Genomic DNA, 72,089 nt, shown 5'->3' on the forward strand with positions numbered 1-72,089 from the left:
AAATTGTGATGAAATCATGTAGAAAAGATGGGGTTTTAGTGGCTGAGATTTTATTTTGAATTATGGTAAAAATCGGTTGCTGAAAAGACTGAAAAACGGGTAAAAACAGAGAAAAAATCTGAAGAATTTATGAAGAACATGAAGAACACTTTGAGTGTGATGAAGAACAATGAAGAACAGGCCTTAGATCTTAAAAAGGTCAAGGAAGTAAAAATTTTGGTGTTTAAGGGGTTGTTTAGTAATTTCTGAAAGTTAGGGTGGTAAAAGTAGAAATATTAAAAGTTACGGGTGGTAAAAAGTGAATTTTAAAGGTTAAAAGTAAAAGTGAGTTAATTTTCGAAAATTTAATAATAAAATAATAAATAGTAATAAAATATTAAATAATAATATTTAATTAAATATAATATTTTAATAAAAATAATAAAATAATGCAAAAAAGGCAGTTTTCTGTAAAAGCTTTAGAAAGACAACTTTAAGTGCAGAATCTCATAATTACCTTCATAAAACACTTAGGGAGTGGTAATAACATGTTAGAGAGGAAAAGATAAAGAAAAGATAAAAGTTAAAGAAAAGATAAAAATCGGAGAAAAAGTCTGTAAAGTTTTAACGACAGAAAAACAGACAGAGACTAGAGAACGAACTAGGGCAACATAGTTAGACCTTGAGTTCCGACTAGGAGTAGGTATTATATGAAAAGTTAAAATGTTTCAGTATAGACTTAATGAACCTATACTTGGGACAGGCTAACTATTCATACCGAAGTTTACATAAGCTTTAAATACATATGTTAAGCAGAGAAACACAGAGAATAGAGTAATCAGAGCAGAGTAGAGAAACACAGAAAACAGAGTAACCAGAGTAAAGTAAAGAGATAAAGAGAAAAGGAGTAATATAGATACATATGAAAAGAGTAACCAGAGAAGAGAAAAGAGAAATCAGAACAGGGTAAAGAGACTAAGAGCAGAAGGCTTATTGAGAAGTTCATTGTTGCTTGAGGCAACCCAAGAGAAAGTAGATTATATATATATATATATATATATATATGTTGCGTAATGCAACCCAAGAGATATTATATATATATATATGTTGCGTAATGCAACCCAAGAGATATTATATGTATATATATATGTTGCTTAATGCAACCCAAGAGATGTTTGTTTAATTATCTGTTGCCCTTAGGCAACCCAAGAGTAATTTTTCGTTCCCAAGAGTATATTTCCTGCGAGTAGAAAGCAGAGGCTGTCTCAATAGAGTTGCTAATAATTATATGCGCATTTATTTGAACGGAAAATCGTATCCAGGAAATCGTGAACTCGTGATCGGATAAATGTCGGGAATGCAGGTGCTAACCGACACATGAGCTCATGGCCTGTGCTAAGGCTAGACATGCATCATTCTTGTCTGCGCATCATTCTCTGTTGCATTCCTTTCTGTGTGTGATCTATTTCTTTGTGTTTGTCTGCTTGTATGCTATTTCTATGTTTTATTTTCTTGTATTCTTTTGTCTGTGTTCTGCTTTCTATTTTCTCTAATTTCTCATCCTATCTTTATCTTCTGTTTACTGCTTCGTTATATTATGTTATTCGTCTGCTAATCGACCCCAAATAAATGAACGTAACTAATAACCCCGACCCTACTAAGAACTCCCCAGTTCTTACCCCTTCTCTCTCCTTTCCCCCTTCAGATGGAAGCAAGAGTTTCTTTCCGTAGTTCGCTGACGACCGTTTGCAAAAAGGATTCCGCTCTAGGTAGTCTTCTGAGTCTAGGGTGAATCCCATTCTCTGTTTATATGTATATACTGTGAGACCAGCCAATGTCCGCACCCCGTTTGTACGTGAACTTTAACCTAAATCCTGTGTACGAGACTCCTGTTGTGTGGCTACTTGATGAGGTACCAGAGAGACGTCATATGGCAATGTCTGATCGTGCAGAGGAGTAACAAATGATGTTCTACCTTTTGATGATGTTCCACCTGACTTGAGTTTTGAAGACTTAGAACGTACTTTCCCTCGCTTTAGTAGTTTAGAGGGACTAGGTGAGTATAGAGTCTAGGCTAGCCTGGGTGCCAGCTTAGGGACCTCTTGAACAGGTCAGGACCTGGGATGTTGTATGTATATATATGTATATAGTTATTATCTAGCTATATCTAGGGGTGTTCTAACTAACAGTCTATATTCTAATAAAGGCTGAATCACCGAATGTTGTCAACTACTTGTGATGTGTTTATGTGTGGTTGTTTGTAACTGTTTTATATATTATTAGTTGTGAATTGATTATGAATGATACTGTTTGTTAATCCAAATGTTTTCGAAAAAAAAAGTACCTCATAAAATAACTACGCTTTTAACAACGAATCAAGCTCATATGATAAATAATAGATAATAATTAGGAAGACAAGTTGGTAGCGCTCAGTTTCTAGTATGATCATGACGTACAAGAAATTGGGTCGTTACACCCTCAACAAAAAGAATTAAAAGGATTATAAAGGTTGATGAAAATGAGAGAGCCTTCCCTGCAAAGGACACTGCACGATTTCCGAATCACTACTGTGAGCAGATGTTTCCTATTCTGGCAGCTCAGAATTACAACAATGAACACCTTCTTATCCTTCCACCTCGTATTGACGACTTTGTTGAGCCGCAAATTGCACAAAGACATTGGGGATTCCTACAGAGACAGCCACGTCAGGTCAATCTTTCTTGGGTAGTTGAGTTCTACTCCAACTTCCACCTGCCAACCCTGCAGTCTGTTTATATACGTCAGAAGCAAGTCCCCATTATAGAAGAAGCCATTCAGCAAGCCTTAGATCTTCCCCCCTGCTCCGGAAGGATTGGACGCTTTTCAGAAAGCCTCAATCAAGCGCCAGGCGTACAACTTTGACTGGGACGCTGTTCTCAGAGTTATCGCTCAACCTGGCAGCAAATGGATCTTCGGATACCATCGTTCTCGTCCTAAGGGAATCTCGACTTCCGCACTTACCTTAGAGGCTCACGTATGGGTACAGATTATGTCCCATTACGTCTTCCCGAGCACTCATGAGTCCTCCTTCACCGCAGACATGGCCGTTCTACTATGGTGCATCCTCACAGACCAGCCTCTAAATTTACCGAGACATATCCGGAATGCTATGGAACACGTGCAGATCGCGGGCAACCTACCTTTCCCCGCCTTGGTCTCTAATCTTGTTTCAGCAGCCGGAGTCCCCTACAGAGCTGGAGACACCAAAGCCATACTTCCACGGGATGATTAGTACGTCCCTAATGGGAGATATCTCAGACCACCACTTGCCACTACCAGCCAGTCCACAGAGGATGTTGCGGTTCCTTCACCATCTACTAGTCAGCTGCTGCATCAAATATTGAAGCGGTTGGACCAACAAGACAAGAAAGCAAAGCTCCGAGAGCGCCGCAACCACCACCGTTTCAAATACCTCAAGGAGCTACTCACAGGCAACCACAGACCTGACGAGGACCCAGACACTCCGGACTCCACTTCCTTCACCAGCACAGGGAGCCATGACTGTCCCGACTGTGGAGACACTGCCACCAGCCCACCATTGTTCCTGACAGATGGCACCAAGGACAATGCAAAGCTTTAAGTGTAGGGAGGTCGGTCAATACCTGACTTCCGGAGGTAATTTCCCTTTCCTAAACACCAATAAATTAGGATATTTAGTTAGTTTTTCTTTTGTAAAATAGGATAAATTGCATAGTAATAGATTAGTTGCATGCATGTTCTACTTGATTGAAAAGACAATAAGTTTCTTCTAAGACTCTATTTTTCGAACAAAAATTTCACTAATTTTAATTAAAAATTTTATGTAAAATTTGCTTGAAGTTGTAGTTGGAACATGATTTTTGAGCTAAAGAACACACAACCTGTGAAATTTGAGCGTTTATGCATGGTTACATTATTTAACCATAATTGTTTTATTCTTGTGTGTTTACTTCTCTATGATTGTAAGCTATATTTTGCTCTATCCTATATGTCCAATGTTTAATATATTTATATGCTGCATGGTGCACGAAATTGTGATCATCAACAATGGCACCAAAAACTTGGTAGCGCTCTCAAACGTGAATCACACTTAGTCACAACTCCGCCAACTAACCAGCAAGTGTACTGGGTCGTCCAAGTAATACCTTACGTGAGTAAGGGTCGATCCCACAGAGATTGTTGGTATGAAGCAAGCTATGGTCACCTTGTAAATCTCAGTCAGGCGGATAATAATTGGTTATTGGGTTTTCAAATAATAATAAATAATAAACAGAAAATAAAGATAGAAATACTTATATAATTCAATGGTGGGAATTTCAGACAAGTGTATGGAGGTACTTGTCCCTGTTGAATCCCTGCTTTCCTACTGCTTTCATACAATCCTTCTTACTCCTTTCCATGGCAAGCTGTATGTAGGGCATCACCGTTGTCAATGGCTACATCCCATCCTCTCAGTGAAAATAGTCCAAATGCTCTGTCACAGCACGGCTAATCATCTGTCGGTTCTCGATCATGTTAGAATAGAATCCCTTGATTCTTTTGCGTTTGTGATCACGCCCAACAATCGCGAGTTTGAAGCTCGTCACAGTCATTCAATTCTGGAATCCTACTCGGAATACCACAGACAAGGTTAGACTTTCCGGATTCCCATGAATGATGCCATCAATTCTAGCTTATACCACGAAGATTCTGATTAAGGAATCCAAGAGATATGCGCCCGATCTAAGGTAGAACGGAAGTGGTTGTCAGTCACGCGTTTATAGGTGAGAATAATGATGAGTGTCATGGATCATCACATTCATCATGTTGAAGTGCAACGAATATCTTAGAACAGGAATAAACTAAATTGAATAGAAAATAGTAGTAATTGCATTGAAACTCGAGTTACAGCAAAGCTCCACACCCTTAATCTATGGTGTATAGAAACTCCACCGTTGAAAATACATAAGTGATGAAGGTCCAGGCATGGCCGAGAGGCCAGCACTCAAAACGTGATCACAGGATCCAAAATACAATCCAGGATCCAGGATGAAAATATAATAGTAAAAAGTCCTATTTATACTAGACTAGCTACTAGGGTTTACAGAAGTAAGTAATTGATGCAGAAATCCACTTCCAGGGCCCACTTGGTGTGTGCTTGGACTGAGCTTGATCTATCCACGAGCTGAGGCTTCTCTTGGAGTTGAACGCCAAGTTGTAACGTGTTTTGGGCGTTCAACTCTGGTTCGTGACGTGTTTCTAGCGTTTGACTCCAGAATGCAGCATGGAACTGGCGTTGAGCGCCAGTTTACGTCATCTAATTACGAATAAAGTATGAACTATTATATATTGTTGGAAAGCTCTAGATGTCTACTTTCCAACGCTGTTGAGAGCGCGCCATTTAGAGTTTTGTAGCTCCAAAAAATCCATTTCAAGTACAGGGAGGTCAGATTCCAACAGCATCAGCAGTCCTTTGTCAGCCTCCTATCAGAGTTTTGCTCAGGTCCCTCAATTTTAGCCAGAAAATACCTGAAAACACAGAAAAACACACAAACTCATAGTAAAGTCTAGAAATGTGAATTTAGCATAAAAACTAATGAAAACATCCCTAAAAGTAACTAGATCGTACTAAAAACTACCTAAAAACAATGCCAAAAAGCGTATAAATTATCCGCTCATCACTGCATATGATTGAGGCCATTAATTGTTTAGCTCACTTATCCAAATTAAGCCTACCCTTTCAATTACCTTGGTTAGCCACTCTGAGCCTTTAAATCCCATTTGTTCTGTAATTTACCACATTACTAGCCTTAAGCGGAAAAACAATTATATATCCCAATTTGAATCTTTTGTTAGCTTAAGATAGAATTGTGTGTGCTAATTAAGTATGGGAAATTGTGGGGACAAAGGATAATAAGGGAATGTGTCATGATAATATAATGGGAATTTGGACACCTACTCATGTGAAACTATAAGAATAAAAAATCTATGTGCACTGATTAGCTATGTTTATTTTTATGGTTATGTTAAAAAAATAAAAAATAAAAAATAAAAAAATATTCAATAAATAAATAAGGGGACAAAATTACCCCAATGCTGAGTTAAGAATTCAAAGATCAATGCATGTATGATAAAATTAAAATAAAAAAAGTTAATACATGAGTACGGAATGTGAAAGAGAATTCTGGGTAGCTAGGTGCGAACTCCAAAGTTATATAAAATATATATAGGTTATGTTAAAGTTTGGATTAATTAAAGATTCAATTTATAAGCTCATTTAACCATATATGTATCCTTACCTTTACCTTGACCCCATTACAACCTTGAAAAGACCTCATGATGTTGCATTAGTATATTAAATGTTGTTGATTGGTTAGGAGAAGAACAAAAATTAGGGAGCATGATTAGAGAAGGATAGAGTGATTACCCCATACACCAGAGAGACTAGAGTATACATACATCATCAGTGAGGGTTCAATGCTTAAAATTCTATGTTCCCTGCTTTCATGAGCTACCTTCTTGGATTTTTATCTGTTCTTACTGTATGAGAATTGAATTAGTGGAACTTGATTTGTAATTATTTTGAAGAGCTTATTTATTCTTGATCAAGTGGACAAGAATCATATAGTTGCATTCACATATATAGGTTGCATTGCATTGCATGAGTTTTTACATGTTCCTACTCATTTATTTTATCTCCTCCAACTAAGCATGAGGACATGCTAATGTTTAAGTGTGGGGAGGTTAATAAACCACTATTTTATGGTTTACAATGTGTTTAATTGTGTGGTTTTATCATGATCTTTACCCACTTATTCATATAATTAGCATGCATTTATATTTCCTTCCTAAAATTATTACATGATTGAAGACTTACTTCCTAGAGACTTTTAATTAGGTATTTTAATTCTCCTTTATTCCATTCGATGTCGTGATCTGTGTGTTAAGTGTTTCAGACTTTATAGGGCATGAATGAGTTGGAGATTGGAAAGGAAGCTTGCAAAAAAGGAAGGAACACAATAAATTAAGGAGATGACCAGTGAGAAGTGGCGCGGCCGCATGGCTCACGCGGCCGCGCGAAAGAGAGGAAATCGCAGTGACGCGGCCGCATGGCTTACGCAACCGCGCGGATTGGAAAAGCATAAGTGACACGGAGGCATGGACGACACACCCGCATGGAAAAGCAAAACCCGGAATGACGCGTCCGCATGAATGACGCGATCGCGTGACGTGCGCGATCTGCAGAATTTCAGAAGTCGCTGGTAGAGTTTCTGGGCCAGATTTCAACCCAGTTTTCGGCCCAGAAACACAGATTAGAGCCAGGGAACATGCATAAACGGAGAACATTGGATTCCGCATAATTTTTAGTTTCTAGATCTGAAATTGCTCCTCCCTTAGGTTTTACTCACTTGAACATTCATAGTTAGGATTTTGAAGGTTTTGGCTTTAGCTTTTGAGAAGAGTCTACCTCTGGTATCAGTTACTATAGTCTATTATTTACTTTTCATTTATTCTTCCATATTCTTAATTCCCCTAGAGTTGACATTGGATTATTTTCATGAGTTGTTAATATAGACTATTTTTATTTTCAATTAATCCCTTTCATTATTATTCATCATGTCTTCTTTTATTTTTCCCATTAATTCTGTGAAGTTTATAATTATGATGAGTGAGTAGTTCCATAACTTGATTGGGAGATGATTGAAAGGAACCCTTGAGTTGGATCCCTCAAGAGAGAAATTATAATTGGGTTATTTGTTGGATCACCCTCTAATCATTGACACTAGTCCTTCCCAAGAGAGAGGACTAGGACTTGTGACTAGAAATAGCTTTCCAACTTGCTTGACTTTCCTTTACCTAGTAAGGAATGACTAAGCAGAGCAACTTCTAATTATTAATTAATCTTGAGAGTACTTCAACAAGAATAGGGCTTCCAACTAATCTACTCCCAGTCAAGGCTTTTATTTAAGATTAATTAAATTCTCTAATTTAATTTCCTGTTTATCAACTCAACCATTTTTCAAAACACCTGATCGATAAAATAGCACATTTCTCTGCAACTCGTTGGGAGACGACCTGGGATTCATACTCCCAGTATTTTAATTTCAATATTGTGACAACCCTTTTAAATTGATAAGCGGATTTTTGGCTGGTTAAGGACTGTACTTGCAACGTATTTCTGTTAATAAATTCTTAACTCGCCAATTTCTGCCACGTCAATTTTTGGCGCCGTTGCCGGGGAGTTGCAACAGTGTGCTAATTTATTGATTGGCATTTATTTAATTGCAATTTTTTCTTTTTATTTTGTTACTATGAGCTGCACGTTTCTTTCGTTAAATGACGCGTTCACTTCCTGATCCAAGCTTGCCAGTATTTTACCCTGAGATTGAAAGAACTCTTTCACGTATAAGGCAAGCTCGGCGTCGGCGAGTCCTCTCTGAGGACGAACCTGAAACGTCATTTAAGGAAGAAGCAAGCTCCCTCTCTACTGATCCAGTTGATTTACGTACAGGTGACATGGCAGCACCCAGGAAAGTCACTATCCAGGAGGAAGGAGCCCCTGATTTTACACTACAACCATTTCAGGCACACCACCCAGCAGTGGCTGTGGATTTCGAAATAAAGTCTTCACTACTCAACTTGATGCCTAAGTTTCATGGCTTACCTGCTCAAGAGCCTATCAAGCATCTTAGGAATTTTCAGACTGCCTGTTCTATTGTTAAGCGTGATGGCACTGATGAATCTCCATTCTGTTAAAAGTGCAATGCAGACTACATCCAGTCTCCATCACAACAATGATGGAATTTTACTATAATCATCCTTGATTACAAACACCAATTCTCCCTAGGAACTACCCTTCCTATTCGGGACAAGTCCAGAATCTAATCCCCAATCCTAAACTTGACTTGGTCACTGCCAAGCTTTCAACTGCTAAGTGCCAACCCAACTTACAAGGGAATTCCCACAGAATCATGAAACACAACACAGATGTATAAAGGACCTCTAAGGACATCTATGGCTTTTTTTTTAATTTTTCATTCTCTGCATTTTTCCGCTCTATGGCTTTTTCTTACAAACCTCATTTTTTGCCTTTTTCCATGTGACTCAAGACAGACAAAATTAAACAGAAAAATACAAAATGAAGAACATTGAAGGAGAAGAACTTCTGTTAGCTTAGGTAGCTATGTGAACACTGTGCTTTCACTCTTTTTCTTACTTCAAGCCTTGGCTGTTTGCCCTTATTTATAGAGGGGGAAGCCTCCACAGTTGAAACCAATTTAACAAAGCTAAACTTCTTCTTCTTCTTCATAAAAACCGGTTTGGCCAGAGAGAGAGAGGAGAGGAAACCGAATGCTTTAACCAACATGCAATTACCTCTGTGTCTTCCCTTTACACCAAGATTCATCAATCTGAGCCATCCCCCCTTGCTTGCACTCTAAGAAGGACTCCTAGCCCTTGATGCTTCTTGATCCATGACAGCTTCTTCTACTCAAACTTCTACATCTTTTCTACGTAGCTACAATAGCTACCTCCTGTGGTAGTTGATCAAAAGCTGAGACAAGCCATCCCTCAAGGATCTTCTTCTTCTGACCGAAATCGTTTCTTCCATTTTTGGTATGGAGAGCTTGAGCTTACTTCACCAAATCTTACCTTTCTTGGTGAAGATCTCAGCCACAACATACTTTTTGTTTTCTTTTTCTTGCCATCATTACAATGGTCTTGTTGCTTATTTCTCCTTTCTTTCGATAACTAGTCATAGCTTCCATGCTTTCTCTGTGAAGTGACCAAAGTAGGAGAAGAGAGATGAGAGTGAAGAAAGAGAAACTTGAACAATAATTAATGAATGTGATAAAGTGAATTAAGTTTTTCACTTCCCTTACTTTAGATAGTGTCTATCATTGATGATGTCCATCAAATCAAGTGCTAAATCTCTCTCATGTTTTCAATGCAAGTTAATTGAATTTGAAATCCATCCCAAATTAAAAATACTTTGCTTTCTTTCATTATGTGTTTCGAACCAAGCTTTGGTCTTGGTAGCAAAGTTTCAAATGGCTAGTAATAATAGTAATTCAATCTGGCCAAATTGATGTAAAAACAATTCAGCCATATATTCATTTGACAATTTTGCACAAGGATGAAATGTGAGAACCATATTTGGGCTTGCAACATTCGGCCCAATACAAATCTGCACCAACAAAATTATTAATTAAGCAAGTATGAATTAAGATCAAATTAATAATTTTGTAATTAATTACTTTAATAATGTTTGTTCATCGTCAAATTAAATTTAGAATTTTTCAAACTCATCAATCTCTCCCTTGATGACAAACATTATTAAAAAATTGAAATGGAAAGAAATTAAATATTAGAGTATTGAGTACTCCCTTTGAAGATTAGTATTTCTTCCCCTTTCCAATTGTCACATGGCTCCCCCTAAATATATGCTATTTTACCAAGGGAAGCTTTATACCTGTAACAATTTTTACCAAGCCTAAGGCAACAATGTTATTCAACATATCAAATGTAAGATGTTGAATGGCTTGATTTATGAGCAGAATTGAATGATAAACAAAACTCATTTGTTATCATGTAAATGATTTTCTACCCAAACTCACACAAAGCAGTTGAGTACATATCAACAAAAAATATTTTTGATGTTACAAAAAGATTGCTGTTCAAGCTATTTGAAAATATTTTCTAGCCAATATATCAGAGCAAAATAATCATAGTAAAGAAACATTTTTAATCAAGCATGATCAAGCATGATCATCTCAGAACAGATCAACTATCAGAATTTATTTACATATCAAAGCTTAAAGGAACTGCTAAAAAAATTCCTAATCCAGAATTCAGCAAGCATATCCACTAAGGTAAATCAAATGCATCAAAATTCATCAAGCATAGATCACCACAACAAATAATTGAAACAAGGGTGATCATGATTCCACAAAGAATTTCATCCACTATTTGTCTCAATGATCATGAATCCACAAAGAATTTCATCCCCTGTTTGTCTCAATTTCAATTTTTCATCCAATTCTCCCCCTTTTGTCATCAAAGGGGCAACCTGCAAAAAATAGTGGAAGCAAAATATGCAAAATATAACTAAAATACCAAGTGTTTAACACAGTGTCACAAGTCTAAAGTATCCAAGCAGACTACAAAACATCAAAACAAAACAGAACCAGAAGTAACCAAAGAAATCAATCATCGAACAGATTGTACTCCGATCCGGAATCATCATTCTTTTTTCAGCAGCGCTCATCTTCTTTTCAAAATTCTGCAACATTAGTCCCACCCTCTCTTGGCATTTCATCCAAGCCTTTTCATTTTCATAAGCTAGCTTGCGGGCAGCCCTGTGAGATTGTACCATCATGTTGGACATGTTGGAGAATTTATTGAGAACTTCCCGGATTGATTCTGCCATCTTGGAGGGTTCTGCGGGGCGGCTCTCTTGGTCACTGTCAGAGGGCATTGACTTTTTCCCTTTCATGCTTTTTCCTGAAGCTCCTCCTCCCTTAATGAATGAGACCTTATTCTCTACAGCTTCATTTGTTAGATCAACTTTAAAAAACTCAAAAATGTTAGTGAGAAACATGCCATAGGGAAAGTTTGCCCTTTTTGTACTTTTAACAGATTCCCACATATGCCTTATCATAAGGTAAGCAAAAGAAATTAGAGAAGAGGTAACAATTGCAAAAAGCATAAGAGAATCAAAAATAGTTACTCTGTTGTGTGAGCCACTCTGAGGAGTTAAAATATGAGTAACGATTCTGTGCAGTAGTGAATTTTCGGGGCCGAGTGCCTTTTGAGTGGGGATGGTGCCATCCAAGCCAAACAAGTTTTCACAAATTTATTGCAGGGCAATCTGGTGTGTAACTCCAACCTGAGAGTCCCATTTCTTAGACATGTACGCTCTTAGTTCTTCATCAGTGTAACCCAGGGCAGTGCTAATTTTCTACGAGTTCAGAGTCAAATGTACCCGCTTCACGTAGGAATGAATAGTACCATCGATTAGCTGCATATTCGCATAAAATTCTCGTACCAATCCTGGGTAAACAGGTCTCTGAATATGGAGCAGAGGAGTCCATTTTAGATTCTCAAACAGAGGAAAAAGGTTTATTCCATTTTCTGCAAGTGAGTCAAGATTCACTAGATGTGTGGCACACAAGCATGACTTCCTTGTGAAACTCATAAGAGGCGCATGAGTTGAATCTTGCAGGATCATAGTGTGAATGAGGTTTGTTGTATTTATTTTTGAATTCCAATGATTCCAGATTGGCCGGTTCCCTTGTGTTATGCAACACAAAGCTCTTGGTCTTCTGCGAACTTCGTCCAGGGGTTGTCTTCTTCGGTGGTGAGGGAGGAGGTGAGGTGTGAGACGCCTCTTCTTCTTCCATGACTGGTTCCTTGTTCTTTCCAGTTTTTCTTCTTACTGAGGTTTTCTGGGCTATCACTTTTCCGCGCATGGTTTCGGTTTGTTTTGATGGAGGTGAGTGGGATGAAGAAGATGTGGAGTGTATATGGATATGTGTGTGGGTTTGAGGGGTTGAGAATGGAGGATTTTTGGGTAATGGGGTTCGGCTACTCCTCCTTAGTGCAACTTTCTTTTTCATGATATGAAGAAGGTGAATGGAGAGGGAAGATGAAGAGAGGGCCGAAGGGAGTGGTGAGTGGAGGGAGGTTAGAGGTGCATTAAATGCTGATTGGAGAAAGATGGTGGAGGGAGTTAATGACCATCAAAAGGCGCAGTTATTAACCAAGCACGGATTTAAAAAAATTAAAAGTGAAGGATTTGTTCCTTAAATCAAGGGGTAAAAGAAGGATAATGATTTGATTTGACACACAACTTCCCCCTTTGATAGGACAACCTCCAAGATCATGATTAAGGCAACTTCAAACAAAAAATGAGCCAGACCAAGGTCAAAGAGATTTTTTGGGACCCAAGATAATTAATGTAAGCGCTGTCTCCCCCTATCTCATGGCCCATTCATCATAGCTCAAAATTTGTCTCCTGTTTTTTTGACGAGACAAAAACACACAAAGTTAGCAAATTCACAAGTTATCAATAGAACATAATTCTATCATTCCCAAACTACTTCTCAAAGTACAGAATCTGTCTTCACACAAGGGCTTACTGAAAATATCTGCAAGTTTATCTTCGGATTTTATAAATTGAATATCAATAGTTTCCTTTTGCACATTGATATGTGGAAAACGATCCAACACAAAACTCACCGGCAAGTGTACTGGGTCGCATCAAGTAATAATAACTCACATGAGTGAGGTCGATCCCACAGGGATTGAAGGATTGAGCAATTTTAGTTTAGTAGTTGATTTAGTCAAGCGAATCAAGTTTTGGTTGAGTGGGTTGTATTTAACAGAAGCTAAATTACTTGGAATATAAAGGGAGAAGGGAGAATTGCAGTAAATTAAAGAACAGGAAAATAAAATAGACTGAATCTTAAAGAACAAGAAATTAAATGACTGAAACTTAAAGTGCAAGAAATGTAAATTGCAGTAACTTAAATGGCAAGGAATGTAAATTGCTTGAATGTAAAAGGGATTTGAGGATTGGGATTGCAGAATCTAAACAAAGAGAAAGTAAATTGCAACAATTAATAAAGTAGAAGATGAATTGGAATAAACTGAAATTCAAACAGAAAATGAAATTAAAGTGCAGCAGGGTTCACAGAAGAACCAAAAGTAAAATGGGATCTCAGGTCTCAAGAGACTAGAAAGCAAAGTCTAGATCTCAATTTGCCTTCCCAGATCCAAGTTCACAAAGCAATTGACAAGGAATTGAAGAAGAAGCAGTAAAGGGAATGTAAATGAGTTCAATTATGCAGAAGAGAAATTAAAGAGCTCTTGAGTGGAGATTGAGACAGAAATTCCTCAATTCTTAACACCCAAGACTCAAAACAAGGAAATTAAAAATGCCCAAGCAAGAACGAGGAAGAAGAGAGATCAATTCTCCTCCCCAATTCTCTGAAAGCTCGGTTCAGTCTCTCTAGGAAAGTTGCTAAAATTCAAAGCTCAAAAGAAAGTGCAAAATTCAAAAGTCAAGTAAAAGGTTCTAATTACATCAAACTAGCTCCTATTTATACACTTTCTATTCTTGGATTTTGGGATTTGGATGGGCTTTTGATTTGGTGAAGAAATGAATTAAATTGGATTTTTAATTCAATTTTTGGCCCAAAAAGAGTAGCTTCCAGGAGGCTGCCCTGCCCTTGCGGAGGGCAGGGCAGGATTTGGTGCTTGGTGCGTGCATGGTGCGGCTTGGTACGGTCTTGGTGCGCAGAACGCTGCCCTGCCCTCGCGGAGGGCAGGGCAGAAAAAATTGGTGCGCCAGAAACGTGCCGTGGTACGCTGCTGGTGCTACCAGATGATGCTGCGGTGCGCCAGAGGGGTGCCTTGGTGCGCAGGATGCTGCCCTGCCCTCGCGGAGGGCAGGGCAAAAAAAGTTGGTGCACCAGAATTGTGATTTGGTGCGTGCTGGTGCTGCCAGAATCATGCCGTGGTGCGCCAGAATTGAGCCTTGGTGCGCCAGATTCATGCACCAACAAAATGCTGCCCTGCCCTCGCGGAGGGCAGGGCAGTGTTTCCAAAATGAAGTCCCGCGTTCGAATCCTGGCTGCTACACACGCTTATTCATTTTCTTTGGCTTTCTTGGCACGGTAATGGGACTTAGTTCCTTGCTTCCTCATGGTCCCGTGTTCAACTCTTGTGGCAAGCATTTGGAGACATTTTCCTTTGATTTTCTCCCCTTGTGAGCCTGATACTGCCCTTGTGGAGGGCAGGGCAACATTTTCTTCTTCTTGATTCCAAGGCACAAATTTGTGCTCTGCCCTTGTAGTGGGCAGGGCAGAGTTGCCTTCTTTATCTTGTTCCCTTATGTTGCCCTCCTAGAGGGCAGTGTGCCCTTGTGGAGGGCAATGCTTGCCTCCCCCATTGCATGCGGCACACTTTTCCTTCCTTTGACCACGCTTCCTTCTCCTTGGGTCACGCTTTCTTAGGCCACGCTTTTCTCTTTTATTCTTTTCTTCACCTGAAATAAACCAAAACAACCACTCCAAGTATCACTAAATTCATAAGGCTTATAAATCAATTAAAATTCAATTAAAATTAGCTTAAACCTCATGAGTTATCATTAATTTCATGGTGGTTGCTTGATTTAAAGAAGTTATGCATTTTCACTCCAAATCACTTACTTAGGATGCAAGAAAGTGTATAAAGACTAATAAAACAAGTGAAATTAGCTTGAAAAATGGGTATATGATGACTTGTCATCACAACACCAAACTTAAATCTTGCTTGTCCCCAAGCAAGCATCAAAATTAAGAGCAAATGATATGAATAAGAAAAGAACACATATCCTTATTAGGCATATAGCAGAACTTGATTTATGGAGTCTTTATGCAGACAATGATAACTCAATTATTGTTGCTGTTACATAATATACATCTTTCCTCAAAGGCTTGCTAAACTTGCTATTGGAAGACTCACTTTTTAATTACTCCCTTGCTAACTTCTCTTGGCTTATAATGCTTAACAAGCTTATTATTCTTTTGGAGGTTTGGTGTCAAATGTTGCAGTAGTAGCCTTTGGCTTTATTTTCTTTTCTTTTGCTCAACATCTTTCCACCACAGACACATGGCTCACTAATTCTTCCTAGGATCATTGATGCCCAACATCTCTTTGGATAACTAAATGTTCTGTATCTAAGTTGCTCTTTATTGTGGACTTTCAATTGGCCATCCCAAATCAGTTGATCTAAGTGACCGGGTTTTAAAATACCCCTAAGAATTTACTCATCCAAGCATATCTTAGTACAAGAACACCACAGGCATATGTCCTAGGGTCCAAGCTATTGGTGTCCAACCTTTATTCTTTGTTTTTCTTGCCATTTTGGCTTTTTCTTTCCCTTTTATTTCTGTTTTTGTTACCAAGGGCTTTTTCATTATTGATAAGAGTCTTTGTAACAGCAAGCTAACTCACATTTGAATGAGAATGATATTATGCAACAATTATTTCATGAGTTATGCATTTAATCAAACACATATACCACCACTAACTTCCATTCTTACTTATGCAACATTGGATATTTCACTTTTCAATTCAAACAAATCTCTTTTATTTAAGCATATGGGCAACAAAACAAAATTTAGCTAAGTGATGGATAACAAGCATTATGCAGATTTAGCATTTTTAACAAACAATTTCACTTGCAACTAGATAAACACTTTAGCAAGACATACAATGGTTTTCCAGATTCAAAACATTTCACAGCAGCAAGGATTAAGTTTAGATACAACCTTTGAAGTTGCAGCCCTTTGATTCTTCCTTCTGTTGTGTTCTCTTTGAGTTAAGATGCATAATGTCTTCAATTGTTGACTCATGTCCTGCATAATTCTCAAAGTTGCTTGCTTCTCAAGCCCTTAATTATATGGTTAGTATGCATAAACTGAGTGTGGTTCCTGGATTGATTTTGGTGTGGGAACACCAAACTTAATTGTTTGCCACTGCCTCTTATGCAACAATTTTAACCATATGTGAAACCTTGTGTCCTTGCTAAAGGTTAATGAAATTAAAACTAGAAAGCAATTAAACAGTTGAATAATGTGTTTGGTTGCTTGGAGCTAGCATCATGCAAGAGGTGAGAATGTGTTTTTAAATGATATTTTTGGTGGAACACCAAACTTAGAATCTTTCATTCTCCCTTAAATTGTTTTGGTGTGCAACACCAAACTTAGCTCCTTGCAATCCATACCAATTATTCAACATTCTTATTGAAAAAGCTATGAAAGAAAACTACCTCAGGTTGGGTTTCCTCCCAACAAGCGCTCTTTTATTGTCACTAGCTTGACATCTTCTGTTCTGCTGGTCATGGAGGTTGAAAATCACAGTGCCTTAACTTGTCTTTCTTTACTGTGAACTTCCTTCCGGTTTCCTCTTTGATGACCTCTATAAATTCTTGTGGAAGGATCTTAGTCACAATGTAGTGATCAGACAGCTGTGGAGACACCTTCATGGTTTGAATATTGATCATCACTCGATCCCCTAGTGAAAATTTTCCAGTGGGGATTTTCTGCTTTTCTTTAGTTCTATCCTCTGTCTCTCCTTGAAAGAATTCCTTGTTGTGTTCTTCTTGGCTGGTACTTCCTTTGTCCAGTATTTTCTCATTGTCCTCTATGATCCTTTTCCATCCTTCCTTCTTTGTAGCATCTTCGTTGTTGGTTGGTTTGTCTTCAATGGTTTTGAGGAAAGTATTTGGTTTCTTCTCACCTATTTCTGCAAAGTACTTCGCCAGTTGAGCTATCTGCTCCTCAATTCCTCTGATTAACATCTGTTGGTTCCTTGTTGTTTCCTCTTGATGTTTCATCATTCTCTCTATTAGGATCTCCAAGTCTGTGATTCTCTGAGAGTCTTGTGAGATTGGTTGGTTATGAGATGTTAAAGGTTGGAAGAGTAGGTGTGATAGTGGCATGTAGTGGTTGTTATTGCTATAATGGTGTTTTTGTTGGTTTGTGAAGTTGGGGTTGTTATAATTGAAGTCCCTTGGTCTATGATTTTGGTACTCGTTCCTTCTCCAGTTGAGATGAGTTTGGGAGTGTCTGTGTTGTGAGTATTGGCTTTGAGTGGTATTAGTGGGTGGGGGATGTTGATTGTTTGTGGTCATGGAGTTGCCCTGGTGGAAACTTCCTTGTTCTTGATGTTGAGACTCCCTCATTCTCAGATAAGAATGAGGTCTCCATGGTGGAAATTTGGCATTCGCTGCAGCAGACAGCTCCATGTTTTGCTGTGGTTGATGGTGCATTTGTCTGTTTAGGTCCTTGAACGCATTCACCCCTTCAATATTTGTCACTTCTTTTTCTGAAATTGCATTCTGTGGTTTCTCAAATGGATGTTGGTTGTTGACTCCTTTGTCATTGAAGTCTGCAATTCCTTGGGCAGATGTTGTTGCTTTGAGTAGGCCATCTGAGAAGTAGTCCACTGCTTTTCTTGTTTCTGGGGTCAATCCTTCATAGAAAGCTCGGAAGCCCACTTTATCAGTCGCTTTCTTGTATCTTTCCCAGGCCTTGAAGAGTGGTTCTTCGTCCCCTTGTGTGAATAGATGTTCCTCCTCTTTCAGCTGGATGATCTGTCTGGATGAGGTGAATTTGGCCAGAAATTTGGTGACCAAATCATCCCAACTAGTGATACTTCCTTGGGGAAAAGTTTCAAACCATTATGCAGCTTCACTCTTTAATGAGAAAGGGAATAACAGGATCTTGTAAGTGTCATGATCTGGACCATCGGTTTTGACCGCATTACAAGTTCTCAGGAAAGTAGATATGTGCTGTTGAGGATCCTCCGATGGATTTCCATCATAAGAACAATTGTTCTTGATGAGTGTAATGAGTGGTGGCTTCATGTCATGATTCTCCTTGTTTGTAGATACTTGATTTCCTGTGGTATTCGAACAAACAGGAGGAACAAACAGCGGCACGCTTGAGAATCAAGTGCAGTTAGTTAAAATAAACTGTTAGTGAATTGATAGAGACAATTTCTCAAACAGTTAGTGTGTTAGTCAAAATTAGAAAAACAGAAAAGAAAAAGTGCTTGATCTAGACCTCCACTTCACTTAATCATTGTCAATCTATTTCAATCCCCGGCAACAGCGCCAAAAACTTGATGTGTGGAAAACGATCCAACACAAAACTCACCGGCAAGTGTACCGGGTCGCATCAAGTAATAATAACTCACATAAGTGAGGTCGATCCCACAGGGATTGAAGGATTGAGCAATTTTAGTTTAGTAGTTGATTTAGTCAAGCGAATCAAGTTTTGGTTGAGTGGGTTGTATTTAACAGAAGCTAAATTGCTTGGAATATAAAGGGAGAAGGGAGAATTGCAGTAAATTAAAGAACAGGAAAATAAAATAGACTGAATCTTAAAGAACAAGAAATTAAATTACTGAAACTTAAAGTGCAAGAAATGTAAATTGCAGTAACTTAAATAGCAAGGAATGTAAATTGCTTGAATGTAAAAGGGATTTGAGGACTGGGATTGCAGAATCTAAACAAAGAGAAAGTAAATTGCAACAATTAATAAAGTAGAAGATGAATTGGAATAAACTGAAATTCAAACAGAAAATGAAATTAAAGTGCAGCAGGGTTCACAGAAGAACCAAAAGTAAAATGGGATCTCAGGTCTCAAGAGACTAGAAAGCAAAGTCTAGATCTCAATTTGCCTTCCCAGATCTAAGTTCACAAAGCAATTGACAAGGAATTGAAGAAGAAGCAGTAAAGGGAATGTAAATGAGTTCAATTATGCAGAAGAGAAATTAAAGAGCTCTTGAGTGGAGATTGAGACAGAATTTCCTCAATTCTTAACACCCAAGACTCAAAACAAGGAAATTAAAAATGCCCAAGCAAGAACGAGGAAGAAGAGAGATCAATTCTCCTCCCCAATTCTCTGAAAGCTCGGTTCAGTCTCTCTAGGAAAGTTGCTAAAATTCAAAGCTCAAAAGAAAGTGCAAAATTCAAAAGTCAAGTAAAAGGTTCTAATTACATCAAACTAGCTCCTATTTATACACTTTCTATTCTTGGATTTTGGGATTTGGATGGGCTTTTGATTTGGTGAAGAAATGAATTAAATTGGATTTTTAATTCAATTTTTGGCCCAAAAAGAGTAGCTTCCAGGAGGCTGCCCTGCCCTTGCGGAGGGCAGGGCAGGATTTGGTGCTTGGTGCGTGCATGGTGCGGCTTGGTGCGGTCTTGGTGCGCAGAACGCTGCCCTGCCCTCGCGGAGGGCAGGGCAGAAAAAATTGGTGCGCCAGAAACGTGCCGTGGTGCGCTGCTGGTGCTGCCAGATGATGCTGCGGTGCGCCAGAGGGGTGCCTTGGTGCGCAGGATGCTGCCCTGCCCTCGCGGAGGGCAGGGCAGAAAAAGTTGGTGCGCCAGAATTGTGATTTGGTGCGTGCTGGTGCTGCCAGAATCATGCCGTGGTGCGCCAGAATTGAGCCTTGGTGCGCCAGATTCATGCACCAACAAAATGCTGCCCTGCCCTCGCGGAGGGCAGGGCAGTGTTTCCAAAATGAAGTCCCGCGTTCGAATCCTGGCTGCTACACACGCTTATTCATTTTCTTTGGCTTTCTTGGCACGGTAATGGGACTTAGTTCCTTGCTTCCTCATGGTCCCGTGTTCAACTCTTGTGGCAAGCATTTGGAGACATTTTCCTTTGATTTTCTCCCCTTGTGAGCCCGATACTGCCCTTGTGGAGGGCAGGGCAACATTTTCTTCTTCTTGATTCCAAGGCACAAATTTGTGCTCTGCCCTTGTAGTGGGCAGGGCAGAGTTGCCTTCTTTATCTTGTTCCCTTATGTTGCCCTCCTAGAGGGCAGTGTGCCCTTGTGGAGGGCAATGCTTGCCTCCCCCATTGCATGCGGCACACTTTTCCTTCCTTTGACCACGCTTCCTTCTCCTTGGGTCACGCTTTCTTAGGCCACGCTTTTCTCTTTTATTCTTTTCTTCACCTGAAATAAACCAAAACAACCACTCCAAGTATCACTAAATTCATAAGGCTTATAAATCAATTAAAATTCAATTAAAATTAGCTTAAACCTCATGAGTTATCATTAATTTCATGGTGGTTGCTTGATTTAAAGAAGTTATGCATTTTCACTCCAAATCACTTACTTAGGATGCAAGAAAGTGTATAAAGACTAATAAAACAAGTGAAATTAGCTTGAAAAATAGGTATATGATGACTTGTCATCACACATGTTCTCTAATGAAATGATATTTTATTTCAATGTGCTTTGTTCTTGAGTGCAAAATAGGATTTTTTGAAATATTTATGGCACTCATATTGTCACAAAACAAGGGTATACTATTGATCTTTAATTTGTAATCCTCTAAATGTGTTTTTAACCATATTAATTGTGAACAACAAGCAGAGGCAGAGATATATTCAGCTTCGGCTGTGGATATAGCTAATGTGGCTTGTTTCTTGCTTGACTACATGTTGAGTGAGCTTCCAAGGAAGCAACACATGCCCGAAGTGCTTCTTCTATCCACCCGATCTCCCGCATAATCTGCATCACAAAACCCTACTGCACAAAACTCATCAGATTTTGGGTACCATAGACCATAATCACTAGTTCCCTTAATGTACCTAATGATGCGTTTAACGGCTGAAAGATGGGATTCTTTTGGGTGAGATTGAAATCTTGAGTATACACCCACACTTTGAACAATATCTGGTCTAGAGGAGGTAAGATACATAAGTGATCCGATCATTCCTCTATACCTTGTTTCATCCACATCTTTCCCATCATCATCCTTTTCAAGTTTAGTGTTTGGATGCATTGGAGTACTCATTGGTTTGGAATATTTCTAGGCCAAATTTTTTGATTAATTCTTTAGCATACTTTCTTTGGTGAATAAAGGTACCACAAGGAGTTTGTTTAATTTGGAGGCCAAGAAAGAAAGTTAGCTCTCCCATTAAACTCATTTCAAACTCACTAGTCATGACTTTGCCAAACTCTTCACACAAGAATTCATTGGCCGATCCAAACACAATGTCATCGACATAAACTTGAACTAGGAGAATATCATCATTAGATGCTTTAATAAATAAAATTGTGTCGGTGGTACCCCTTTGAAAGTGATTTTCCAATAAGAAGGCACTAAGCCTTTCATACCAAGCTCTTGGTGCTTGCCTAAGACCATAAAGGGCCTTTGAGAGTTTGAAAACATGATTTGGAAAATATTTATATTCAAAACCGGGGGGTTGTGCCACATACACTTCTCTATCAATAAAGCCATTAAGGAAAGCACATTTAACATCCATTTGAAACATTTTGAAACCCTTATGGGCAGTATAGGCAAGAAGCAACCTAATTGCTTTCATTCTAGCTACCGGAGCAAAAGACTTATCAAAATCTATACCCTCTTCTTGATCATAACCTTGGGCCACTAATCTAGCCTTGTTACAAACAACTTGTCCATCCTCACCAAGTTTATTTTTAAAGACCCACTTAGTACCCGTAACCTTCTTACCATCCGAATGAGGTACTAGTGTCCAAACCTCATTTTTGTCAAATTGAGCCAGCTTCTCTTGCATAGCTTTGACCCGAGAAGGATCTTCAAGTGCTTGCTTCACATTGTTGGGCTCCATTTGTGACAAAAGAGTAAAGTTTCTTGGTTTGGATTGCCTTTTAGATGAGGATCTAGTTGTTACACCTTGTAAGGGATCACCAATGATAAAGTCATGAGGATAACCCCTTATGGACTTCCATTCTCTTGGTTTTTGGATTAAAGTTGAGCTTTGTTGAGCCTCATCACGCTGGTCTATTCCAGATTCTCTTGCTGGCTCAAGAGATAAAACAGAAATGTCTCCTCCATTCTGATGAGACAAAATTTGACAGATAAATTCTTCATTTTGAACAGACTTAGGATTTTCTTCATTGGTTTCTTTATTGACAACTTCTTCACAATCTAAATCATTTTCTATCACAGTACTGGGAATTGAATTAGAATCACAAAAAGATACATGTATGGATTCCTATATCGTTCTATGTTCTTTGAGGTAAATTCTATAAGCCTTACTAGTAGTGGAGTATCCAACAAATATCCCCTCATAAGATTTTGGATCAAATTTACCAAGATTTTCTTTATTATTAAGTACAAAGCATTTACATCCAAAAACATGGAAATACTTAAGATTAGGAGGGGTTCCTTTCCATAGCTCATAAGGAGTTTTCTTTAATCCTTTTCTAATGATGGTCCTATTCAAAATATAACAAGATGTATTTACAGCTTCATCCCATGGAAATCTTGGAACCACATTTTCACATAACATAGCCCTAGTCATCTCTTGAAAGCTTCTATTCCTTCTTTCAACAACCCCATTTTGTTGAGGTGTTCTAGGGCATGAAAAGTTATGAGCAATTCCAAAATCATCACAGAATTTTTCAAAGTCTTAGTTTTCAAATTCTTTTCTATGATCACTTCTCAAATGGACAACTTTTAAATCTTTTTCATTTTGAATTCTTTTGCAAAGGGTTGAAAAAGCATGAAAAGCATCATTTTTATGAGCAAGAAAAAGTACCCAACCGAATCTAGAGTAATCATCCACCACCACCAAACCATAGTGTTTACCTCCTAAACTTTGAGTTCTTGTTGGTCCAAAAAGATCAATGTGTAATGATAGGCAAAATTGTGATTTACACTTTTTATAACTCGAACAATTCTTAGTAATGGCTTCAAAAACTTGATGCACACTACTATGGTTCACTCACATTCTTCACAACTTTGCACAACTAACCAGCAAGTGCACTAGGTCGTCCAAGTAATAAACCTTACGTGAGTAAGGGTCGATCCCACGGAGATTGTTGGTATGAAGCAAGCTATAGTCAACTTGTAAATCTCAGTCAGGCAGATTATAATGGTTATAAAGGTTTTCAAAAATAAAGCTAAATAAAGCATAAAATAAAGATAGAGATACTTATGTAATTCATTGGTAGGAATTTCGGATAAGTGTATGGAGATGCTTTGTTCCTGTTGAATCTCTGCTTTCCTACTGCCTTCCTTCAATCCTTCATACTCCTTTCCATGGCAAGCTGTATGTAGGGCGTCACCATTGTCAATGGCTACTTCCCATCCTCCCAGTGAAAATGGTCCAAATGCTCTTGTCACAGCATGGCTAATCATCTGTCGGTTCTCGATCATGTCAGAATAGATTCTATTGATTCTTTTACGTCTGTCACTACGCCCAACAATCGCGAGTTTGAAGCTCGTCACAATCATTCAATCCCTGAATCCTACTCAGAATACCACAGACAAGGTTTAGACTTTCCGGATTCTCAAGAATGGCCACTAAAGGGTTCTAACTTATACCACAAAGACTCTGATTAAGGAATCCAAGAGATATTCACTCTAGCTTTCGCTTGTAGAACGGAAGTGGTTGTCGGGCACGCGTTCATAGGGACGGATAATGATGAGTGTCACGGATCATCACATCCATCAAGTTGAAGTACGAGTAATATCTTAGAATAGGAATAAGCTTGAATTGAATAAAAGATAGTAGTAATTGCATTAAAACTCGAGGTACAGCAGAGCTCCACACCCTTAATCTATGGTGTGTAGAAACTCCACCGTTGAAAATACATAAGTGATGGTCCAGGCATGGCCAAATGGCCAGCCCCCCTGAATGATCAAAAGACCGAATGGTCAAAAGACTAGACACTAGTACAATAGTGAAGAGTTCTATTTATACTAAATTAGCTACTAGGGTTTACAAAAATAAGTCTAAGTGCAGAAATCCACTTCCGGGGCCCACTTTGGTGTGTGCTTGGGCTGAGCTTGAGCTTTACACGTGCAGAGGCTTCTCTTGGGGTTAAACGTCAAGTTGTAATGTCTGTTTGGCATTTAACTATGGTTTGTGACGTGTTTCTGACGTTTTACTCTAGAATGCAGCACGGAACTGGCGTTAAACGCCCGTTTGCATCGTCTAAGCTCGAACAAAGTATGGATCATTATATTTTGCTGGAAAGCCCTGGATATCTACTTTCAAACGCAGTGGAGAGCGCGCCATTTGGAGTTCTATATCTCTAGAAAATCTATTTCGAGTGTAGGGAGGTCAGAATCCAACAGCATCAACAATCCTTTTTCAGCCTCCTATCAGAATTTTGCTCAGGTCCTTCAATTTCAGTCAGAAAATACCTAAAATCACAGAAAAATACATAAACTCATAGTAAAGTCCAAAAATGTGAATTTTGCATAAAAACTAATAAAAATATCCCTAAAAGTAGCTAGATCCTACTAAAAACTACCTAAAACAATGCCAAAAAGCGTATAAATTATCCGCTCATCACAACACCAAACTTAAATTGTTGCTTGTCCCCAAGCAACTGAAAATCAATTAGGATAAAAAGAAGAAAATATACTATAAATCTCAAAATATCAATGAATATTAGTTCTAATTCGATGAGCGAGACTTGCAGTTTTTGCTTCTGAATAGTTTTGGCATCTCACTTTATCCTTTGAAGTTTAGAATGATTGGCATCCATAGGAACTCAGAGTTTAGATAGTGTTATTGATTCTCCTAGTTAAATATGTTGATTCTTGAACACAGCTACTTTTATGAGTCTTGGCCGTGGCCTTAAGCACTTTGTTTTCCAATATTACCACCGGATACATAAACGCCATAGACACATGACTGGGTGAACCTTTTCATATTGTGACTCGGCTTTGCTAAAGTCCCCAGTTAGAGGTGTCCAGAGCTCTTAAGCACACTCTTTTTGCTTTGGATCACGACTTTAACCACTCAGTCTCAAGCTTTTTACTTGGACCTGCATGCCACAAGCACATGGTTAGGGACAACTTGATTTAGCCGCTTAGGCCTGGATTTTATTTCCTTGGGCCCTCCTATCCATTGATGCTCAAAGCCTTGGATCCTTTTTACCCTTACTTTTTGGTTTTAAGGGCTATTGGCTTTTTCTGCTTGCTTTTTCTTTTTCTTTTATATATTTTTTGCCACTTTTTTTTTCGCAAGCTTTGTTCTTCACTGCTTTTTCTTGCTTCAAGAATCAATTTTATGATTTTTCAGATCATCAATAACATTTCTCTTTTTCATCATTCTTTCAAGAGCCAACAATTTTAACATTCATAAACAACAAGATCAAAAATATGCATTGTTCAAGCATTCATTCAGAAAACAAAAAGTATTGTCACCACATCAATATAATTAAACTAATTTCAATGATGAATTCGAAACTCATGTACTTCTTGTTCTTTTGTATTAAAAACATTTTTCATTTAAGAAAGGTGAAGGATTCATGGAATTATTCATAGCCTTAAGACATAGTTACTAAATACTAATGATCATGTAATAAAGACTCAAAACATAGACAAACATAAAGCATAAAATCGAAAAATAGAGAGATAAAAACAAGGAAGTTAAGGAATGAGTCCACCTTAGTGAGGGTGGCGCCTTCTTCTTGAATGACCAATGGTGTCTTTGAGCTCCTCTATGTCTCTTTCTTGCCTTTGTTGCTTGATCCCTAGTGATTTTGGTGCTCCTATCCTTAGTTGCTCCCAATAACTGTGTGGAGGAAAATGTATCCCCTGAGGTATCTCAGGGATTTCTTGATGGTGAGCTTCCTCATGTGTCTCTTGAGATCCATGAGTAGGCTCTCTTGTTTGCTCCATCCTCTTCTTAGTGATGGGATTGTCCTCTTCAATGAGGATGTCTCCTTCTATGATAACTCCAGCTGAGTAGCATAGATGGCAAATAAGATGAGGAAAAGCTAGCCTTGCCAAGGTAGAGGGCTTTTCGGCTACTTTGTAGAGTTCTAGAGAGATAACTTCATGAACTTCTACTTCCTTTCCAATCATGATGCTATGGATCATGATGGCCCGATCCACAGTAACTTCGGATCGGTTGCTAGTAGGGATGATGGAGCGTTGGATGAACTCCAACCATCCTCTAGCCACAGGCTTAAGGTCCAGTCTTCTCAATTGAACCGGCTTGCCTTTAGAGTCTCTTTTCCATTGAGCTCCTTCAACACATATGTCCATAAGGACTTGGTCCAACCTTTGATCAAAGTTGACCCTTCTAGTGTAGGGGCGTGCATCTTCTTGCATCATAGGCAAGTTGAATGCCAACCTTACATTTTCTGGACTGAAATCTAAGTATTTCCCCCGAACCATTGTAAGATAATTCTTTGGATTCGGGTTCATACTTTGATCATGGTTCCTAGTGATCCATGCATTGGCATAGAACTCTTGAACCATTAAGATTCCAACTTGTTGAATGGGGTTGGTCAGAACTTCCCAACCTCTTCTTTGGATCTCATGTCGGATCTCTGGATACTCATTTTTCTTGAGCATGAAAGGGACCTTAGGGATCACCTTCTTCTTGGCCACAACTTCATAGAAGTGGTCTTGATGGGCTTTTGAGATGAATCTCTCCATCTCCCATGACTCGGAGGTGGAAGCTTTTGTCTTCCCTTTCCTCTTTCTAGAGGTTTCTCCGGCCTTAGGTGCCATCAATGGTTATGGAAAAACAAAAAAAGCTATTCTTTTACCACACCAAACTTAGAATGTTGCTTGTCTTCGAGCAAAAGAAGAAAGAATAGATAAAGAAGAAGATATGGAGGAGAGGGAGAGAGATGTGTATTCGGTCAATGGGAGAAGTATTGATGGTTGTGTTGAGGGGTTTATATAGGAGTGGGAGGGGTATAGGTTCGGTCATTTAGAGTGGGTTTGGAAGGGAAAGAGATTTTGAATTTGAAGGTAGGTGGGGTTTATGGGGAAGAGATGATGGATGTGAATGGTGAAGAGGTGATGGGGAAGAGTGATTGAGGTGATTGGTGAATGATGTTTGGGGAAGAGTGTTATGAAAAGGTGTGAGAGAGAGGGAGAAGGTAGGTGGGGATCCTGTGGGGTCTACAGATCCTGAGGTGATCCTATGGGGTCTACAGATCCTGAGGTGCCAAGGATTTCTCATCCCTGCACCCTTTAGGCGTGTAAAACACCCTCTGTATGCAATCCTGGCGTTTAACGCCAGACTGTAGCATGTTTCTGGCGTTAAACGCCACTTCCATGCTTGTTTTGGGCGTTCAACGCCAATCTGCAGCATGTTTCTGGCATTGAACGCCACTTCCATGCTTGTTTCTAGCGTTTAACGCCAGCTCTCCTCAGGGTGTAATCCTGGCATTTCAACGCCAGACTGCTGCTTGTTTCTGGCGTTCAACGCCAGCTTCATGCTCTGTTCTGGCTTTGAACGCCAGCCAGATGCTCTTTACTAGCGTTTAAACGCCAGTAAGCTCTTTCTCCAGGGTGTGCTGTTTCCTCTGCTGTTTTTGATTTTGTTTTAAATTTTAGTATTTGTTTTGTGACTCCACATGATCATGAACCTAATAAAACATAAAAGAACAATAAAAATATAAATAAATAAAAATTAGGTTGCCTCCCAATAAGCACTTCTTTAATGTCAATAGCTTGACAGTGAGCTCTCATGGAGCTTCCCAGATCATCAGAGCATTGCTGGGACCGCCCAACACCAAACTTAGAATTTGAATGTGGTGGTTCAACACCAAACTTAGAGTTTAGTTGTGGCCTCCCAACACCAAACTTAGAGTTTGATTGTGGGGGCTTTGTTTGACTCTGTATTGAGAGAAGCTTATCGTGCCTCTTTTTCATGTTTACAGAGGGATACCCTTGGGCCTTAAACACAAGGTAGTCCCCATTCAATTGAAGGACTAATTCTCCTCTGTTAACATCAATCACAGCGCCTGTTGTGGCTAGGAAGGGTCTTCCAAGGATGATACATTCATCCTCATCCTTCCTAGTGTCTAAGATTATGAAATCAGTAGGGATGTAAAGGCATTTAACCTTTACTAATACGTCCTCTACCAATCCATAAGCTTGTCTTATTGACTTGTCTGCCATCTCTAATGAGAAAGTGGCAGCTTGTACCTCAAAGATTCCCAGTTTCTCCATTACAGAGAGTGGCATAAGATTTATACCTGATCACAGGTCACACAGAGCCTTCTCAAAGGTCGTGGTGCCCATGGTACATGGTATTAAGAATTTACCAGGATCTTGTTTCTTTTGAGGTAAAGTTTGTTGAACCCATGTATCTAGTTCACTAATGAGCAAGGGAGGTGCATCTTCCCAGGTCTTATTACCAAATAACTTGGCATTCAGCTTCATGATAGCTCCTAGATATTGAGCAACTTGCTCTCCAGTTACATCTTCATCCTCTTCAGAGGAAGAATAGTTTTCAGAGCTCATGAATGGTAGAAGGAGGTTTAATGGAATCTCTATGGTCTCTACATGAGCCTCAGATTCCTTTAGGTCCTCAATAGGGAACTCCTTCTTGTCTGGGAGACATCCCATGAGGTCTTCCTCATAAGGATTCACGTCCTCCCCTTCCTCTCTAGGTTTGGCCATGTTGATTATATCAATGGCCTTGCACTCTTTTTTTGGATTCTCTTCTGTATTGCTTGGGAGAGTACTAGGAGGAGTTTCAGTGAATTTCTTACTCAGCTGGCCCACTTGTACCTCCAAATTTCTGATGGAGGACCTTGTTTCACTCATGAAACTTAAAGTGGCCTTAGACATATCAGAGACTATGTTTGCTAAGCTAGAGGGACTCTGTTCAGAATTCTCTGTCTGTTGCTAAGAAGATGATGGAAAAGGCTTGCTATTGCTAAGCCTGTTTCTTCCACCATTATTAAAGCCTTGTTGGGGCTTTTATTGATCCTTCCATGAGAAGTTTGGATGATTTCTCCATGAAGAATTATAGGTGTTCCCATAGGGTTCACCCATGTAATTCACCTCTGCCATTGCAGGGTTCTCAGGATCATAAGCTTCTTCTTCAGAAGATGCCTCTTTAGTACTGTTGGATGCATTTTGCCATCCATTCAGACTTTGAGAAATCTTGTTGACTTGCTGAGTCAACACTTTGTTCTGAGCCAATATGGCATTCAGAGCATCAATTTCAAGAACTCCCTTTTTCTGAGGCATCTCATTACTCACAGAATTCCTCTCAGAAGTGTACATGAATTGGTTATTTGCAACCATGTCAATGAGTTCTTGAGCTTCTACAGACATTTTTTTAGGTGAATGGATCCACCTGTAGAATGGTCCAGTGACATCTTAAAGAACTCAGATAGACCATAATAGAATATATCCAAAATGGTCCACTCTGAAAGCATGTCAAAAGGACACCATTTGGTCATCTGCTTGTATCTTTCCCAAGCTTCATAGAGGAATTCACCATCTTTTTGTTTGAAGGTTTAAACATCCACTCTAAGCTTGCTTAACTTTTGAGGAGGAAAGAACTTAGCCAAGAAGGTCGTGACCAGCTTATCCCAAGAGTCCAGGCTATCTTTAGGTTGCGAGTCTAACCATGTTCTAGCTCTCTCTCTTACAGCAAAAGGGAAAAGCATGAGCCTGTAGACTTCAGGATCTACTCCATTAGTCTTAACAGTCACACAGATCTGTAAGAACTCAGTTAAAAACTGATAGGGATCTTCTGATGGAAGTCTATAAAACTTGCAGTTCTGTTGCATTAAAGCAACTAGTTAAGGTTTCAGCTCAAAATTGTTTGCTCCAATGGCAGGGATTGAGATGCTTCTTCCATCAAACTTGGAAGTAGTTGTAGTATAATCACCAAGCATCCTCCTTGCATTATTATTTTCGGCTGCCATCTCCTATTCCTTTTTGAAAATTTCTGTAAGGTTGTCTCTGGATTGTTGTAATTTAGCTTCTCTTAGTTTCCTCTTCAGAGTCCTTTCAGGTTCAGGATCTGCTTCAACAAGAATATTCTTGTCCTTACTCCTGCTCATATGAAAAAGAAGGGAACAGAAAATAATAATAGGGATCCTCTTTACCACAGTAGAGAGATTCCTTTATATTAGTAGAAGAAGAAAAGAATAGAAGAAGGGAAAGAGGAAAATTCGAACTCAGAGAGGAAGAAGGGGTTCAAATTTTTAGATGAAGAGAATTGTTAGTAAATGAATAAATAAATAGAAAGAGATGAGAGAGAGAGAATTTCGAAAATTAATTTTGAAAAAAATGGTTAGTGATTTTTGAAAATTAAGAAAAGAATTAAAATTAAAATTAAAATTTGAAACAATTAGTTAATTAAAAGAATTTTGAGAAAGAGGAGGGAATTTTCGAAAATTAGAGAGAGAAAAGTAGTTAGGTGGTTTTGAAAAAGATAAGAAATAGTGAAACAAACAAAAAGTCAGTTAGTTAGCTGAAAAATATTTGAAAATCAATTTTGAAAAGATAAGAAGTTGGAAAAGATATTTTGAAAAGATATGATTGAAAAAGATATTTTAGAAAAGATTTGATTTTTAAAATTAAAATTGATTACTTGACTAACAAGAAACTAAAAGATATGATTCTAGAATTTAAAGATTGAACCTTTCTTAACAAAAAAGTAACAAACTTCAAACTCTTGAATCAATCACATTAATTGTTAGTAAGGTTTTTGAAAATCATGAAATAAAGATAATAAAAAGATTTTGAAAATAATTTAAAATTTTCTAAAATCATAAAAGAAAAATGAAAAAGATTTGATTTTTGAAAAAATTTTGAAAAGATAGGATTTTTAAAATTGAAAATTTGACTTGACTTATAAGAAATAGCTAAGTTTTAAAAATTTTTGACTAAGTCAACTCAAATTTTTGAAAATTATGAGCAAAATAAGGAAAAAATATTTTTTTAATTTTTAAATTTTTAATGAGGAGAGAGAAAAATAACAAAATGACTCAAAACATGAAAATTTTGGATCAAGACACTTAATGCATGCAAGAACACTATGAATGTCAAGATGAACACCAAGAACACTTTGAAGATCAAGATGAACATCAAGACTTATTTTTGAAAAATTTTCAAGAAAAGAAAAACATGCAAGACACCAAACTTAGAAATTTTTCATATTTAGACAATAAGAATTCAAAAATGCATATGAGAAACAACAAAAAACACAAAACAAGAAAATATTAAGATCAAGCAAGAAGACTTACCAAGAACAACTTGAAGATCATGAAGAACACTATGCATGAATTTTTTCGAAAAATGCATAAATTTTGAAAATATGCAATTGACACCAAACTTAAGAATTAACACTAGACTCAAACAAGAAACATAAAATATTTTTTGTTTTTATGATTTTATTATTTTTTGTATTTTTATTTTTTTCGAATTTTTTTTTTGAAAAACGAAAACAAATAAAAAAAATTTTGGAAGATTTTTGAAAACTTTTTTGAAAAGAAAATTACCTAATCTAAGCAACAAGATGAACCGTCAGTTGTCCAAACTCGAACATTCCCCGGCAACGGCGCCAAAAACTTGATAGGCAAAATTGTGATTTACACTTTTTATAACTCGAACAATTCTTAGTAATGGCTCCAAAAACTTAGTGCACACTACTATGGTTCACTCACATTCTTCACAACTTTGCACAACTAACCAGCAAGTGCACTGGGTCGTCCAAGTAATAAACCTTACGTGAGTAAGGGTCGATCCCACGGAGATTATTGGTATGAAGCAAGCTATAGTCATCTTGTAAATCTCAGTCAGGCAGATTATAATGGTTATAAAGGTTTTCAAAAATAAAGCTAAATAAAGCATAAAATAAAGATAGAGATATTTATGTAATTCATTGGTAGGAATTTCAGATAAGTGTATGGAGATGCTTTGTTCTTGTTTAACCTCTGCTTTCCTACTGCCTTCCTTCAATCATTCATACTCATTTCCATGGCAAGCTGTATGTAGGGCGTCACCGTAGTCGATGGCTACTTCCCATCCTCTCAGTGAAAATGGTCCAAATGCTCTTGTCACAGCATGGCTAATCATCTGTCGGTTCTCGATCATGTCGGAATAGAATCCATTGATTCTTTTGCATCTGTCACTACGCCCAACAATCGCGAGTTTGAAACTCGTCACAGTCATTCAATCCCTGAATCCTACTCGGAATACCACAGACAAGGTTTAGACTTTCCAGATTCTCAAGAATGGCCGCCAAAGGGTTCTAGCTTATACCACGAAGACTCTGATTAAGGAATCCAAGAGATATTCACTCTAGCTTTCGCTTGTAGAACGGAAGTAGTTGTCAGGCACGCGTTTATAGGGATGGATAATGATGAGTGTCACAGATCATCACATCCATCAGGTTGAAGTACGAGTAATATCTTAGAATAGGAATAAGCTTGAATTGAATAAAAGATAGTAGTAATTGCATTAAAACTCAAGGTACAGTAGAGCTCCACACCCTTAATCTATGTTGTGTAGAAACTCCACCGTTGAAAATACATAAGTGATGGTCCAGGCATGGCCGAATGGCCAGCCCCCCTAAATGATCAAAAGACCGAATGGTCAAAAGATTAGACACTAGTACAATAGTAAAGAATTCTATTTATACTAAATTAGCTACTAGGGTTTACAGAAATAAGTCTAAGTGCAGAAATCCACTTTCGGGGCCCACTTTGGTATGTGCTTGGGCTGAGCTTGAGCTTTACACGTGCAGAGGCTTCTCTTGGGGTTAAACGCCAAGTTGTAACGTCTGTTTGGCGTTTAACTCTGGTTTGTGACGTGTTTCTGGCGTTTTACTCCAGAATGAAGCATGGAACTGGTGTTGAACGCCAGTTTGCATCGTCTAAGCTCGAACAAAGTATGGATCATTATATACTGCTGGAAAGCTCTGGATGTCTAATTTCCAATGCGGTTAAGAGCGCGCCATTTGGAGTTCTATAGCTCCAGAAAATCCATTTCGAGTGCAGGGAGGTCAGAATCCAACAACATCAGCAGTCCTTTTTCAGCCTCCTATCAGATTTTTACTCAGGTCTTTCAATTTCAGCCAGAAAATACCTGAAATCACAGAAAAATACACAAACTCATAGTAAAGTCCAGAAATGTGAATTTTGCATAAAAACTAATAAAAAAATCCCTAAAAGTAGCTAGATCCTACTAAAAACTACCTAAAAACAATGCCAAAAAGCGTATAAATTATCCGCTCATCATGTAACATCTCTAATGGCCTCTTGGTTGAAATTTCATCTTTTGTTTTAAAAGAGGATTTTACTTGTTTGCCTAATTGACAAGCATCACAAGTAAGATCCTTATCAAATTTAATATTTGGAATTTCTCTTACCAAGTTTTTCTTAACTAGCTTAGAAATTTGGTACATGCTAGCATGACCCAATTTCTTATGCCATAGCCATTTTTCGGATTCAAGGGAGGTAAAACATGTTATTTTTTATCTTTCAAGTCCTCAAGAGTTAATCCATACACGTTATTACACATTTTAGCCTCAAACAAAATATCCCCAGATTTTTCACATACAACTAAATACACAAACTTTCTAAAAACAATTTCAAAACCTAGATCACACAATTGGATAACACTAAGTAAATTATGTTTCAAGTCATCAACAAGAAGAACATCATTTATAGAAGATGAGAAACTTTTACCAAGTTTTCTAATGGCCACTATTTTTCCGTTACCATCATCACCGAAAGTGACAAACCCTCCATCATACTCATCAAGCTTTATGAAGAAGGTTGTCTTTCCGGTCATATGCCTAGAACATCTGCTGTCCATATACCACATATTGTCCTTCCGCTTGGATGCTAGGCATACCTACAAAATGAGCTTAAGTAACCTTAGGTATCCAAATCTTCTTAGATCCTTTCACGTTAAATCATTTCCTATGTCCCAAACCATTGTAGTCAAATACAACTTTGTAAACTTTATCCCCAATCAATCTTTCACCAAAAAAGCATTGAATGGGAAAGTGGCCATTTCGGTTGCATAGTTTACAAAATCTTGGAGTTGCTGTTTTGTTAAAGCTTGTTGGGTTTTGAAACCTTGTATCAATTGAAGATGAGGCTATGTTTTCAAAATAAGATTTTTCAACAGATTTGAAATTCTTGTAAAACCCCAAGCCAGCTTTATCATACAGTGGTTTTTGATTAGCCAAGATTTGATTTAAATTTTCAAAACTTTGAGTAAACTTGGCTAAGTCATTTTCAAGATTTTTGATCTTTTTCAGCAACTCTTCATTTTCTTTAAAACAGTTTACATATGCAACAACAGAATGATCACTTTCACAGCTTCTAAGTTGAGCTTTTAACTGCTTGTTTTCTTCAACAAGTTCAACAGCAGTTTTGGCCTCCCTTAGTTTTTCTTTAAGAAAACCATTTTCAGGTTTAAGAATGGTGATTTGCTGTTCAAGATCTTGGTTATCAAGCAAGGAACATCTGATTTATTTTCAGAAAGGTGGTCTATCATAAGATGAAGATCCTCAGTGTCAAGGTTGTGAAAGACTACTTGATCAATGTGGTCTGCCATGAGACATGGTTGTGACTTGATCTCAGATTCTTCATCATCGTCTGAGTCATTTTCCAAGTCCTCCCATGAGGCCATCAGTCCCTTTTTCTTTCCTCTCTTTGGCTTCTCCTCCTTCTTTAAAATGCCAGTCTCTTTGCAGTTGTAGCATGTCACCTTGCTAAAGTCTTTCTTTTGCTTTCTTGAGCTACTTCCCTTGCCTCTTTCCTTGAACTTCATCATTTTCTTGAATTTTTTGGCAAACAACACAAATTCATTTTTAGAGAAATTATCACTGGATTCATCATCCAGGGGGTAAGTAACAGATGTAAAAGCAATTCCTTTCTTTTTTGAATCCTTTTTTAAATAAGTGTTTTCGAAAGCAAGTAAATTTCCTCTCAAGTCATCATATGTCATTGAATCTAGACTACTACTCTCAGAATATGATTAATGCTTTAGTTTCCCATTCTTTAGTGAGACATCTCAAAACTCTTCTCATAAGCACAGAATCAGGATACGTAATTCCCATAGCATCCAAGCCAACAATGATGATGTTGAATATTTCGAACAGTTCATCAATAGATTCTCCTTCCTTCATTGCAAACATTTCATACTCTCTGTTCAATATATCTATCCGGGTCTTCTTCACTATGGTGGTTCCTTCATGGGTGATTTGAAGTTTGTCCCATATTTTCTTTGCCGTTGTGCATCGTAATACCCGTCGGTACTCCTCGAAGTTGATAGCACAGTTGAGCAGATTGATAGCCTTGGCATTGAGCTCCACCTTCTTTCTGTCTTTTTCGGTCCAGGTTGCTTCAGGTTTGAGAGAGATTACTCCTTCTGCACTTATGGTGGTTGGGAATTGAGGACCCTCCAGGATAATTTTCCAAAGTCTGTAGTCCACTGCTTGCACAAAAATCTTCATTCTCTCCTTCCAATAGGTGTAGTTTTTTCCATTGAAAAGAGGAGGTCTGTTGGTTGACTGTCCTTCTGTCAGGTTGTACAACACTAGATTAGAGCCACTATTTTATGCCATCTAGATCTTTTCTCCAAGCTGTAAAGCTTGATCTCTTTGAGACCAAGCTCTGATACCAATTGATGGTTTATCAGTGGCTAAGAGAAGGGGGTTGAATCTTAGCCCATTTTTTGCTTCGTAACTCTTGCTGTCCTTCAGAAAACTTGAGGAGATATTTTTGTTTTTGTCTCGTGCCTAACCGCGAGATTGTTTCATTTTGTCTCGTGACTAGCCAGGAGATATTTTTTAGTTTTGTCTCCTCTGCAGCAGAATCAGAAATGGAGTAGAAGAGAGAGAAAATCACACCAAGATATATCCTGGTTCAGCTGCAAAGTGCAATGCAGCCTACATCCAGTCTCCATCACAATAATGATGGAATTTCACTAAAATCATCCTTGATTACAAACACCAATTCTCCCTAGAAACTATCCTTCTTATCCGAGACAAGTCCAGAATCTAATCCCTAATCCTGAACTTGACTTGGTCATTGTCAAGCTTTCAACTGCTAAGTGCTAACCCAACTTGCAAGGGGATTCCCACAGAATCATGAAACACAACACAGATGTAGAAAGGGCCTCTAAGGACATCTATGACTTTTTTTTAATTTTGCACTCTCTGCCTTTTTCCATTCTATGGCTTTTTCTTACAAATCTCACTGTTTACCTTTTTCCATGAGACTCAAGACAGACAAAATTAAACAAAAAAATACAAAATGAAGAACATTAAAGGAGAAGAACCTCTGTTAGCTTAGGTAGCTATGTGAACACTGTGCTTTTACTCTTTTCCTTACTTCAAGCCCTGGCTGTTCTCCCTTATTTATAGAGGGAGAAGCCTTCATAGTTGAAACCAATTTAACCAAGCTAAACTTCTTCTTCTTCATAAAAACTGGTTCGGCCAGAGAGAGAGGAGAGGAAACCGAATGCTTTAACCAACATGCAATTACCTTTGTGTCTTCCCTTTACACCAAACTTCATCAATCCGAGCCATCCCTCCTTGCTTGCACTCCAAGAAGGACTCCTAGCCCTTCATGCTTCTTGATGCATGACAACTTCTTCTCCTCAAACTTCTGCATCTTCTCCATATAGCTACAGTAGCTACCTCCTGTGGTAGTTGATCAAAAGCTGAGACAAGCCACCCCTCAAGGATCTTCTTCCTCTGACCGAAATCTTCTCTTCTATTTTTGGTATGGAGAGCTTGAGCTTACTTCACCAAATCTTACCTTTCTTGGTGAAGATCTCAGCCATAACATACTTTTTTTTTCTTGCCATCATTATAATGGTCTTGTTGCTTGTTTCTCCTTCCTTTCGGTAACTAGTCATAGCTTCCATGCTTTCTCTGTTAAGTGACCGAAGTAGGAGAAGAGAGATGAGAGTGAAGAAAGAGAAACTTGAACAATAATTAATGAATGTGATAAAGTGAATTAAGTTTCCCACTTCCCTTGCTTTAGGTAGCGTGTAGCATTGATGATGTCCATCAAATCAAGTGCTAAATCTCTCTCATGTTTCCAATGCAAGTTAATTGAATTTGAAATCCATCCCAAATTAAAAATGGGATCCGTTGGAAACATAGAACTTTGCTTTCTTTCATTATGTGTTTCAGACCAAGCGTTGGTCTTGGTAGCAAAGTTTCAAATGGGCTAGTAATAATAGTAATTCAATCTGGCCCAATTGGTGTAAAAATAATTCAGCCATATATTCATTTGACAATTTTTGCACAAGGCTGAAATGTGAGAACCATATTTGGGCTTGCAACATTCGGCCCAATACAAATCTGCACCAACAAAATTATTAATTAAGCAAGTATGAATTAAGATCAAATTAATATGTTTGTAATTAATTGCTTTAATAATGTTTGTTCATCGTCAAATTAAATTTAGAGTTTTCCAAACTCATCACATACAACTTGTCAAACGTAGGGGTGCTTGAGGTTGAGGAGTCAGGTCTAGCTAGGGGTGTGCATGGCCCGGCCCGGCCCGAAGACCCGGCCCGGTCCCGAACACTTTTGGGGCTAATTTGGTGTGATTTCATCGGGTCTAGGGCCGGGTATGGGTCTTAAAAATAGACCCGGTCATTATTTCGGGTTGGGTCCGGGCCATATCTCGGGTCACCCGAAATCGGCCCGGTGGCCCGGTCATCATACACAATTAATATTTTGTGTTATTAGTAATGGATGATGGCTATTATTATGTGAAATTTAAGTATTGTAAACCTTAATATTTTGTATTACTAGTCATTATATATAAGACTATAAGTTAATGTTTTATATTTAAAATGCATAAGACTTTAGACTAATGCATAATCTTGTGTTATTTGTATTATTTTAAATATTTGGTGTTATTAGGCAATATTAGTATTGATTATGGTTATGCTTTAATTTTAGATAAAAGTTGGTTCTTATTATATTTTTCTAAGTGAATTTTACCATGTCAAATAATAGTTGGAGTCTTGGAAATTTGGATATTTTTACATGCTAACTTACAAGAAGGTATCAAGGTAACATAATGTTAACGGCCCGGTTTTCACCCGGTTTTTACCCGGTATAATCGTAGCCCGAAAGTGTATAGGTTTCATTGGGTCTAGGGTCGGGTTCGGGTCTAACAAATAGGCCCGGTATATATTTCGGGCCGGGTCTGGGTCACATCAAACCCGGTTTCACCCGGCCCATGCACACCCCTAGGTCTAGCAATGCAGAAGACCCAGGATTACTTCTATGTATCTCTAATAAGTAATCCCTCAATTTTCTGAACTATTTTCTTTCATTACCCGTCATCCTCTCCCTTGCCTCCTTCACAGCTCTATACACCATCTTTAGGTGTGCAATAAGGTCAAAGTCTTCTCTTAGAAAATCAATAGCTTTATGAGTTGTCATATGCGGGTATTTTTCCATCCTCTTCTTCACCTTTTTACTGATCCAGTGTTGATCAGCGACGTTGCTTCCAAGGTTTCTAGCACAAGTGTGCTCATTTCTATAAGTCTTGACTTGGAAGCATTCCGATTGTAAGACAAGTGGGCAATCCAAGAACACTCTTCGTCCTTGCACCCAACCCTAACTCTTTTCCTGTCATTCTTGATCCAAACCAACTCTCTGCCTTCAGCAATAAAGATATCCTTTACAACATCTTTGAACCTCTCAATTGTTGTAAACTTTTTTCCAAGCTCAAATCTTCCTTCTCCAAAACTATATTGGTCATTAAACTCAGGCCAATGATGTTTTTCCCTCATTCTTAGAAGAAACGGATGTATGTAGCTCCTCAAACTCATACTCCCATACAATATCATCATCATCCATGTCTACATCACTGATATAGTCTACAAGTGATGGCCTTGCTCCTCTGGTTCTATTGGGCTCCCTTGCAGGCCTAGATCCATTGGGTTGTCCTCCAGGCCCACCTGCCTCGGGCTCATGGGCAGGCCCACTCCTTCTTGTAGCAGACCTTGTTCTCTAAGACACACGTCGAGCTTGTTTCTTGGGTTGCTTCCTGGGCTGAGGGGTTCTCTTAGAGGAATCAGGCACTTGATTCCTCTTCTCTTTGCCAGACACAGTCCCACTGACACCATCTTCCATACTCTCACTGTTACTTTCGTTACCGGGAGGTGGACGTGCATACAGCTCATCCTCTACACTATCGTAACTATCATGCTCCGTCGATAACTAATCCAATTCATCCACTTCGACGCAAACGACATCTTCCTCTACCTCATCATTTTCCTTACCAGCACCATCTGCAGGCTCCGGGTCATCAATAGGATAATCAAAACATATATAGAACTCATCAGTGCCTTTGTTTATCATCTTTGCTTGGCGGATCTGGTTGATGCCTGCATCTTTCCTCAGTACATGCAGCCCTGACTCTATATCCTTGCTCTTTGGATCATACCAGTATGCCTCTTTGTATGCTCGATATCCCAGTCCTTTGAACAATGTTATTAAATCACCAAAATTACAAAATCCAGGTGCATCACTGGGAATCTCTCAACCTTACCATCAAGGTAAACTAACTCACCAGTTAGGACCCTTGAAAAGTAGCCCCATGATGAAAAATAGGAATCACAAAAATATCGTCTATCTGCAGCATTATTTGACACAACGATTAGCACTAAGCATTAGTAAATCAGCAATTACCTTAGCCATAAACCCCATACCACCCATCTTCCATGTCCCATCCAACACTACATTACACCTAAACCCCAACCCATGACATGCATAGCAGATAACGTTCAAAAGTAACTGTCTCAATCAGTTTCGCAATAAGGGTACTTACCAGTATAGATGACACCGTCAACTCCACCAACGAAACTTCACCGGTGCAATGTTACACGAAAACGAAGAAGGGGAGAAGATCAATCGTTGTTTTTTTTTTTGGAGGGAAAAGATCATACATATGTGTGTTAGGGCATCAGGTAATTGTGTGTGATTCATATGGGCTTCTTTGAAATTACGTTTAAACTCAAAGACTACAGCCAATGTTCTCAAACGTTGCCATTTTAAGTCATAGGGACCTATTTGTTCAAGACTTTTTCCGAAACGGCCACACCAAACTTCCTCAACGGTACCGTCTTGACACATAGGCCCAACACACGCCAACTAAGTGATACATCACCCGTCTCCGTTACGTCTGGGAAAGCATTTGATCTGTCACACGTTTTGAATAGTAAGGAGCGTTTTTTTATATTTAGATCTTCATGGACGAATTTGTTCACGAAATAAAAATTCAGGGACTAATTTGTCCTTTTCTCAAAATATTAATGTGAATTAATAAAATTAATTAAATAAAATGTTAACCCTTCTTGCTCTCTATCTGTGGTGTAAGGGATTGTACGCATCCGTTAAAAAATTACTCGCATGACAACAATACTGTTGGAGAAGGTGTAAAATAATACGAAACGGTAAGTGTATATTAAAATTAGTTATTAAAATTAGAATAATTACCCAAATTAGTCCCTAAAGATTTTAAAAGTAGACATTTTAGTCCCTAAGAAAATTAATAAACAGATTAATCCCTGAGGTTTTACTCCGGCAGAAAAATCAATTCCCAATTTATTTTTCAGCAGAGTAATTACTCAAACCAGTCTCCAAAGATTTTAAAAGTAGACATTTTAGTCCTTAAAGAAAATTTATATACAGATCAATTTCCAACATTTTTTTCATCAGACATAACAGTCTTCCACCCAAAAAAATATGATTATTATTATTAATGGCACAATAATACTATATCATGATTTTTTTGTATTTTTTGGATAAATAATAATAAATTTATTCATTAAATTCTTATGTATGTATTTCTAATATAAAAAAGTATATATATATATATATATATATATATATATATATATATAAAAAAGTATATATATATATATATATATATATATATATATATATATATATATATATATATATATATATATATATATAGTCATTCAATAATAATAAGAGTAATTCTCCAAATCAGTCCCCAAGAATTTTAAAAGCGGATATTTTAGTTCTCAAGAAAAATTAATACACAGATCAATCTCCAAGGCAGACAAATCACTCCCTAACTCATTTTTCGGCAGAGTAATTATCTAGATTATTCCCTAAAAATTTTAAAAACGGACATTTTAATCTCCAAAGAAAATTAATATACAGATCAATCCCTAACGTTTTTTCCGTCAAACATAATAGTCCGCTATCCAAAAATATTATTATTATTATTATTATTATTATTATTATTATTATTATTATTATTATTATTATTATTATCAATTGCACAATAATACTGTACCATAATTTTTTTGTATTTTTTGGACAAAAAATTTATTCATTAGATTCTTATGCATGTATTTCTAATATAAAAAGTATATATATATAGTCACTCAATAATAAGCCTACAGTGGTTTATGGCTGGCTATAGGATTTTTTGGTATATTTCTGCATTGCTAAACCATTGTGTCATTGTGACTTCTCACGATTTAGTTCAAGACTTCTCCTTGTTAAATCATTGCAGGCTGCCACGGTTTACATAATAACAAAAAAGAACATGCAGGTAAGGAAGTTCTAATTATATATATATATATATATATATATATTGAAAATTGATTTGTGTATTAATTTTGTTTTAGAATTAAAATATCTCCTTTTAAAATTTTTGAAGACTAATTTAGATAATTATTCTTAAAATTAATTATTAATATAAATTATATATTAAAAATAAATTAAATAATATATATTTATATATAAATATATAATTTTGATAACTAATTTTGAAGTATAAATATCTTTAAAAGTTATAATAACTTCATTTTTTTCTTGCAAGATCAAGAACAAGAAAAAGCGAGAAAGATAAATAAAAAGGCATATAATTGCTCCACCACAACCAAAAGCCACAGCCTGGGAGTAGTGTACGGTAGTGTAGTGTGTGCACCCTAGGTGAATATTATGGCAAAGAACCAAGTTGGTATAGACGTAAGAGGTGGGTCTGTGGATGGCAAGCGGTTGACACGTGTCCTTGGTGTCTACTGTCCAGCGTGAGAGACCAGGATCTGATGTTGTACGGTCATTCTGGCTTGCACAGATAGCCGAGCCGTTTCATCCTGGCTTAGTTAGGTATGCGTGGCCCCTTCATTTTTTCTAGGATGGTATTGGGCTGGGCCCCATTTTGCAAATCTTGTGGTGAAATATTTTCGAAGAGAATAGTTTCGAATTAGAATGGGCCATTTGAGTTTCTTAAAAAAATCCATAAGAGGAAGGAGAGGCTTGTCCCCCTTCTCTCTCACTTTCTTTCTTCGGAATTTGAACCTCAGGGGGAAAGTAAACCCTATCCACCTTGCGACCACCACCGTTAGTAGGAGGTAAACACTGCCGCCGTCGTCTGCGCTGTTGAGCTTCCTTCCTTGTCTCGTCTTTGCTATCAAGATCTCGTTCCGCAGCGCAAACTGTCACCAGCCGCACCTTATTCATACAGATCGGCGGCCGTCGTCGTCATCCGCGGTACTGACTCGGTTGTCGTGCTCTGGATCTTTCGGCATCGTTTGGTAGTCGTGATTCGAGTAGCTAACCCCTCCGTGATTGACCTGTCGCCGGAGTTCCGGGAAAGGGAAAGAGGGTTCTTCCTCGTTGTGTCTGTCGTGGCGGTCTTCCTGGTGTTCACTGTCGTCGTCGTCCGTTGCCTCGAACCGTCCTTCCTCGTATTCTGCTCTCCGCCTTCATCGCAGGTAATATTAATGGTTGCTTAGCTTTCTTCCTGGTCTGCTCAATTCATCGCATTGTATCACTGGGTGATTAGGTTTCCTGTGTCACTGCTTGATGATCGTTGATGACTCTGCTGACTGCTTGTTGCCTAAGTTGTACATGCTGTGAATTAAATTGAAGATTTTGTTGAAAATGTTGTGCAACGTGCCTTATTTATTCCATCGGTGATCGGTGTGACAAAATTGGACTAGTTGTGTAGGGTATAGGGATTAGGAAAGCCAATACTCTACCCATTGCAGATTGCGGAAGTGATATAGCTGTTTTTGCTTTTTATTGGTTAGGCTAAAATTTTTAGATATGAATAGTTTTAGTGTGAAATACGATAGTATTTGATTATTTTAGTAATTTACACTGCTAGGATGGTAACACAAAATGTTACTAACGTTTTGTAAAAGAGACCTTTTTTAATTATAAAAAGATAAAATATCACTGACCTTTTGTAAAAAAAAAATATTGTTTTATTTTAATTATATAAAGAAAAAATGTCACTTATTTTTTGTAAAAAAAAATGTCATTGATGTTTTGTAAACATCTACAATAATGTATAACACATAGTTTAGATCATCTTTAAAACTTCACCACAAAAATAAAAGTTCGTGTTTAGGATAGTAAGGCATGGTGAGAATATTAATGTGTTTTTCTTATCGATGCTGTTATGGCATACATTATTATTAGGTAGAAATTTTGCAACTGATTTCACGTGAAGTTGATAATTGAGAGCCGTTAGATGAAAATTTAGTCAAAACAGTCAAATTGTCGAACGACTCTTAGTTATCCACTTTACGTGAAGTCGACTGCACTTGAGTTTTCACCCCTTTAAGTACCAGATATCATCAAGTTTTTTATATGAATGCATGATAGGGTTGGTTTAATAATTTGTTTACAGGAATTTTTTACTTGGCAGCTATGTATCAAATTCCACCAAGAAATCTATGTTATTTTGGTGTGGTCATTGGTTAGTGATGGTCTGTATTTGTAGCTTTGAAATTTGCAAAACTCCTTGCACACCTACTTATGGTTTATTTGCAAGTTAACTACTCATTGTTGGATAACATTTCATGCAATAAAATTTAGGAGCAGACCGCTTGATATAGATAGAGCATGTCTTAGGCTTGGTTTGGTAAAGTTTTTTGAAGATGTGCTTGTGCTTTTTAAAAGCTCAAACTCCTCATTGTGTTTGGTAAATCAAAAAGATCATGTGCTTGTGCTTGCAGCTTTTAAAAGATCGGGGTACTTTTGAAAGCACCTAGGATAGAGCTTTTCAAAGTTGGCTTGTGCTTTTCAAAATTTAAAAGTCTAATATAACCTCATATGTTAACTAATTTTCAAATTTAATGTTTGCATTTATGTCTATTATAGTATTTTTAAATTTTAAAAGCTATTTTACCAAACACAATTGATGTTGCTTATGTTTATTAAAAGTTGTTTTTGATTTGATTTACCAAACATAAATGCTACAACTTTTAAAAAGCCATCTTTTAAAAGTTAACTTTTATAAGCTACTTTTAAAAAGTACCAAACTAAGCCTTAGTGTGTTAGTGTGTGTTTGGATTGTGGTTGGTCAAATTTGAATAAAAATAATTTTATAGAATTGATTTTGGATAGAAATAAATTTGTGTCAACATGATTTATGTTTGGCACTCTTTATCAAAATTGATTTTGATAAAATAAATATTGATTTTGATAAAATAAATATTGTCTAATAAGGGGAATGCTAGAGAAACAATGACTTTGTTGAACAATATGAACAACCACCAATCAAATAAAAACACACTACACTTTTAAATTAACTCTCTAAATTTTAATATTAAAATAACCATCTGTACACTAGTAAAATGAACATCCGGTATATCTATTGTTTACATTGTTTAATATTTTTATTATTCACCTATACTTTTCTAATCAATTTTAGATAGATAATTACTTAAAAGGACATGACATTAAATTATAATATTATTTTTTTTACATGTTTAATTTTTTTATACTTTTTTATATATTTTTATATAGTATATTTTTAATACTCTTAGTACTCTTTTTTAGTACATTATAATGTTTAACTATTATTATTTATGATTAGTTTTTTATTTAATTTATTTTACCTAATGGGATTAATAAATTTTATTATAAAAAGATAATAATAAATAGAATACACACAAATTATAACTATAAAAATATATAATGTTAAATAAAAAATTAATAAAAAATATAAATAATAAATAATAAAAAGAGTTCATATAGAGAGGAATGATAAGAATTCTATAAATAATGCAATAATATGTATAAAGGATAAAGTTGGTAAAAGAAAAATAAATATTGAAGGTATTGGCTAAAAGCACGTTAGTATAACGGAGAAGCTAGAAATTATTGCTTCTTGTAAACATGATTTTATGAACAAAATTACTTCTGCATTTATAGAGAAAAAAATTAGCTAAATAAAAAAGTAAATTACTTCTGCGTTTATAGAGAAAAAAATTAGCCAAACAAAAAAGTAAAGCTTTTAAGAATTTCTAACGTGTTTTTTCCTTCAAACGTAATTACTAAACACACCCTTAGTTGCAATTCCCACACCATGTAAGTGGAACATTACGTTGTGTAAATATGAAGTACATGTTAAATTTGGAATTTTGAATATTGTTTTGGTCCGACTTGTGACTTTGGTTGGATGGACCGTGGATTTATTCTACTTTGTAGGTTATAGATGTGTATAATTTTTGGTTTTCCAAGTAGACTTTATGCCTTCACTGTCACTGTCTGTCCGTATGGCTCAGTGCAGCAATGACATCCTCAACCGTGGGCATTGCCTCCTCATATTCGGGTTGGGATGTAGAATGTGAAGGATTACCATGTGTTCATAACACGCAGCGGAAGAAAAAAAGGTAATTCTTAAATATCTATTTTGTGCATAAATTTTATTTCTATAATATAATATAATAGTAGATTAGATTTAAATATTTAAGTACGCTAGTAAAAATTTTTTTCTCCTTCGATGGTACGAAGGCACTATGCGTATCCACACCGAGACCAACATTTGCTGTCAATCCCTTGACCAATGGACATCTGATCTAAATTGAGAAATCTCTTGCAACTTTTTGCACACCATAAAATTCTTCTCTAAGAATTAGTCTCACATACATTTATGTGCATAGAGGTAAAGAAATAACAACCCTTGTTATTCTCTCTGTCTTTCTCATGTTTTCCTCTACTCTTAGCATACCTATATATAGTATGAGATTTGTTGTTGATTTTAAATTTGAATCTCAATTCAAATTTGAATCATATCTTACTATTTTAATTTGAATCTTTCAAATTTATGAATCATATTATAACTCAATTTGAAACAGAATCAGTTAGGATCTCATCCAACTTTATAATTCAAATTTAGAAATAGAATAACTAATTATTCTCAAATCTCATTTAATATTCTCAATTATCATACTATTATTATATTTTTGGTGCTAGCAAAAAATATAATATTTCATTTGAATTAATATAATTATTTATTTGATCAAATCAAAATAATAATTAAATAATTCTATAGCAAATATTAGAACACTCGTTAGTGTGTGATCCCATAGGTTCAATACTAAGCGGGTAGTAAATTAGTCATACTAAATTTATTAATCAAGGTTGGCGTCTAGCAACACTCCTCAAAGACCCGATAGTATGAAGTAATATATTTTTAGTAAGAACCTTAGAAGAATAAAGTATAATTCCTTCCATCTTTCTAGCTCTTGGTTAACCCTTAGAGTATAGTTTAATGTCAAACTCTAACTTGTTACCATTATTATAATGAACTGTGAATGACTTAAGAAACTCATTTCTTCATTCATTCAATCCCCTTTGCCAAGGTTTTATTCATCTCAGTCATTATAATCATAGAGCTCAAACTCTTTACCGAGAGTTGATAGATTCCCTATTGACTAATCATTAATTCTACATGTATTTAAATTATACCCAATATCCATTCAACTAGCACCCTAAGGTATTAGGTGTCCGAAATCAAAGTATAATAAATACATTGTTAATTACTATGACAGTCGCAGGTCAAAGGAAACTCTATTACTATGTTCATCTTGAGAATATCCTATTAACAAATATACGGTAATTATAACCATTATAAATTCTCAAAGTGAGTCAGTTCAATGGTCATATCTCTATATGCACCATCTATATATATAATTTAATAAATGAGATCTATTAATCTTCATCCAATAAAGACCATTATATATATATTGATCTTTCCGGATTATTAATGTCCTTTTTAATAATCCTATGACCAAGAATAATTTTGATTAAATTATAAAAGATTTATCTCTCAATATTATGATCACTATCACAATGATAAATCTCTAAATTTAATCAAGGACCTTATTATATTAACATTTTAATATAATGACAATAACAAATTATTTGACACGTGATTGATTGGATTGTGATCATACTACTTATTCCCAATAATCTCCCACTTGCACGAGAGCCAATCATGATAGATTGGATCTTGGGCATACTATTATCACAATAATCTCCCACTTGCACTAGAGCCAATCAATCATGTGTATAATTTTTCAATGCACATTTGTGTTTATCAATACTTTTTTGACCTTAAACACCTTAGCTTTTGAGCATGTTTGCTTGATCTTTTGTAAAATACACTTAGTGCATAATAAATATCACGTTTTCTTAAAACATGAAATCTCCCACTACAATAGTGCATAATTTTATTTTAATGACAATCTTTATTGAACATGATTATAAAAAGTCTAAGTAACCATTAGATCTATCTTTATAGAATTGTATCCTTATACAAATAGGTTACTTTTTCAAAAAGTTAGTTTGTACTCCCACTCTTTCTTTAAGATGGAATCCATTTTCTAAAAAAATGAGTTTTACCTCTTATCATAAACACTTTGTCATAAGAAGAGTGATAAAAATAATCTCATTATTTCTTTAAGGTAACCAATAAATCTCATTTATTGGACCTAATATCAATTTTATTATTGTGCAATCTCTTAACACATATAAGACATCTCCAAACTCTAATGTTTTTTAAGCTTCAGCTTATGTCTTTTCCATATCTCATATGGGTAAAAAAATGGATTTAATGAGAAATTTGTTAACTTAGCAACATTTTAAAATGTAGTCCAAATATTTAACAAACAATGATCCTCAATTAAATCAAATTCCATGTTTCTTTAAACATGATGGAGTACATGGAGTACTAATATTTGTGCGTTGAGAGAATCTCATTCTCTATTCAATAGAATATCAATTAGATGTTAGAGATTTTACTTTAAGTTCTTATAATAAAAATACTCAATATCTTTATTAATGGTCAAACCAACCCTTAAGAGCAATTTTAATTGGCATTCTCAATACTCATATTGAGTTTTTCTAAAAAGATCACAAACATTAATCATATTAAGGCAAATTATAAATTGTTTGAAACAAAATAAATCTCCAAAAATACTTGCAAGAACAATTTTTGCTAAAGCCATTTGGCTAATGGCATTTCAACTTCTAAAGTTATTTAATTCAAAATATATTGTCCAATACTCCCACTAGTTTAAATAAAATCTTTGATAGTCATACTATCTTATTTTGAGCATCATACATCTTTTTAAGATGTTTAATAATAAATAGTGGGTATATGCTTTTGAAATTAGAACTCATATTTGTCAAAACAACCCATATTGTAATAAAATAATATTTTAGATACTTCACAAGTACTTATTATTCTATCACCAATTTTTATTGGACAATATTATTTCAATAGGATTATCATATCCATCAAATCCTTTTATACATAAGAACAATTCTCAATGTATATCTAATTTATTACTTTCAAGTATGCCATACGAAAGATGGACATATTTAAAATATGAAAGTAAATTAAGAAATCTATATTTCTAGCAAAATTATTTAAAATCGTGAATGAGTATCTTGGTTGTCAAGTTGTTACTCGTACCTATTCTAAATAAACATGATTAAATTATATCCCATATAATTATAATCCCAAATAATTATCTGATTATCAGACAATTATTTAACTGAATTATATTTTATACCCCTAGGTTATCTAGGTTTAAATATAAAATTAATTCTCCTTATGCATCATCATATACATGAATAAATTCTATCCGTGATTACAAGTCTCTTGGTTGGCAGGTCGTTCCTTATAAACAAGAGATAAATTTATTTGTTTGACAATCTCCTAACTTTTAGGATTTGAATTTATCTCTATTGTTAGAGAATTTTTCATCAGTACTCATAGATTAAATTTTATACTCCCAAGTTGTCTAGGAAAAATATAAAATTAAATCCCTAATACATCAAATGTATATACTGATTGTTATCTTGAAAATAAAACTCATGGTTGTCAGGTCGCTCTTTATAATCAATAACATTAGAAAAACTAATTTCTAAAATTATAGTGTTAAAAACACATCAATCAAATCAAAATTTGATTTTTCATGTACTAACGTTTAGCATTAAAAATGATCAAATCAAATTTGACCTTTATATATACACTTATATATATATAAAAAATGAACAAAAGATATTTTGCATTTTATTCTTTTTATTGTGATTAAAATCACAATAAAATTTAATAAATAAATAAAATCATTCAAAATATTTGATTATAAATATAACTTTTATATTAAAAATTGATAATTTAATCACAATTAAATAATTAAAATAAATTAACTATTAATTTATTAGAAAACTATCTCAATGAAAATAAATGCATCACATGCTTAAAAACAATTTGAATTAATTCCTATTAATTCATAAACTTTAATTAAATAGGAATAAAAATTTAAACGCAAAAAAGCCAAAGCTCTGATACCACTGAAGGATTACCATGTGTTCATAACACGCAGCGGAAGAAAAGAAAGTAATTCTTAAGATCTATCTTGTGCGTAAACTTTATTCCTATAATATAATATAATAGTAGATCAGATTTAAATACCTGAGTACGCTAGTAAAAATCTTTTTCTCCTTCGATGGTACGAAGGCACTATGCGTATCCACACCGAGACCAACATTTGCTGTCAATCCCTTGACCAATGGACATCTGATCTAAATTGAGAAATCTCTTGCAACTTTTTGCACACCATAAAATTCTTCTCTAAGAATTAGTCTCACATACATTTATGTGCATAGAGGTAAAGAAATAACAACCCTTGTTATTCTCTCTGTCTTTCTCATGTTTTCCTCTACTCTTAGCATACCTATATATAGTATGAGATTTGTTGTTGATTTTAAATTTGAATCTCAATTCAAATTTGAATCATATCTTACTATTTTAATTTGAATCTTTCAAATTTATGAATCATATTATAACTCAATTTGAAACAGAATCAGTTAGGATCTCATCCAACTTTATAATTCAAATTTAGAAATAGAATAACTAATTATTCTCAAATCTCATTTAATATTCTCAATTATCATACTATTATTATATTTTTGGTGCTAGCAAAAAATATAATATTTCATTTGAATTAATATAATTATTTATTTGATCAAATCAAAATAATAATTAAATAATTCTATAGCAAATATTAGAACACTCGTTAGTGTGTGATCCCATAGGTTCAATACTAAGCGGGTAGTAAATTAGTCATACTAAATTTATTAATCAAGGTTGGCGTCTAGCAACACTCCTCAAAGACCCGATAGTATGAAGTAATATATTTTTAGTAAGAACCTTAGAAGAATAAAGTATAATTCCTTCCATCTTTCTAGCTCTTGGTTAACCTTTAAAGTATAGTTTAATGTCAAACTCTAACTTGTTACCATTATTATAATGAACTGTGAATGACTTAAGAAACTCATTTCTTCATTCATTCAATCCCCTTTGCCAAGGTTTTATTCATCTCAGTCATTATAATCATAGAGCTCAAACTCTTTACCGAGAGTTGATAGATTCCCTATTGACTAATCATTAATTCTACATGTATTTAAATTATACCCAATATCCATTCAACTAGCACTCTAAGGTATTAGGTGTCCGAAATCAAAGTATAATAAATACATTGTTAATTACTATGACAGTCGCAGGTCAAAGGAAATTCTATTACTATGTTCATCTTGAGAATATTCTATTGACAAATATACGGTAATTATAACCATTAGGAATTCTCAAAGTGAGTCAGTTCAATGGTCATATCTCTATATGCACCATCTATATATATAATTTAATAAATGAGATCTATTAATCTTCATCCAATAAAGACCATTATATATATATTGATCTTTTCGGATTATTAATGTCATTTTAATAATCCTATGACCAAGAACAATTTTGATTAAATTATAAAAGATTTATCTCTCAATATTATGATTACTATCACAATGATAATTCTCTAAATTTAATCAAGGATCTTATTATATTAATATTTTAATATAATGACAATAACAAATTATTTGACACGTGATTGATTGAATTGTGATCATACTACTTATTTTCAACAGAATGATGTTCCGAAAGCCGCCTCCTCGATGGTAGCTTCATGGTGTGAGCGTTGAGACATGGGTTTAGAGTCTTCGGTTGGCAACTAACGTGTAAAAGAAGCGCCCTTTCAGGCGTTGGAGATTCCACAGCATATATAGGCCTCATGATAGCTGCATGTGGGACTGGATAATTTAAAAAATTAAAGGGATGATAAAGCATGGGTCCAACTATGTATTTTCATATTATTTATTCATTTTTAAGATTATTATTTATTTTAACCTAGTAGTGTTGGTTATTTTTTATTTTTGTAATACATAATTAATTTAGACTCTGATTTTCTTTTACTATTTTTGAAACCGTTGAATTGAAATAATCTTTGTTTTTTGATTCTTCAAAACACAAAAAAAACAACGGCCAAGACCTTGTGTGTAACCTTGACATATTTGATAACTTATGTATACATTAAATTGTATTACAAAACTTATAAGTATTGACACAAACTAGAATAAATTTTGTAGGGGCCAATCAATTTTTTTTTAATTTTGTATTTAAAAAAATAAGCAAACATTATTATGCATACAAAATTCTAATTAAAAAAATTAAGACTTACTCTCTTCTGACATCATTAAATATGTTGTATATCATAATAATTAAATACAAATATGTTATAATTGTTCTCAAATATTATAGAGATAGATTGTTATATTTAAAATCTAAAAATTTAGTCAATTCTTCCTTACATTATTTTTTTTAGCTAAATTACATTAAACTTTCTTTCTAATTTAGAATGATAATTTTGCTTGACTTTTTCTTTTCTTGATTCAAATTATTTGTTATTGAATCTGTTTTTAAAAGTAACTACAATTTTTTTTAATTAAATATTAGAAACAATTGATAATAACTTACCAAATAAGAGGTTGTATTTTAACTTACAATTATTTTTTACATATAGGTTATTTATACATATAAGTCCATATGAGTCATTTACATTTATACATATAAGTTCATATAATTATCTTTTTTTTTCGTTATTTTTCTCTTTTATTATCGTGGTCACCAACAGCACTACCTTCTCCTCTTCTTGTTGGACTTTTTTCTCCTTCTTCTTTTTCTTCTTTCTCCTCCATAATATTCATCATCATGATTATCATCTTTATAGCATCGTCATCTTCTTTTTATACGTATCATCATTGTTGTTATGGTCGTTATTGTTATCGTTATCGTAAAAATTTTGTCATATTGATGACGTTGCCTGATCTAATATTTTTGCCATAGAATTTTCTCAATTTGTGTCCTCTTCCTCATCTTCTGCTACTTTTTCTTTTTTTTCTTTGCATCATCATCACCTTTTTTTCTTATTCATCTTTCCTTTCTTGTTTTACCTTCTCAAGTTTCTTCTTGTTTTACTCTTTTTTAACAAGAATAAAAACAAAAAAATCAAACAAAGAAGAAGAAGAAACACATAATGATGCAAAATTACTTGAAAGATGATGGACTTACATTCATTCAACTAAAAGAAGGAAAGAAATAAGAAAAAAAAGAAGGAAAAAATGCAACATTAAAGAAAACATTTGTGTGTACTTGTAGCAAATTTCGGGATAAAACTAAGATATTTAGGTATATTGTTTAAAAATTTTCGGTGAATTTGTACTGATAAATTCTGCATAATTCAAAACTCTTCCTCTTCCTCCTCCTCATCTTCTGCTGCTTGTTCTTGTTTTTTTATCATCATCACCATCTTCTTCTTTTTCTTATTCATATTTCATTTCTTGTTTTACCTTCTCAATTTTCTTCTTGTTTTACTCTTCTTAACAAGAATAAAAAAATCAAATAAAGAAGAAGAAGAAACACATAATGTTGCAAAATTACTTGGAAGAGGATGAACGTATATTCATTTAACTAAAAGAAAGAAAGAAATAAGGAAAAAAAGAAAAGAAAAAAAGCAGCATTAGCAAAAACATGTGTGTAGTTGCAGCAAATTTCGTGGTAAAACTAAGACATTTAGGTGTATTATTTAAGATTTTTCGATGATTTTGAACTGATAAATTCTGCATAATTCAAAGTCCTTCTTCTTACTCCTCCTCATCTTCTACTGCTTCTTCTTTTTTTTTATCATCATCACCATCTTTTTCTTTTTCTTATTCATCTTTCATTTCTTGTTTTACCTTCTCAAGTTTCTTCTTGTTTTAGTCTTATTAACAAGAATAAAAACAAAAAAATCAAATAAAGAAGAAAAAGAAACACATAATGTTGCAAAATTATTTGGAAGAGAATGAACATATATTCATTTAACTAAAAGAAAGAAAGAAACAAGAAAAAAAAGAAGAAGAAAAAAATATAGCATTAGAAAAAATATTTGTGTGTAGTTGCAACAAATTTTGGGATAAAACTAAGACATTTAGGTGTATTGTTTAAGAATTTTCGGTGAATTTAAACTGATAAATTTTGCATAATTCAAAGTTCTTCATCTTCTTCCTCCTCATCTTCTGATGCTTCTTCTTCTTCTTCTTCTTCTTCTTATCATCACCATCTTTTTTCTTATTCATCTTTCATTTCTTATTTCACATTCTCAAGTTTCTTCTTGTTTTACTCTTTCTTAACAAGAATAAAAGCAAAAAATTAAACAAAGAAGAAGAAGAAACATATAATGCTACAAAATTACTTGGAAGAGGATGAATTTACATTCATTCAACTAAAAGAAAGAAAAAATAAAGAAAAAAAATACAGCATTAGAGAAAATATTTGTGTGTAGTTGCAACAAATTTTGGGGTAAAACTAAGACATTTAGGTGTATTGTTTAAGAATTTTCGGTGAATTTGTACTGATAAATTATGTATAATTCAAAACTCTTCTCTTCCTCCTCTTCATTTTCTGTTGCTTCTTATTTATCTTTTTTTTCTTATTTTACTTTCTAAAAAAATACCTAGTATTCTAAAATTAATAGAAAGATAAGGAGGAAAAAAGTGTAGCAACAATAGTAATGATAAAAAATGACAAAGATGATGAAACACGTGAAAAAGAAGGAACACGAAAAAAAATGAGGTAAAACGCAAAGAAGAAGGAGAAAAAAGAAGAGGAGGAGGAGGAAAAACGCGGACACAAACAGAGGAGGAACGTCGTGATTTCATGCGCGCGTTATAAAAATGAGTTTTGTTAGATTAGGGTTAACTTGTATAAACTTGTATAACAAAAAGACTTATATATATAGCGAATCTCTTTAACTTAACATAAAAATAATACAAAAAAGGCCCAAGAGCATAACAAATAATTTGAAATTAACATAACTAAGTGATAATGGAAAATTGGTGATTATGAATAAATAAAATAATAAAAAAATAAAGAGAGGGGTAAAATTATTCTTTCGTAAGGAAATAACATAACAAGGAACTAAATTAAATAAATATAAATAACCATTAAGAATTATGTCAAAACTTAAATATCTTAAAAATGAATTATAAGTCAATGAACATTTAAAAATAAAAAATTAGTAAGAAAATTTCTTTCCGTTGATGTTATAATATTTTGCTTCATGGCAAATAAAGAAAAGTAAATTAGAAGAACATGATAGCTAATAGAAAAGTCGAAAACTTTTATTATACTTTATATATTATGATGTCATTACTTATAGATGTATGAGTAGTTAAAGTAATGATACTAGAATTTATTTGTTTATTTAGCAAACTTGAATGTAAATAATAATAGTATGCGTTTCGAGGGTTATCTGAAATTTGATTGTTTTGGATTTAAATGTGAGGTTTAAATCTCGTTTTGGGCGGCATCTAATTTTTATTGGTGTTGAAGTGTTGTCGTCCGAATTTTACGTGAGGAAGTGGGAGTGGAGGAGGTGAAGTGGTATATGCAAAGAATTTCGATACTTAAATTAGCAAGGGTTCAAGTAGGATTTTAGTAAGTTATGTCCTGAATATATTTAAGAGTGTCATTATATTTATAGTAGAGTAAATAACCACCTTTTAAAATAGTTTTATTTTTTAAGGTGAATGATGAATGAATGATTGATGGTATAGAATTTCACTAATGAAATCTCGTTGCAAATATAGTTTCTAAACCAACAATAATCCTTTCATACAAAAATTTGTTTGTCACAAGTAACAAACCCCTAATAAATCTAATAATCGAAGTATTTAAACCTCGGGTCGTCTCTCAAAGGAATTGCAGGGTAGTGTTTTTGTTATTGGTCATGAGTTGTATATTTTTGGGGTTTTTGATAAGAAACAAGAAAAGTAAATGGCAATAAAATTCAAATGATAAAACGGTCTTGGCAAGGTTTGGTGGTCAAGGATCTCTATCCCTATCACTAACCACAACATGAGAATTGGCAAGGATCAATCCCATTAAATCATTCTTTAACTAGTAAAGGAAAGTCAAATGAGCTATATCAATCCAAGTCCATAAGTCCTAGCTATCCACTAAATCAATTAGTGATGGCTAGAGTCAACGGCTCCCAATCATCAATTACTTGGATATTAGTGACTCAAGAGTTCCTAAGTTACAATCCCAAGTCAAGAGCATAAAAATATACTCTAACATCCTCCCAAGCATTTTATCAAACACTTGGAAGGCATAAAAGGAAAGCATAATAAGACTGCAATAAAAGTAAATCTACACTACTCAATTGCAAGGAAATTAACAACAACAATTCAATTAAGCAATAAGGGAACATGAAACATAAAATTGCATAAAAGAAAAATAGAAAAACAAAAGTGCATCAATACAAAAGTAGAGAATTACAAGAATTAAATGCTAAAATAGAGAAAGGAGATGTAGAAGAATAAGAATTACAAAATGAAAAGTGACTCAAAGCATGAAATTAACCTAGATCTAAGAAATCCTAATCTAAATCTAACCTAATCCTAATTGTAGAGAGAAGAGAGAACTTCTCTCATTAGAAACTAACTTTACCTCAAAAACTAAACTAATGTGATGGATGGTTCATTCCCCCTTGAATTCTGCCTTTAATAGCCTCATAATTGAGTTGGATCTGGGCCTGGGAAGCCCAGAATTCGCTCCCGGCGTTTTGCTTTTAAGTGAGTCACGTGCGAGCATCGACGCGTACGCGACATGTACGCGTACGCGTCGCTTGGCAATTTCCTATCCACGCGTATGCGTAATGTACGCATACGCGTCGCCATGCGACTCCACAATCCACGCATGCGCGTCTGCTGCATGTGTGCGTCGATCTCAGCATCCCAAATCCTTGATTTTCCATGATTTCTCCACTTGCATGCTTTTCCTCTTCATCCCTTTGATCCATTCTTAACCTTTCCAACCTGAATTCACTAACAAACATATCAAGACATCTAGTGGAATTAAAGGCGAATCAAATTTAGCAATTAAGGGCCTAAAAAGCATGTTTTCACACTTAAGCACAAATGAGGAGACAATCATGAAACCATGCTACTCCATTTGATAAGTATGAGAAAAGGTGATAAAATTCCCTAAATTAAGTACAAGATAAACCATAAACATGGGGTTTATCAGTGAATGATCATTCCTTTTTTCTAGGGAATTTATTGAGACTTTTTAGATGAGTGAGAAATATCTTAGGAGTTGGTTACTTATTTGGATAAATAGGTCTTAGATTCTCATCGCTGTGTCTGGCCTCTTTAAAGTCGGGTATAAAGTAGATCAAATTAAATAGCTTAATTAGACTTTATTCATTTTGGATCTAGTTAAAATTCTTCGGGTTAGAATATCAACAATGCCCCTACTTGAATCCAAGATTTATGAGACCGAGCTCGAACAATTCAGAGAAATAGCGTCGTCCTCTCCTCGAAAAACCCAAACAGAAGCAGATTCTATTAGAGAGGCAGTGAAGAGGCGGCAAAGGGCAAGGATATGCGACCGCTACACCAGCACCAAGCCACAGCAACCGGTGGTGAAGAGGCGGTGGCATTGAATTTCTAACCCAGAGTGTTTCGTCTCCTTCGATGGAGTGGCGCTGGATGTGTTGCGGTCCGTCGGGTCATATCCGAGCGGGTTGTGTCCAGGTAAAAAAAACCCTGCAACGAAGGAACGAAGCAAGCAACTTTCTCTCTTCTAGCCAATTCTAACTGTGACCTTTCAACTCCGCAGCTCACTAACTCATCCTTACGGAAGATCTTCTCTCTTCTAGGAGCAACTGGGGCGGTTATCCGGGATAATGCAGGCAAGCTTCTTAAGGGAACTTCCAACAAGGGATGGTATTCTTCCAATCTGGCAACAGAAGTGGATGCAATGAAAAAAGCTTTAATTTTAGCAAAGAATTAAAATATAAACCTCTTTCTTATTGAATCTGATAGCTTACCTCTTATCCAAGCTATGAAGGCAAAGAGCAGCATCGGTGAGACTGAACCAATTCTCTAGGATATCCAGCAGCTAGCTAGAACCATCGGTGATTGCGGCTTCATGTGGATTCCTCGAGAAGGCAACGAATTGGCGAACCTAGTGGCTAAGAATATGTATAGCGACAATTTGAACCCACAATGGTGCTGGGAACCCCAGGGAGAGATTGCTTCAATTCTAGCAAGGGATGCGACAAAAGGCCGTCGTGAGGGTGGGAGGATCTCCAACTACCAGTCAGCAACCGTTCTTTAGGAGCACTGGATCAACAATGTCCAGCCAGGGAGGATGACGAACCAAATTGGAGGAACAACGAGTCAATCCCAGGAATGGTGAGACTCACAAGCAGAGGAAGAAGATGATGGTGGCCATGGATGGCGAACAAAATGGTGGGCGATGGTTCAGCGAGAAGGGCCAACAATTCAGAGAAATAGCGTCGTCCTCTCCTAGGAAAACTCAGACGAAAGCAGACCCGATTGGAGAGGCAGTGAAGAGGCGGCAATGGACAAGGATCTGCGACCACTACACCAGGGCCAAGTCGCAGTAACCGGTGGTAAAGAGGCGGCGGCGTTGAATTTCTAACCCAGAGTATTTCGTCTCCTTCGATGGAGTGGCACTAGATGTGTTGCGGTCCGTCGGGTCAAATCCGGGTGGGTTGTGTCCTGGTAAAAAAAAGAAAAACCTACAACTAGGGTGGTAAAGTGGGTCGGCCCGCCCCACCCCGCCTAGGCCCGTCCTATAAACAAGACGGACCGACCCGCCCCGCCAACTAAAATGGGTTCAAAATGCTAGCCCGTCCCGCTTTATGGCAGATTGGCGGGTTAGCCCGCTTGGCTCTTTTTTTTTTAAAAATAAAATTCATTAAAATTAACTAAAAAATAATAATTAAAAAATTAAATACAAATAAAAATAGTCAAATTATAATATAATTTTTTTACTATTTTTTTTATTTTTAACTTCAATAAAATTGTTCAAAATAAGATTTGTCAATAGAATCATCTTTATTTTAAAAAATAAGTCACATAATTTGAGCATATATACGAAATTGTAAAATAAAATAAATAAAATTAATAACTAAAAGAAGAATAAAAATAAAAAATGAAAAAAAGTGTTTAAAAATTCTATAATTATTAATTTTATAAAAGTAATCACTCTTTTATTTAATAAAAAAATAAAAATAAAGATCTTCAACCCGGCAGACCGGCCTACCCCGCCCGGCCAAAACCCACAAATTTGGCGGTGCGGGTTTGGCAAGTTACTTTAATTTGGCTTACTCAAAATCTTAGCCCGACTTATATTTTTTAGTGGATTTAGCGGATCGGTCCAACGAACTCGACCCATTTTGCCACCTCTAACTGCAACGAAGGAACAAAGGAACAAGCAAGCAACTTTCTCTCTTCTTTTCTAACCGTGATCTTTTAAATCCGCAGCTACTAACTCATCCTTACAGAAGATCTTCTCTCTTCAATAGATACTTCGGAGCATTCTTTTTCTTCACCGAGTTACTCTGGTTATATAAAAAGTGACGAGGAGCGCGGGTTGTTGTGGTTTATTTTGAATTTGGGTAGATAAATAATTTTTTTTTTTTTTGTAATATGGGTAGATAAATGTTAGTTGGAGATTTATGAAGGGAGACTCAGGTTCTGTAATATTAATGTTAGTAGTTGGGTTAGGGTTGGTTAGTGTGTGGGTGTGGGTCGGGCTATCCGGACCATACCATGACAAAAAAAAAAACGGACACCAATGCGGAGCCATCTCTGGCAAGCTCCATGAAGACTCAATGCGGAGCCATCTCTGCCAAGCTCCCCCTGCAAAGAGTACCATGCCACTTGTCAACACGCCCTTTAATTAAAGAGAATATCTTTAGCTCTGTACAGATTAACCTCTGTACGCTATAAATGACCTTATTGATTTCAATCACGTTCAAACCCGAACCCTAACTCCATAACTTCTCTTCACTTTTCGATCAATGGTGATGTTCGCTTCACAATTAACAGCAACAACCTTCTCGCCTTCATTCCTAAACTCAGCTCCCTCCGATACCACTCGTTCCCCCTTCCTCGCTCTCGCTCACCTTCGCTACAACCGAACCTTCTTTCCCACTCGCCGGAGACTTGTCGTTTCCTCCCGCCTCAACTCGTCCAGGTCCTCCGGCGCCGGTGGCTCCGTCGACAACGGCGATGTGCCCTACGAGCTCCACCACGATTTCTCGCCGCAGCGCGAGACGAAGGGATCGCCGGTATTCGTGACGCTGCCGGTGAATACGGTGGGCCCTGAGGGGAAGATATCGAGGCCGAGGGCCATGATGTTCTCGCTGAAGGCGCTCGCCGCCGCAGGCGTGGAGGGCGTGGTGGTTGAGTTTTGGTGGGGAATTATTGAGAGGAAAGAACCTAGGGTTTACGATTGGCGAGGCTATCGTGAGCTCGTGATGATGGCTTGCATGTGTGGCCTCAAGGTTCGTGCTGTTCTTGCTTTCCATCAGTACGGCACAGGCCCTGATGATCCTAATCAGTATGTTTCTTTGCTAATTGATTCGAAATTTGATTCATTCTTTCTATTGATAAGGTTCTTGCTAATTTCGCCTTTTTGTTTCCTTTGCCTTTTCTGTTGATATTTGATATGGTGAAGTTTCGTTTTAGTTACTGTTTGGCCCTTGAAATTGAGTTGGTTAGGCATTTACAGGTTTGAGAATTTTGATATAACTATTTATGTAAGCGTATGAGGCTTCCTTGTAATATCTTTTTTTTTGCGGTGTAGACGAGCAATGCAATGCTGCTCCAGAGATATTCTCTTTCTTTGCGAAATGATTTATCCTCCTAACAAGTAACAAACTAAACATTCTCCTATTCATAATTTTAAAATAAGATAAAAGGGAAGGGTTGGGTTTGGCAGTTAGCAAATATTAACATAAAACTTTTCTGTATCCTTTGAGCTAAATCCTAAATGGCATTTATCAATTTAGTCAGTTTTGCATAGTCCGAAAATGCTATGATGATGTTATGAATAAGATTGTTCATCCTTCACATGGACAAATTTCTCCATGTATACTGTAGCTTTAAAGAGATAAAATAATCTTTTTTACAGTTTGTGAGAAGATAATTATTCCTGCCTGTGAATATTTTATATTCAAATAGTGTTTGGAACTCTTACTAGTCCTGATTTGGTGCCGTGTTGATTGTTTGTTTATTTGAATTATTACTATTTTTGTAGGTAGGTATTGAGTCCTAGACATAGCTCATACTCTGGAAGTTTGTCCCCTTTGTGTAGGATACCGCTTCCTCTATGGGTTCTTGATGAGATAAACAAAGATCCAGAGTTAGCATATTCTGACCGGTTTGGAAGAAGAAATATTGAATACATTTCCCTAGGATGTGATACTCTTCCTGTGCTGCGTGGACGCACTCCTATTCAAGCATATGCAGATTTTATGAGAGACTTCAGGGAGACTTTCAGGCCGTCTCTTGGCCTTACCATTACAGTAAGGTTCTTGATGATTTTGGGATGTTTATAGCAATGAAGTTTGAAATTCCAGTCATCATTGGTGGATGTTGATAGCAGTTTGGTGAAATTCATCTGTTTTGCAGAGGGTACAGATTGGCATGGGTCCTGGTGGTGAACTAAGATATCCGTCATTCTCTTTCCAGAAGCCAAATGTGGCTTCATCTGGTGGACTTGGAGAGTTCCAATGCTATGATAAGGTAAGTTGAGCTTTAGCTATTAAGGTGTGGAGCTGCATGCATTGCCTTATAGGAGACTGTTGTGTACTTGTATATAGGATAAGCATCAAGTTTAACTTTTCTTTTCTTTTGTTTGAACCTTCCAGTACATGCTAGCTTCTCTAAATGCCTGTGCGAGAAAAATTGGAAAGCGTGAATGGGGAGATGGTGGTCCATTTGGTGCGGGAAGTTTGACGCAAAATCCTGAGCATACTGATTTCTTCAAAAATGAGGGTGGCTCTTGGAACACACCATATGGTAAATTTTTCCTTGAATGGTACTCAAATATGCTGCTGCTGCATGGAGAGAGAATTTGTAGGGAAGCTGAAACTATATTTAGGGGTACAGAAGTCCTTATATCCGCAGAAGTAGCTGCCATTCACTGGCACTACGCCATTCAATCCCATCCATCGGAGTTAACCGCAGGCTATTATAATACTTTCGACAGGGATGGATACTTGCCCATTGCTCGCCTGTTTAGTAAGTATGGGTTTGCAATTTGCTGCTCTTGTTTTGAAATGCAAGATGCCACAATGCAAAAGATAAACCCTAGTGGTAGCCCTGAAGGATTTCTTAAACAGCTTTTGCTGGCTGCTAGGCTTTGTGACATATCACTTGAAGGTCAAAATTTTACAACTGATTTAGATGATGATGCATTCTCCCAAGTGCTGAAGATGTCAAAGTTTTACTCGGATGGGATTGAAAAGCGCCCCTTTGCATTCAACTTTGTAAGAATGAACAAAAGAATGTTTGAAACCCAGAATTGGGATCGGTTTGCACGATTTGTGAGGCAGATGTCTAGTGGAAAGATTTTACAAGCCAGGCTAAGAGCCCAATTGGGAAGTAGCAGCAGCTACTCTTTGACTTTTAAATTGTGAAAAGTCACAATACGTTCGAAAAGTTAATTTCCAGTTTTTTGAAGACGACTTTTCGAAAAGTTAATTTCCAAAAGTTAAATTCCCAGTTTTTTAAGAAGCAAAAATATATGACTTCAATAAGTCATTCTATCACTTTCGAAAAAAAATTGACTTCAAAGCAAAAAAGATCTACTTTCATTTTTGGTAAAAATGTTTTTTGTTTCTGCTGGAAATATTGGTCTTCCAACGCAAGGTTCAAGGTTTCATGTACTGGTCTTCTATCATCATTTTTACCCAATGTTTCATCTGCTGGAAGGATTGGTTCACCACCACCACATCTGAACCACTTATTGCATATATATCTTCTATTTTTTTTATCATTTTACCATTCTATTTTTTATTATTAAATTTGTATTTAACATTATGTGGTATGAAATCTCAGTTTTAATTTTATTTTTTTTCACATGTGATTTTACTTTTTTTATAGCTTGTTATTATTTTTATAGTTAGTTATATCAAGTTCTTGATTCCAATATAGGAGGAGGGAGTTTTAAGGAGGAAAAAAAAACAACAACCAAATATATATCGACACACATTTTACATTTGTTTTTTATTTTCACCTATCATATCATACACAATAAAATAACAAATAATAACTACACAATAATTTCTTTGGCATTGTCATTAAGATGATGAATTAAAATTTTATTATTATTCACCACATACAAGAACGCCTTTATAGGTGAAGGTGAAGTAGAAAAACCAGTTTTAGTGATATTACGTGGGAAGAACCAATTAAAAATGGAACTAATAAGAGAGCAAATAAAGAATCAAACAATTGTAATTTTAGTGATTAGGTTAAATAAAATCAACATTTAATATTAAAAAATATTTGTTATCATCGTTATTTTAATATCTATTTTTTTATGTAAAAAAATTATATTTTGAGTTATTTATCCAAATGTTCCAATTTTAAAATAAATACTTTTATAACTAAAAATTCAAATACAAAATAACTTATTCACAAATTTTTATTAATAAAAGTCTTCATATTTTAAGCTCTTTTTTCAAAAGAGTTTGTTTAAATTGGGCTAAAATCTCAATGTGACTTGCTATTGAAGGCCACCCAGGAGCTGCAAAAGTAGGATTGTTGTACCAGCACTCCTGAATAGGGCTGCAGAAGTAGGACTGTTGTACCAGCACTCCTAAATATAGATTAGCTTCTGTTCTGGAATCAAACGCATATTTTAGTATATTTAAAATTTGTAGTAACTATTGATTCTTCGCGTTATTCTTTGATTGCTTCTCTGTTACAAGTTACTTCTGCAAAGTACCTCATTGAATTGCCTTCCAAATTTTTTTCTTTTACATGGGTGGCATGATAGTGGCTTCTAACTATGTTTTCAAATGGATTGACATGCAATCCCAAACTAATTGTTTAAGTTCGTATTATCCTTTGTTCTTTTGGAATGGGCCCTTGAAGTGCTTGGTTCACATATATTTGTGATTTGTATATGTTCCTCCAATCATATAATATTCCTAGTATTGTCGGGTGGGCATCCCATTTTCGAAAGTTGTTCAACCCGGAGGTTTATCATCGTGGACACGAGATCTGTAAAGAATATTTAAATTGTTGGTTTTTAAAACGATGTGTTATGTCTTTCATGTATCTCTCTCATTTGAGTAACTAAAAATGTTCGACAAGCATGATAATGTGGATTAGGATAACAAACAATGAAAGTTTTGAAGTTAGAACGTTCTTCTACCTACTTTAATCAGTCAGGTAGGTGCATTGAATAAATTACACTATTATATATAACAAAAAAAATATTAGTCACCGGTGGAAGACGCTGGACGAGAAGACGCCTCTAACATGGAAGGCGCTTGCTGAAAAAGGTTTAAACCAGAGTCCAAGGCCTCCTCATTCTAACTTTTCTCTATATAAGTTAGATATCCTCTGCTTATAAAAACGCACACACTCTCTCTCATTGTTACAATTTTACTAGTTTATAGGAGTTATAGATTATTTTTTAGGTGCAAGTTAGTTAATTGAGGTGTACTTATGGTTTATTATCAATGGTTGTGTTTCTACATAGTAAGTCTGGAGAGAAATATAACTCGTTCAGTTTAGAGATTAAATTTGCCTTTGCCTGAGATGGATGAGATATACGTCGACTTCAAGAGGAATAGTGGCGGCGAACACTTGTAAAGCATAGTTATCAAAATCGAACCGGTAATTGATCCGGTCATACAATTAAGTCACTGGTTCAACCGATGGGTTACTGATTTATCCGATTAATCTGGTCATAATTAAATAAAAATATAAAATTATAAAATAAAAAATTAAATGCATATTTTCAAAAAATATATTATTGATTAATCAAATATCAATTATTAGATATAATTTATGATAAAAAAATAGATAATAAATTAGTCACTAGTACAAAATACTTTCTCAATTTAAATGAACGAGAGAAAACAAAAGATAACACAATCAATATCAATATATCAATATATTTGTATATTAAGTATTATTACTTGTTTGATATCCATGTCATTCATACTTAAAAGGATAAAAAAATAAAAATTTATTCATAGTTTATTATATATTTAATTTTTGTAACAACCTCTTCTTTTAGTAAGATTCTATTTCTTAGTTGTTATCTGATCTTTTGCTAACAAAATAAAACACGTATATTATAAAAATAATATATTTACAGAAAGAATATAACTGTGTTATACCTAACAGATCTTCACAATTCCTGTGATATTTTAGAATAAGATAGCTTGAGCTTAGATAATTTTTTGACCTATAAATTAGTATTGTAATAATAAGTAGTAGCTCTTAAACTATACTTGGAAAATAATAGTTATGTCAGATAGAAAAGTCTGAATAAAATAAAATAAAATTGAGAGTTATTATAGATATTGATAATACGGCGAGCCTCCAAGCTTAACATGTTTATTTTTAAGAAAAGCAAGTTAAACTTTTATGAAAATTAGATTATAACGTAGTAGAATATGAAAGAGATGCAATTTGTATTATAATTCGGAGATATGAGGATTAGCTCCTAAGATTAACTTGATAATCTTAAAAATAAAATTGGTCAAACTTGTCATTAGAAAATGTGTTGCTTATATTAGTATATTTTTAGGAAATGTGTTGCTTATATTAGTGTATAATAGCTGAAAATTATTTTATAATTTGACATGATCAATTAAATTATCATTTAATAATTATCAATTATCAACTTTACATAAAAGACAATTATACATGAGTTTCACCTTTTCTTAATGAATGTACTTTTACGCCCCACATTTTCATATGAAAGACACCTCCTATATTAATATTTTTCATATGCGATTCGCTATCTAGTTTGTCATTTTTTTAGTAGAAGGCGCGTTGTCACGGTAAATTTTAGAAGGTTAAATTTAACATTGTTTGTATAGTTTTTTGGAGTATTTGAGAATGCTCTAGATGGTTCCGGAACATTTTAGAATGTCCTAGAAGGTCCCAAAATATCTTAGAAAGTTCTAGAAGACTCTGGAAGGTCATAGAGTATTCTAGAAAAGTGTAGATGTATATAGAAGTATAAAGAGTGGTATGGAATAATCTAGAAATATTTAGAAAGTTGTGGTAGGATAGATATTTGTAAAGAAGGTTATGGATGATTAATCTGGAATGTTGATTAGATTTAATCATAACCATCCATTGAGGAGGTGGATGGCTATAAATAGGAGTGAGAGTTAGATTTTGTGTGTGTGTGAATCATTTGTAACAAACACTTGAGCAATAAAGTGTTCTTCCACCAAAACTTCCTTTCTCTTGTGTTCTCTTGTATTCTTAGCTTTCTTGCTAAGTATTGAGGGTTAGGCTGACTTGGTCTTAGTTCAAGAGGTTAAGTAAGTCCAAATGCTGGCACGGTAGCGTTGGAGTGTGTCCAAGGCTGCGACAATTTGGCATCAGAGAAGGTTCGAGAGGGAGCACAAGTGATTTGTGGGTATGGCTTCTAGTGTAACCATGGAGCATGTTGAGTCTCAAAGGGGAAGGAATGTTATTCCTTCTCAATGGGGAGGCAAGAAGGTCCGTTCTTCAAGTGAGCCTAGAGGGAAGGACTCTAACTTCTTAGAAGAGAGGGTTTCTATGTTGGAGAATATTCTATCCTCTATAGATGAGCGCTTCCAAAGGATAGAACATGACAAGAAGACCCTCAAGGCTCACGTGTTGGGGAAACTAGATGCTTTCAAAGAAAGCATGCTCCAAATCAAAGAGAAGCTTGAGAATTCCTTGAAGCTATTTGAGAAAGTTCGAGTTTGGTTCGAGGAGGCAAAATCTCGACCAACCATTATAAGGGAGACGACAAAGATTGATCTCCCAAAGCCAAAGGAGTTCAAGGGCGTGAGGGACACTCGAGAAGTGGAGAACTTCCTATGGCAAATGGAGAGATACTTTGAAGGCCAAGGGGTGGTCGAAGAAGCAATTAAGGTACGCACTGCAGCTCTCTACCTTTCTGATAATGCTACTTTGTGGTGGAGGAGAAAATGCGTAGATATGGAGAAAGGTACTTGCAACATAGCCACATGGAAAGATTTTAAAAGGGAGTTGAAAAGACAATTCTTCCCTGAGAATGTGGTTTATGAAGTAAGGAAGAAGTTGAGGGAGTTGAAGCACAAGAGTACGATTAGCGACTACGTAAATGAGTTCACTATTCTCACGCTACAAATCCCCAACTTAGCATCAGAGGATGCATTGTTCTTCTTCATTGATGGACTCCAACCTTGGGCAAAGCAAGAACTACAAAGAAGGAATGTTAAAGATGTCGACGAGGCCATCGTGGTGGTCGAATCACTCACTGAGTATCATAGGAGAGACTCTAAACCCAAGTCTTCTTCCAAGCCTAGTTATACTAAAGGCGAGGGAGACAAGGGGAAGAGTTTTTCAACCAAGAAGGAAATAAAATACTCTTTAAAGAAAGAGTACAAGGAAAAGAAGAAGGCTTTCGTGCCCAAAGGAGGATGCTTTGTGTGCAAGGGACCACACCAAATGAAGGACTGTCCAAAGCTAGGGACTCTGGCATCTATCGCCCAAACTCAAGTAAATGAGTGTATTGGATCTATCCAACTCATGAATGCTGTGAAAGGGCAAAGAGGCAAGCACCGCAGAAAAGAAAGGTTTGATGTATGTCAAAGCCTTTATCAATGAAAATCCCGTTATGACTATGATCGACACTGGTGCTATGATGAGCGGATAATTTATACGCTTTTTGGCATTGTTTTTAGTATGTTTTTAGTATGTTTTAGTTAGTTTTTATTATATTTTTATAGTTTTTAGTTAAATTCACTTTTCTGGACTTTACTATGAGTTTGTGTGTTTTTCTGTGATTTCAAGTATTTTCTGGCTGAAGTTGAGGGACCTGAGCAAAAATCTGATTCAGAGGCTGAAAAGGACTGCAGATGATGTTGGATTTTGACCCCCCTGCACTCGAAGTGAATTTTCTGGAGCTACAGAAGCCCAATTGGCGCGCTCTCAATTGCGTTGGAAAGTAGACATCCTGCGATTTCCAGCAATTTATAACAGTCCATACTTTGCCTGAGATTTGATGGCCCAAACCGGCGTTCCAAATCAGCTCAAGAATTCTGGCGTTTAACGCTGGAACTGGCACAAGAATGGGAGTTAAACGCCCAAACTGGCACAAAAGCTGGCGTTTAACTCCAAAAAAAGTCTCTACACAAAAATGCTTCAATGCTCAGCCCAAGCACACACCAAGTGGGCCCGGAAGTGGATTTTTATGTCATTTACTCATATATGTAAACCCTAAGCTACTAGTTCTCTATAAATAAGACCTTTTGCTATTGTATTTTCATCTTGGTTCTTCTGGTTCCCTCTCTAGGGCCGAAGCCAATGATCACCATTATCACTTATGTATTTTCAACGGTGGAGTTTCTACACACCATAGATTAAGGTGTGGAGCTCTGCTGTACCTCGAGTATTAATGCAATTACTATTGTTCTTCTATTCAATTTAGCTTATTCTTATTCTAAGATATCACTTGTTCCTCAACTTGATGAATGTGATGATCCGTGACACTCATCATCATTCTCACCTATGAACGTGTGCCTGACAACCACCTCCGCTCTACCTTAGATTGAGTGGATATCTCTTGGATTCCTTAATCAGAATCTTCGTGGTATAAGCTAGAATTGATGGAGGCATTCAAGAGAATCCGAAAGGTCTAAACCTTGTCTGTGGTATTCTGAGTAGGATTCAAGGATTGAATGACTGTGACGAGCTTCAAACTCCTGAAGGCTGGGCGTTAGTGACAAACGCAAAAGAATCACTGGATTCTATTCCAACCTGATTGAGAACCGACAGATGATTAGCCGTGCTGTGACAGAGCGCGTTGAACATTTTCACTGAGAGGACGAGACTGTAGCCATTGACAACGGTGATGCCCAACATACAGCTTGCCATGGAAAGGAGTAAGAAGGATTGGATGAAGACAGTAGGTGATGTGTGGAAAACGATCCGACACAAAACTCACCGGCAAGTGTACCGGGTCGCATCAAGTAATAATAACTCACATGAGTGAGGTCGATCCCACAGGGATTGAAGGATTGAGCAATTTTATTTTAGTGGTTGATTTAGTCAAGTTGATTAAGTTTTGGTTGAGTGCGTTGTATTTAACAGAAGCTAAATTGCTTGGAATGTAAAAGGGAGAGGGGGAAATTGCAGTAAATTAAAGAGCAGGAAAGTAAAATTGCTGAGTCTTAAAGAACAAGAAAGTAAATGACTGAAACTTAAAGTGCAAGAAATGTAAATTGTAGTAACTTAAATGGCAAGAAATGTAAATTGCTTGAATGTAAAAGGGATTTGAGGACTGGGATTTCAGAATCTAAACAAAGAGAAATTGAATTGCCACAGTTAATAGAGCAGAAATTGAATTAGAAGCAATTAGAACTCAAACAGTAAAGAAATTAAATGCAGCAAAGGTTCACAGAAGAACCAAAAGGAAATTGGGATCTCAGGACTCCAGAGACTAGGTAGCAAAGCCTAGATCTCAATTGCCTTCCTAGATCCAAGTTCTCAAAGCAATTGACAAGAAATTGAAGAAGAAGCAGTAAAGGAACTTAAATTGAACTCAATTATGCAGAAGAGGAATTAAAGAGATTTTGAATGGAGATTGAGACAGAATTTCCTCAATTCTTCACACCCAAAACTCAAAACAAGGAAATTAAAAAGGCCCAAGCAAGAACGAGGAAGAAGAGAGATCAATTCTCCTCCCCAATTCTCTGAAATCTCAGTGAAGACACCAAGAGAAGTTCCAAAGTGCAAAAATAAAATTCAAAGCTCAAAGAAAGTGCAAAATTCCAAAGTCAAGTTAAAAGTCCTAATTACATCAAACTAGCTCCTATTTATACACTTTCTATTCTTGGATCTTGGGATTTGGATGGGCTTTTGATTTGGTGAAGAAATGAATTTTATTGGATTTTTAATCCAATTTTAGCCCAAAAACAATAGCTTCCAGGAGGCTGCCCTGCCCTTGTGGAGGGCAGGGCAGAAAATTGATGCGTGGTGCGTGCGTGGTGCGGGCGTGGTGCGGGCTTGGTGCGCAGGATGCTGCCGAATGTTGCTTTGGTGCGCCAGATTTGTGCGCTGGCCGTGCCACAACAAAATGCTGCCCTGCCCTCGCAGAGGGCAGGGCAGTGTTTCCAAACTGAAGTCCTGCGTTCGAGGCATGGCAGAGACACACGCTACTCATTTTCCTTGGCTTTCTTGGCACCATAATGAAGCCTAGTTTCTTGCCTTTCATGCTTTGTTCCCTTATGTTGCCCTCCTAGAGGGCAGTGTGCCCTTGTGGAGGGCAATGCTTGCTTCCCTCCTTCATAAGCCACGCCTTTTTCTCCTTTGGCCACACTTTCTTAGGCCACGCTTTTCTCTTTTATTCTTTTCTTCACCTACAATAAACCAAAACAACCACTCCAAGTATCACTAAATTCACAAGGCTTATAAATCAATTAAAATTCAATTAAAATTAGCTTATACCTCATGAGTTAACATTAATTTCATGGTGGTTGTTTGATTTAAAGAAGTTATGCATTTTCACTCCAAATCACTTACTTAGGATGCAAGAAAGTGCATAAAGACTAATAAATCACTTACTTATGATTTTATGTTTTATTCATCTTTTAATTATCAATCCTCCATAACCATTTGAATTTGCCTGACTGAGACTTACAAGATGACCATAGCTTGCTTCATACCAACAAACTCCGTGGGATCGACCCTTACTCGCGTAAGGTTTATTACTTGGACGACCCAGTGCACTTGCTGGTTAGTTGTGCAAAGTTGTGATAAAGAGTTGAGATTGCAATTGCGCGTACCATGTTGATGGCGCCATTGATGATCACAATTTCGTGCACCATGCTACACATAACTTTATCACGCCTGATGAAGCAAAGAGGCTTGGGTTGAAGTTCACCGAAAAGAATGGCTGATTCAAACCTGTGAACACCAAGGGTGAACCCCTTAAGGGAGTAGCGAAAGGGATTGAGATGACTCTTGGTTCTTGGAAGGGCCTTGTGGATTTCTCAGTAACACCCATGGACGATTTCAAAATAGTCATTGGGCTCGATTTACAAAGGAAGGCAAATATAATACCTATGCCATACTACGATGTAGTATGCATCATGAAGAAAGGGTCTCCATGCATGATCCCTACAGTCTCTAAAGTTGGCGGACCACCGATACTGTCTATTATGCTACTCAAGAAAGGGTTCAAGAAGGGAGAAATTACATATTTGGCTCTATTACAAGAGGAGTCAACATCCAAAAGAGAAGATGTTCCTCCAAAAATCAAGGAAGTCCTTGAAGAAAATAAGGATGTGATGCCTCCCAAGTTGGCAAAACAACTACCACTTAGGAGGAAGGTGGACCACAAGATTGAATTGGAGTCAGGAGCAAAGCCGCCCGCCTCAACACCTTATAGGATGGCACCGCCAGAACTCGAAGAGTTGAAGAAGCAACTCAAGAATTTGCTAGATGCTGGGTTCATTCATCCATCAAAGGCACCTTATGGCACACCAGTCTTGTTCCAAAAGAAGCATGATGGTTCATTAAGGCCATGCATCGACTATCGAGCACTGAACAAGGTAACCATCAAGAACAAATATCCCATTACTTCGGAGGTTTATCAAGGGATACTCCTTCTAGGTTGCACCATTAACTGATCTTCTCAAGAAGAATCACTCTTGGGAATGGTCAAAGGAGTGTTAAAAGTTTTTTTCAGCACGTACCTAAATATGCAAAGTTTCTAAAGAATTTATGCATACATATAGATAAAATTAATGAATTAGAAACTATCCCTTTAGGTAGTTCTATATCTGCTTTAATAGGGGGTATACCTGAAAAATGTAGTGACCCAGGTCCATGCATGGTTAAATGTACCATTGGAGGTGTGATATTTTCTGACTATATGTGTGATTTAGGAGCAAGTGTTGGTATAATGTCATTGTCTATATATGATGCTTTGAGGCTCCCTCCCTTAAAAAGTTCGGTAGCTCGTTTTGTGTTAGCAGATAAAAGCATTATTACAGTTGTTAGAATCGCTGAAGACGTACTGCTGAGCATTAAGGGGCTCACATTTCCCATTGACTTCTATATCTTGGAAAT

At 36.1% G+C, this 72,089-nt stretch overlaps 1 protein-coding gene, 1 long non-coding RNA gene and 1 other non-coding gene across 5 annotated transcripts; all 3 read left to right on the forward strand.

The window, feature by feature from the left end:
- Window positions 1-29,682: 29,682 nt before the first annotated feature.
- LOC112793036 (small nucleolar RNA R71) lies at window positions 29,683-29,790 on the forward strand. Its single transcript, XR_003197747.1, has one exon. It is a non-coding gene; the product is annotated as a small nucleolar RNA R71 (small nucleolar RNA).
- A 12,706-nt stretch (window positions 29,791-42,496) lies between these two features.
- Window positions 42,497-51,877, forward strand: LOC112790732 (uncharacterized). 3 transcript variants are annotated; one of them, XR_003196852.3, is made up of 3 exons: window positions 42,497-43,015; window positions 45,744-45,928; window positions 51,528-51,877. It is a non-coding gene; the product is annotated as an uncharacterized lncRNA (long non-coding RNA). The 3 variants fall into 3 exon arrangements; XR_003196850.3 differs by having other exon boundaries at window positions 42,507-43,015; window positions 45,821-45,928; XR_003196851.3 differs by having other exon boundaries at window positions 42,507-43,015; window positions 45,826-45,928.
- Window positions 51,878-59,394: 7,517 nt separating this feature from the next.
- LOC112790731 (beta-amylase 3, chloroplastic) lies at window positions 59,395-62,882 on the forward strand. Its single transcript, XM_025833269.3, has 4 exons — window positions 59,395-60,357; window positions 61,114-61,324; window positions 61,431-61,544; window positions 61,670-62,882. The coding sequence occupies exons 1-4, from the start codon at window positions 59,816-59,818 to the stop codon at window positions 62,438-62,440; spliced, it is 1,638 nt and encodes a 545-aa protein (XP_025689054.1). The 5' UTR covers window positions 59,395-59,815; the 3' UTR covers window positions 62,441-62,882.
- The last annotated feature ends 9,207 nt before the right edge of the window (window positions 62,883-72,089 follow it).

This window comes from Arachis hypogaea, chromosome 3 (assembly GCF_003086295.3).
Source record: "Arachis hypogaea cultivar Tifrunner chromosome 3, arahy.Tifrunner.gnm2.J5K5, whole genome shotgun sequence".
In the NCBI taxonomy this organism is placed as follows: Eukaryota; Viridiplantae; Streptophyta; class Magnoliopsida; order Fabales; family Fabaceae; genus Arachis; species Arachis hypogaea.

Excerpts from the sequence above, each read along its gene's own strand:
- LOC112790731 (XM_025833269.3), top strand. The coding sequence starts at position 59,816 with ATGGTGATGTTCGCTTCACAATTAACAGCAACAACCTTCTCGCCTTCA. Across the intron at positions 60,358-61,113 it reads GGCCCTGATGATCCTAATCA|GATACCGCTTCCTCTATGGG; the intron begins GTATGTTTCTTT and ends CCCTTTGTGTAG. Across the intron at positions 61,545-61,669 it reads AGTTCCAATGCTATGATAAG|TACATGCTAGCTTCTCTAAA; the intron begins GTAAGTTGAGCT and ends TGAACCTTCCAG.